Source organism: Chiloscyllium plagiosum, unplaced genomic scaffold, assembly GCF_037043375.1.
Source record: "Chiloscyllium plagiosum isolate Xiang-an unplaced genomic scaffold, Cpla_swu_hap1 HiC_scaffold_45, whole genome shotgun sequence".
Lineage (NCBI taxonomy): Eukaryota > Metazoa > Chordata > Chondrichthyes > Orectolobiformes > Hemiscylliidae > Chiloscyllium > Chiloscyllium plagiosum.
In genome coordinates this window covers 82,609,391-82,681,479 of record NW_028270183.1, presented here as the reverse complement: position 1 = coordinate 82,681,479, position 72,089 = coordinate 82,609,391, and the positions used below count along the sequence as shown (strand labels likewise).

Below are 72,089 nucleotides of genomic sequence, written 5' to 3'. Positions count from 1 at the left end.
TTGGTCTGTGCAAAGTGTGATTATGTGTACATAACGTATAAAGGTGATGCAATCAATTGCTTGGAGATTATGGTCACGTGGGAAATAACTAGTCTGTTGAAACTTTGAGTTTAACACGGATCTCTCTGGCCACAAGGCTCCATTCAGTCTGGCAGAATTCAACAAATAGTGTGCTGTTCCAAGATAAATATTTGTAGGATTCAACGCCTCCTGTGCGCTCGTGTGTTCAATACCCAGAATGCACACCGTTGAATGTCCAAATTTCAGTTAATCCTCGCTGTCATCATTGTCTGATTGCACACAGCAGAGTGGGAAAATATCTACCTGAAACATAGTAGGCATTTTAGTCCTGCAGATATTGTGTTTCTGTGCAAATTACACGGTATTAGTACTGCTGAGTGTCGAAGTATCCGTCATCAGATAGCGTAGACATTGCAGTATTGTTAACAATACACAACTTGCACACTGCTGTGCGTCCAAACATTAATTGTCCTTCATTGTAGGTATTGCAGTCCTTACATATTTCACAGGCAGAACAATGCTGATGTTCCAAGTATCAGTCATCCCTCACTGAGATATTGCAATATTTTCAATATTGAATTGCTGTCGACAATACATATCCTGTACACTAATGACTGCGATGTCTCCACGACAACGCATTGTTGTCCAAACGACGCAGGTTATACACTGCTGCCTGTCCAAAAAGCAGTGATCATACATCTTAGATATTGTGTAACCATATGCAGAAGACTGAGTGCACAATGATAAGTTTCTGAATGTCCTCCGGGAAGGAAACCAGGCACATGGGATTGCAAACTCACTGCAATGTGCTTGTCATTTTAAAGTCCCACTGAATAATTTGTGATGTACAATACATTTTGATCAGCCACATCGACTGAATGAACGAGAAGAACATTTAAGTTAAACTTTAAGATTATCAGTTCTGGAACGATGGTCGGATGTTAGCCCTCCTTATTTGATTATACTTAGCTGAGTAACTGCAGAGAGCTCCCGCTCATTTTCACCAGGTTAATCATGATTCATTTCTGTCTCTACACTAACAAATCTCCTTAATCTGAGTAGATGATTCACTGATGAGCGAAATGATCCTTTCTCATACACATCACAGAATCGTTCCTTGCTTTAGCAATTATTAACAGCAATGTAGTTTGTGTTATCCTCTAAAGAGTTCCCATTCTCCAGGTAGTTCACAGTGTGGAAAGAAGAAATCAGCGGCCATGGGAACTGCCCTGTTCTTACTTTTGGGATTCTTGGTGACAGTCCAACTGGGCACTGCTGATGAAGGAGTGCAACCACGTTCTTCCTTTAAACGTGAGTCCATGTCTCCTCAAACATCCTTTAGAAGAATTCAGAAGGTCAGATGAATGTGATTCGTCCCCTGAAGACTACATTCTCATCTGTCGTGTTTAGATTTACAAATACTTAAAAAGAATTAATTGCTATGTACAAAAATCGGCCATGGAATGGACGCATCTCTGGCAAAGCTAATATTTTTTGCACCTTCCTCATGTCCCCAGAGGACATTCAGAAGTGAATCGAATTTCTGCGAATCTGGAGTCAGATGTAAAAAACAAAAGGTAAGAATATCAGTTTACTTTCCCTGAACGATATGAGTTGAGTAGGTATTTCCTACTTGCATTTCACAATTTGAACGTCATTCAAACATCATCACCTTCCATTGAGAGAGTCGAAGACAGGTCCTCAGAACATGAGCTTGTTCGTTCTGGATTGTGATTCTGGTTACAGTCCTGCAAGTCCACCCTCCAGTCTCACGGCATTTGGTGAAGCAGTGCAGTTATTTCCAATGAGTGCGGAACTCATTTTAGCTACGAACAATCTGTGGTGTTTTCCTTCTGATTAGTATTATTTCACCATTTCATCAATTACCTACTCATCTTTGCTTTCCAGACATCGTCCCCGAATGCTCAACACTTAGAGGAAGATGCTGGCCTAGAGAATGTCCAGAGGGTAGCGTCGAATTGGAAGGGATCTGCCTCCGGCGTGGCAATTGCTGCAAACCTCTCACACATTTCACTTCCGATGGGTAAACGTGCAGCCAACCAAAGTGCATCCGAGGCTGTGGCTGAAGCTAATTGCTGTCTCGGTAATATGTTCGCTCTTGACTGTGTACATCCCCACAAAACCTCCATTTCTATTGAATCGTGAATAAAGCCCTCACTGCATTGCTCACATGTCGTGTCACGTGTCTTATTACAGATTGTGCCCAGTATGCATTATATTGTAGCTAATTTGGGGAGTGGAGGGGGATGAAACTCCAATAAATAGCAGAAACACAGTCGCCTCTGTCGGCTCCAAACTAGCCTCCTTCAGAATCTTACATTTTGGATCCATAACAAATGACAAACTAACATCGGCCCAAGTATGAACAGATGTATAATGAGCAACTCCTTCCATTTCGATGGTCACCTTCATTTAGAAAGTGAACGGCAGCAGATATAGAGGAATTCCACCGCCCTGCTAGTTACTCTCTGATCCACTCACCATCCTGATTTCCACATGTATCAGCGGTTCCTCCTGTTTCATCAAAATCCTAGAATTCCGTCCCAATCCTTTCATTTTGGGCCACTCCACAGCCAGCAGATGGTTCACATGCAAGCTCACTGGCATCCCCAACATTTTCAAATGAGGCAACTGTGACGAGCGACACATAACCGAAAGGCCAGCGTCCATTACGACCCATCAGTCAAAAGAAATCAATGATTAGTGACTTCAGTGAAGCTGTGCAGAGAGGGTGGGGTGGCCATGTTGGTAAGGGATTATATTCAGTCCCTTGAGCGGGGGGAACTGGAATCAGGGAATGCAGAGTCAGTGTGGATGGAGCTGAGAAATTCTCAGGGAAAAAAGACCCTCTTGGGAGTTATCTACAGGCCTCCAAACAGCAGCCTGGATGTCGGATGTAAGTTGAATCAGGAGCTGAAATTGGCCTGTCGCAAAGATATTACTATAGTTGTTATGGGGGATTTCAACATGCAGCTAGACTGGGAGAATCAAGATGGTGTTGGACCTTAAGAAAGAGAACTTTGTGGAGTGCCTCAGAGATGGATCCTTAGAACAGCTGGTGGTGGACCCTACCAGGAGAAGGCAATTCTGGGTCTGGTATTGTGCAACGAACCAGAATTGATCAGGGACCTCGAAGTGAAGGAGCCCTTGGCAAGTAGTGACCATAATACAATAAGCTTCAATCTGCAATTCGATAGATTCGGGGTCAGTTCCTGCGGATTGGAGGGTGGCTAATGTTGCACCACTTTTTTAAGAAACGTGGGCGAGAGAAAGCAGGAAATTATAGACCTGTTAGTCTGACCTCAGTGGTGGGAAAGATGCTGGAGTCTATTATAAAGGAGGAAATTACGACGCATCTGGATAGTAGTAACAGGATAGGTCAGGGTCGTCATGGATTTATGAAGGGGAAATCATGCTTGACTAATCTTCTGGAATTTTTTGAGGATGTAACTCTGAAGATGGACGAGGGAGATCCAGTAGATGTAGTGTTCCTGGATTTTCAGAAAGCTTTTGAGAAAGTCCCACATAGGAGGTTAGTGAGCAAAGTTAGGGAGCATGGTATTGGAGGCAAAGTACTAACTTGGATTGAAATTTGTTTGGTTGATAGGAAACAAAGAGTAGTGATAAACGGCTCCATTTCAGAATGGCAGGCAGTGACCAGTGGGGTACCACAGGGATCAGTGCTGGGACCGCAGCTTTTTGCAATATATGTTAATGATATAGAAGATGGTATTAGTAATAACATTAGCAAATTTGCTGATGATACTAAGCTGGTTAGCAGGGTGAAATGTGAGTAGGATGTTAGGAGATCACAGGGTGACCTGGACAGGTTAGGTGAGTGGTCAGATGCATGGCAGATGCAATTTAATGTGGATAAATATATGGTTATCCACTTTGGTGGCAAGAACAGGAAGGCAGATTCCTACCTAAATGGAATCAATTTAGGTAAAGGGGCAGTACAGAGAGATCGGGGTGTTCTTGAACACCAGTCAATGAAGGTAAGCATGCAGGTACAGCAGGTAGTGAAGAAGGCTAAGAGCATGCTGGTCTTCCTAACAAGAGCGATTAAGTAAAGAAGCGAAGAGGTTCTTCTGCAGCTGTACAGGGCCCTGGTGAGACCACACCTGCAGTACTGTGTGCAGTTCTGGTCTCCAAATTTGAGGAAAAACATTCTGGCTATTGAGGGAGTGCAGCGTAAGTTCACGAGGTCAATTCCTGGAATGGTGGGACTACCTTACGCTGAAAGACTGGAGCAACTGGGCTTGTCTCCCCTTGAGTTTAGAAGACAGAGAGGGGATCTGATTGAGACATATAAAATTATTAAAGGATTGGACACTCTGGAGGCAGGAAACATGTTTCCGCTGATGATTGAGAGCCGAACCAGAGGACACCGTTTAAACATACGGGGTAGACCATTTAGGACAGAGATGAGGAGAAACCTCTTCACCCAGAGAGTAGTGGCTGTGTGGAATGCTCTGCCCCAGATGGCAGTGGATGACCAGTCTCTGGCTTCATTTAAGAACGAGTTGGATAGATCTCTCAAGGATAGTGGAATCCAGGGTTATGGAAATAAGGCAGGAACAGGATACTGATTAAGGATGATCAGCCATGATCATATTGAATGGTGGTGCAGGCTCGAAGGGCAGAATGGCCTACTCCTGCACCTATTGTCTGTTGTCTAATTAATCTCTGGGATGTCCTTCCTTCTCACACCCCGCTTCCATCTGACAGCATCTCTGTCCTGTTGGCTATTACTGAGTTGTTTTCCATCCTTCTGCTCACTTTGACTCTCAAGACTCGACCGTAAAACTTTTCAATCGTTACAAATGTTCATAAATGAATGCAAAAACTAGAATCCTCACGTAGGTCGAGCACTGTAAATCCTCGAACTAACGTTTACCGACAGAAAGCAATAAAGAGTGAAAGAAAGAAAGAGAAGGAAAGATAGAAAGAAAGTAAGCAAGAAAGAAAAAAAAAGAAGGAATGGAAGGAAGAAAGGAAGGAATGAAAGAGAGGAATCAAAACGGAAAGAAGGAAAGAGAGAAACAAGGGAAGAGTGAGACAGAGAAAGATAAAAACAAACAAAGGAAGAGAAAGAAACAAACAAAGGGAGAGAAAGAAAGAAAGAAAGAAAGAAAGAAAGAAAGAAAGAAAGAAAGAAAGAAAGAAAGAAAGAAAGAAAGAAAGAAAGAAAGAAAGAAAGAAAGAAAGAAAGAAAGAAAGGAAGAAAGAAAGAAAGAAAGAAAGAAAGAAAGAAAGAAGGAAGGAAGGATGGATGGAAGGAAAGAAATAAAGAAAGAAAAACAGACAGAAGGAAATAAAGAAAGAGAGAAAACGATAGAAATAAAGAAAGGAAAAAACGAAAGAAAGAATGAAAAAAAACAGACAAACAATGAAAGGAAAAATGAAATTTTCCTGTTGAGTTCTGTCAACAGCTCTCACATTGTGGCGGAGAAATGTGCTGGTATCAGGCCCAGTATCTGCACACGTCACTGTATTGTACAGTATAAATGGATGAAGATTACCGCAATACCAAAATTATCCTCACTTCCCGAATAGAACGTGAACAAACATGGAAGAAGTGTACCGACTTCCCTCTAACTTTAGATCAGTTTGTCAATGCTATTAAAGCACAGTCTACTACCGTAGCACACCTACAGTGTGGAGACAAGCCAATCAGCCAAGCGAGGTCTCTCCATAGCTTCAAAGAACTAACTTGAGGACAGAGAGATGATGTGCAAACTCCACACAGATATGCACCAAGGGTGGAACTGAATGCAGCAACGCCATCCCTGGAGGACAGCAGGACCAATGTGACTGCGGTTGTTTCATGCTCCAGGTGGACTGGGTTATCGGTGTGAGCCACTTGAGGTGTTTGCCTGAATTGATGTTGCATTCAAAAACCCAACATTGGATGTTTGTGCGGTGATGTGGGGAGTCCAGCGGAGCATGGGATTCCACCTTTCTGGACGCAGGACGGACAGAGAGAAAGGAACTCTTAGATTTTGAGTCATCATGTTGTATATCACTCGTTTAAAGTTTTTGGCATTGCAGGTAGAGGTAGTCACAGAGGGACACACACACGCACAAAAACACACCCACACGCACAAACGTGCACACACACACACAAAACCAGTCACAGGAACGCATGTACACACACCGAAAACACACGCATACTCACCTCCTTCTCAATCTACATTGCAATAGGGATATGAGAAAGGGTATGGGCACTGTTGGAATATCAATGCCAGCTTTGATCATTTGGCTCACACTCTGCCTGAAGCATTGAGGGGAAGCAAAGGTAAAAGCACACTATGGTCAGTCCCTCCCGGGAAACAAGAAGTATGAAATATTATCGAGAGAAAGAGTTAGCTTCCAATGCAATCATGATTGTCAGCTTGTCATTCTCTCACATGTCTTTCCTTAACTCCTGTTTGTCTTCGTTTGACGTTCCCTTTTTCCAACTTCCTGTCGTTATCTGTTGGTCTCTGCATTTCTCTTTTTCTCTCGGACTCTGTCTCTCTTTCTTGCTCAATATCTGTGTCTTTCTGATGCTGCCTTGCTCTGCGACCCTTTCTATCTTTCTTTCTCTTTAACGCTCTCACATACATCCCCGCTCCACTCCTACTCCCCATCCTGCTTTATTTCAATCTCTCGCTTCCATTTCTTTCTCTCCAGATATCACAATCAGGGCAGGCAAGAACAAGGTAGGGTTAATAAATTAAACTGCACTTATTTCAATGCAAGGGGCCTAACAGGGAAGGCAGATAAACTCAGGGCATGATTCGTAACATGGGACTGGGATATCATAGCAATTACAAAAACTTGGCTCAGGGATGGGCAGGACTGGCAGGTTAATGTTCCAGGATACAAATGCTACAGGAATGATAGAAAGGGAGGCAAGAGAGGAGGAGGAGGGAGTGGTATTTTTGATAAGGGTTAGCATTACAGCTGTGCTGAGGGAGGATATTCCCGGAAATACATCAGGGGAAGTTATTTGGGTAGAACTGAGAAATAAGAAAGGGATGATCACCTTATTGGGATTGTATTGTAGACCCCGTAATAGTCAGAGGGAAATTGAGAAACAAACTTGTGAGGAGATCTCAGCTATCTGTAAGAAAAATAGGGTAGTTATGGTAGGGGATTTTAATTTCCAAACTTCGTCTGGGACTGCAGGAGAGGTAAAGGTTTAGATGGAGAGGAATTTCTTAAGTGTGTACATGACAATTTTCTGGTACAGTATGTCGATGTACCTACTAGAGAAGGTGCAAAACCTGACCTACTCTTGGAAAATAAGGCAGGGCAGGTGACTGAGGTGTCAGTGGGGGAGCACTTTGGGGCGAAACTTTATCCGTTAACTCCACGATAATGCCTCTGCGTTTATTACAACCACAACATGCACGATATTTAAGTTCAAGGTCTGTAACATTGGCCGAGAATGAAACGGTCTCATATTCTTGCGTTTAAGACCATTCTAAGAATGTAAAGGGAAAGTGATCCTTGTACACAATCGGCTCCGACCATGATTCGTGACATAAACATTAAAATGTTGTAAACCTAGGAGGAAACTCAATAGTTCATTTTCGGTCATACAGCGTTTCCTCTGGTGGACTTTGAGTTTATTCAAAAAGCAACTCCATCAACATCTTCCTACAACAGTACAGTACCCACTCGTATGCGACAAGCATCAATGGCAACCTTCAAGATTTTCGTAATGTTTTGGGTAGTTAAGCATTTGCGGTAGTTAATATGTTTTTTAAATGGTCAAACGACTTCTGGCCTGGTTCTGTCCACCGAAATGTTGTGCTTGTCTTCAGCAAATGGGTTAACGCTCCCACTCTACTGCTGAAGATTGGAACAAATCTCCAATATTATCCTCTTCGTTCTCAGAATCAAAGCACCTCTTTCTTCGAGGTTCGTCTGAGAAATTCCTCGATGGCCTTCACCGTTGCATTTCATGAGGTCAATCTTCAGTGAAAGACATTTTTGTCCCAGGTACGTCTCCTCTGCTTTCGAGATTTCAAATTGTTTAAGGTTATTACAAGTTTCGCATCTCGGAGTTGTTCAAAGAGCTTTACTAACCATACCATGTGATCTTTCCAGGACTTACTAATGATCAATACATCGTCCAAATAGACTTCACAGTTTGTTAACCAAGCCACAAATCTGATCACGAGTCTTTGGAATGTGGCAGGTGCATTTTCTTTCATTTCATTGACGTAGCCCAATTGGGGTTGCAAACACAAAAATCTCTTTCACCATGTCTGATAAAGGTATCTGCCAGTAAACACGCACTAATTCCAACTTGGTGTTGTAACTAGCTCATCCATCTTTCTCGATACAGTCCTCCAATGTCGGTATTTGATATAAGCCTGATTTTGTAACTGTGCTTATGTTCCGATAATCCACACAAAACTGTTGAGTCACGTCAGGTTTGGGAACTAAGAAGATCGGCGAACTCCACTCGCTCTGGCTTGATTTGATGATGTCCTCGTTGAGAATGGCTTTCACCTCCTTCTGGACGTGTTTGGATTTGAATGGATTAAGACGATGGGAGGTTGATTTATCAGAATTGCATTCCCTAGGTTCACTTCATGCACAGTAGCATTATTCCTCCCTATCTGATTCCTGCACATGTCGTCATAATGCATGAATACATCTTACAACTGTGTTGTTTGCTCCTGAGTCAGATAGTTCCTTAACCTATCCCAACCCTTAAAGACTTCTTCATTTTTAATATATTCTGAACCACATTAAAAGCCACAACATCTGAATTTGATTCCTTTCTCTGCCAGGCAGTAACTAAATCTGTTTCTCCAGTTCTTTCTGTCGACTGTTATGCGGTTTCAACATGTTCCCACGACCTACTGAGACAGGTATTTTTTTCTAACTTGCATCTTTACTGGCTAGTTCGCTTGACACAATGTTTTCTCAATTTGAAATGAACCACTACATCTGGCTTTGAACAGGTCTGCTATCAGTGTAACAATACTAACACGTCATCTGCACTGGAAAACATCCGACTCGCAGAGTTTTTTTTACATGCCACCCGCTTCTTTGTATAATATGCCCTTTTAAGGCGCTGTTTAGCGAAGTCACTTACTAGATTTAACCTTTCCCTCAACTCCAATACATAATCTATGTGTGAGATCTCCGACTTTGATCCTGTCAGTTTCTCTTTAATTACTTACAAAGCCCCTCTCAGTTCATGCCCGAATATTAATTCAAATGGAGTGAATTGTGTAGATTCGTTTGGTGTATCTCTGATGCAAAAAATGCGAGTGGGATGCCTTTATCTCAATAAATCAGGTAATTGTGGCAGTTAGATCTCAACGTGGTCTTCAAGGTCTGATGCCAATTTTCAACAGGTCCCTGGGATTCAGGATGATACGCGCTGGATTTAAAGTGTTGTATACCTAAGCTATCCATAACCTCCTTAAACAGCCTTGCAGTAAAATGTGACCCTTGACCAACTGAATATTTCTGGATAGCCCATACTGAACGATGTAAGCTGACAACTCCTCCACCACCATTTTGGCCTTGACACTCCAAAATGGAATTGTCTCTGGAAGTCTCCTATGACACATTAATTACGATTACAGAGACAGGGAGGTGCTGTAGTCGCTGGAGGGTTTCACAGAGATAGGGAGGAATGTAAAAGCTGGCAGGAATAACAGGCATAGCGAGGGGTGTAATAGCAGGAGGGTGTCACAGTCATAGAGAGGGGTTGCAGCTGCTGAAGCGGGTCACCGAGATATGAATGGGCGTAACAGTTGGAGGTGGCCACAGACATAAGGAGGGCGTGTAAATGCTGGAGAGTGTCACACATACAGGGAAGGGTTCAGAGGTTGGAGGGGATAACAGAGGGAGGGAATGGTATAATGCTAGCGGGGGCACCAGAGATAGGGGAGTGTACAGGCATAAGGGGCTCACAGAGAATGTGAAGTTTGTTGGATCTGGAGGAGGTTACACAGAAAAGGAGAGGTATAGTGCATGAGGAGTTCACAGAGATAGCAAGGGGTCTAGGGGCAGGAGGTGGTTACAGCAATCGGGAGGGTTTAGGAGCTGAAGGAGATTACAGATGTGGGGGTGTGGTAGCTGGAGCATGTTACAGATGTAGGGAGGCATGTGGTAACTGTTGGATGTTGCAGAGATCGGGCGAGGTGTAGGAGCTGGTGGAGGTTACAGAGATAGGAAGTTTTAGTAGCTGGAGGCGATTATGGAGATAGGGAGAGGGTTGCCTAGGCTGGAGGTAGTCACAGAGGTAGGGAGGGGCACAGTTGCTTGAGGGTTGAAAGAGATTGGGAGGTATTAAAAGTTTGGCGGTCTCAGAGCAATGGAGGCGTGTAGGAGCTGCAGGAGGTTAGAGTGTTAGGGAGGAGATGCAGCAACTGGTGATATTTACTGAGATATGGAAGGATGTAGTAGCTGCAGAGGTTACATTAATAGAGAACGGAGTATGGGCTGGAGGAGATTACATAGATAGGCAGGGGTGTAATGCAGGAGGAAGTCACAGAGATAGGAATGGATGTAGGGGCTGGAGGAGGTTACAGTGACCGGGAGGGTTTTATGGAACGGTGGACATCACAAAGATAGGGCCAGATATCGGGGCTGGATGAGGTTACAGAAATAGGGATTAATGTAGTAGGTGGAGGCGGTTAGCGAAATCGGGAGGGAGTCGGGGCAGCATGAGGTTACCGAGATAGGGAGGCTGTATTGGCTGTAGGGGGCCACAGAGATAGGATGTGTGTAACATCTTGAGGAGGTCACAGAGGTCAGGAAGGGTGTAACAGCTGGAACGTGTCACAGACACCGGGAGGCGGTGCAGACGCTGAAGAGTGATGGCGAGACAGGGAGAGGTGTAACAGCTGAAGTGGGTTACAGAGATAGGGAGCGTTGTACCAACAGAAGGGTTCACAGACATTGGGAGGGGTTTCAGAGGCTGGAGGGGTCACAGGGATAGGGAGGGGTGTAATAGCTAGAGGGTGTCACAGAGAGAGAGGGAAGTTTGTAAGACCTGGAGGAGGTTACATAGATAGGGAAGTGATGCAATGCTGGAAGATGTCACAGAGATATGGAGGGATGTAGGGGCTGGAGGGGGTCACAGTGATAAGGAGGGGTGTAATAGCTAAAGAGGGTCAGGGGAAGAGAGGGAGAGTTGAAGGGGTTTACAGAGATAGTGAGGGGTGTACGAGCAGGAGGGTTCATAGACATTGGGAGGGGTTGCAGAGGCTGGAGTGGTCACAGAGACAGGGTGGGGTTTAACAGGTAAAGGGAGTCAAAGGGAGAGAGGGAGAGTTGTAGGAGCTGGAGGAGGTTACATGGATAAAGATGGAGTGTAATGCGAGAGGATGCCACATAGATACGGAGGGGTGTAGGGACTGGAGGGATTCACCGAGATAGGGAGGAGGTCTAATACCTAGAGGGGGCACAGAGAGAGGGATTGGTTTTGTGCAGAAGGACGTCACAGAGGTAACGAATGTTGTAACGTCCATATGGGTTCAGAGAGATAGAATGAACTGTATTGCTGGAGAATATTTCAAAGATAAGGAGGGGTGTAGGAACTGGAGAAAGTTACAGTGATGGAGAAAGGTGTAAGTGCTGGAGGAGGTTGCATTGAAAGGGAGGTGTGTAGGATTTGAGGATGTCACAAAGATAGGAGAGTTCTATAAGCCCGAGGACGTTATAGTGATCAGGAGGGGTTTCAAGGCTGGAGAATGTTACAGGGAAAGGGAATGTGCAGTGTCTGGGGGAGGTCACAGAGTTAGCAAGGTTCGTCGTGCCTGGAGGGGGTTCCAGAGTTAATGAGGGATGTTGTAGCAAGAGGAGTTTACAAACAGAGAGAGAGGGATGTCGGGCTGGAGGATGTTACGGCGATAGAAAGGGGTGTAGGGTCTGGAGGAAGTTAGAATGATAGGCAATGGTATGACGTCTTGAAGAGATCACAGAGAGTGGGAATAGTAGCCATTCTGCCGGAATTTACAGCCGCAAATATGATGAAGACTGTGGAGATACGATGGGTCACTGAGAAAAAGGCTGGATGTAGCAGCCGGAGGATGTGAAAGGGATACATACAGAAATTATATGGAGAGTTTAACGGTATTACATCATAAAGTATTGAGATAAAATGTAGAAATCTGTGGAATCGACAAGGTAGTTGGACTAACTGAAGGAATAAGAGGTCGTAGGGTCCAATCAGAAGAGACACGGTGTCAGTATCATATAGGACAGGAGAGGCACATCTATTGACAACGACAACAATAAAAACGCCCTATGGAACCTGCAAACTGCTCCTTTGTAACCTTTGGGGGCTCGGGCCAGAATTGGCGAAGCTGCCCGACAAACTGTTTAAGCAACAAATGACACAATGAAACCTCATGGTGTCAGATCAAAACGGATATGCAAATCTTTTTGTGACTGCCCTCTCTCAGCCTCAAGGTGTCAAATCAAACACTGACAAGGAAACCTCCTGCTGACTCTCCTCCCTCAGCCTCATGGTGTCAAAAAAAATTCACACGGAAACATCCTGCTGACTACCGTCCCTCAGCTGATGGATCAGTATCCCTCTACATTGTACAATAATTTCAGAAGCACTGAGAGAGTAGCAAAGGAGGATAATGTTTACTGTGAGGGCCATTTCAAAACTGGCACCAAGAGGGTTTCAGCATTGTCAATCGAGCAGGTCCAGTCAAAAATGACACAACTGCTGGACTTGGTCTGCATTGGATGGGGAGGGAATGACGAAGAGGGAGAAATATACGTGACCTCATACTCACCAATCTACAGACACATTGATCGATGTCCAAATTGGTAACAGTGACTACTGCATGTAGCATATGTGGAGTCAATGTCTCACTTTTACATTGCGAGCACCCTCTGTGTGTGTATGAAATCATCATCGTGCTACTCGACGTGACAGATTTTGAGTTGATCTAGTAACTCCACACGCGGCTGTGTGATGTGATCTGGGTCATTACCAACAGAGGTAGAATTGTACTCCAGCACAATTTTCACTAACACAGTCTGGCATCTGCTCCACATTACCCTGACCATCAAGCCCGTTGATAAACTATTGTTCAATGAAGAAATAGGTGTCCATGTTCATAGATGCCTGAAAGATGCTTCTGCACGTAACGACTGGTAGTGTTGTTAAGAAGGCATATGGTTCGTTAGTTTTTCCTGGTCGACGGATTGAGATTCGAAGCCAGGACACCATGCTGCAGTTGCGCAAAACTCCGGTGCGGCCGAACCTGGAGTATTGTGTGCATTTCTGCTCACCGCCTTATGGAAATGATGTGGAAGCTTTAGAAAAGGTTCAGCGGAGATTTACTAGGATGTTGCCAGGTATGGACAGGACGTCTAACGAGGAAAACCTGAGGGACTTAAAGGCTTTTTTTCATTACAGCGAAGAAATGTGTGAGGTGGCTTAATTGAGTTTGAAGAAAAATCAGCATGAAACATGGTGGACAGCGGCAGCATTTTTCCTTGGATGGTGATGACGAGCACGAAGGGACATAACTATGCATTGAGGAGTGCTAGATATCGGACAGATGTCAGAGGTAGTTTATTTATTCAGGGAGTGGTAGAGACATGGAACACACTGCTTGCAACAGAAGGAGACTCGCCAAAGTTTAAGACACTTAAATGTTCATCAGATAAATATTTGAATGAAATTGGAGTCCTGTCGGATAGATGGGCTTCAGATTGTTTCCACAAGTCAGCGCAACATCGAGTGTGGAAGGGCCTGTAATGTTCTATGTTCTAATAAGGAGGCGCTACCAAGAGTCGCACTAGGCACACCTACAAGTGGGATGAAGTTACCAAAACAGCACCACTTCAACAAAAAGCATACGTTGCAAGTGACGGACCACAACCAACACATCCGACCCCATCGCTGCCATCCTATCACATGAAGTCTGGTTGAACGGTGTCTGGACAAACAAACAACTCAGTGTAGGAAACGGCTGCACAAACATAGTTATTCTCGATGATGGAACAGCCCAACACGACAATAGAAATGATAAGGCTGAAACATTCACAACAATGTTCAGACAGAAGTGTCGATGGGATGATCTTTTTTGAGTATAATCCCAGATAGCAGTCTTCAACTATTTCGAATCACTGTGTGCTTTCGACAATTGACTGAAAGGATTGGATCATGAAAAGGCCGTGGGCTGTGATAACATTCCATTCAATCTGTTCCGGCGCTACAACACTGGTCTCTATCTAAGAATGTGGGAAGGTATCGATGTGTGTCCTGTACACACACAGACAAAACATCAAACAATCAATGACTGCCCCTTTGTTCTAATCCCTAACATTAATAAAGTGATGAAAGGCGTCATCTACAGTGGGATCAAACAGCATTTCCTCAGCACCAACATGCTCACTGAAGCTCAATTTGGGTTCTATCAGGGTCACTCATCCCCTGACCTCATTGAAGCCTTCGTTTAAAGTTGGGCAACATCTTTTTAAAGCTGAAATCGGGAGATGAGGCGAGAGTGACGACACTTAACATCATCATACCCGTATTTGACCAAGGATTAACAGAAAAACCGAAGCAAATGGGAATCAGGGAAATCTATGCATTGGTTGAAGTTATACCTGGTGCAAAGGAAAATGGTTGGGGTTGGTGGAGAGCAGCCATCTCAGCTCCAGGACAGCTCTGGGTAAGTCTAAAGATGTGAAATGGAAAGGTAAAGCACTATGCTCCTATGGGATTTTAGGATTGCTCTCTCGTCAGACAGAGACGCCTTGTTGTAGTTTAAATGGACATTCATCCTGCGTCAAGCAAGGAAGAGGTTGAGTAGGACAGTCTTTTCCAGTCACCTCAGTCAGTGCAGGAATGCAAAACTGTTGGCATTAGTCTCCATTATAAAATAGCCGTCCCATTGATTGAGATAAGCACGTCGTCACTCATCTCCTGAGGGGAGATATGTTAATATTAATCTGTTCAGACATGCAGTTACAAACCTCAGAAACTCCTAGCTTAGACGGAGGGACAATATCAATGAGTCATAAGACTGTTCTCTCCCCTTGGCTTAGCAATCTTCAGCTGCTTGATAAATTACCATCCTTCCACCGTACAATCACAACTGCTGGTGTTCGCCAATGATAAGACCATGATCATCGCCATTCGTGGTGGCTCAGGTATGCAAAATATGCAGCCCTGTGCGTAAAATTGACAAGTAACATTTGCATTACATCTCTTCAAGATAACGATCACTTCCAACAATACAGAATTGGACATATATCCTGCAACATTCAATGTCATCACCATCATCGATCTCTCAACTACTAATATCACAGGGATTGCCATTAACCAGAACTGGACTGTCAATATCAATTAATTACCCGTTCTTGTGAAGGGCTTATGCTAAAACGTCGACTCTCCTGTACCTAGGATAATACCTGAACTGCTGAGTCACACATTTACAGCTATTGGCTGGAAGAATATGTCAAGTGATAGGATTCCTGCAAAAATAACTTTTCCCATGTTTTCCTAAAGCTTGTCCGACATCTGTAAGACACAAATTGAATGTGTGTGCGATGAAATAGCCCCCTTTAATTCAATGAGTGCATTCTTACCCCTCATCCACTGACAATCAGTCGTATCAATGTCTGCCATCGACATGGTTCTCTGCAATCATTTTACAAGGCTCAGAACAATGTCCCTCTGAAACCTTGACCTTCAAGAAGGACAATGAAAGCAGATGCATGTTCACGTTGATTCAAAGCAACACGCTATCTTGGTTTGGAAATATATTGCTTTTCCTTCAGTGTCACTGTTTCAAGTTCCCTCGCTAATGGCATTGTAAGCCTGTTGACAGTGCTTGAACTGCAGCGGTTCAATACACCAGCTCACCCCCACCTTCACAAGGGTTATTCGGGATAGGTGGCACGGTGGCACAGTGGGTAGGACGCCTACCACACAGCTTCAAGGACCCAGGCTTCGTTCCCCACCCTGGGCGACTGCCTGTGTGGAGTTTGCAGATTCGCCCCGTGTCTGTGTCAGTTTTATTCAGCTTCCTCCCACAATCCAAAGGTGTGGAGGTCAGATAAGTTGGTTATGTTAAAATGCTCATCGTGTTAGATGCATTATTCTGGGGTAAATGTAAGTGAATGGATCTGGCTGATTTAATCTGTGGAGGGTCAGTGTGGACTTGATGGGCGAAATAGCCTGTTTCCAAATTGTGGGACATCTGATCATGTTCCATGAATAGATTCGAATGAAAAGTATTGTCCAATCATGCTCATTCCTGGACAAAGAGTGTTGGGATTTGTGAGCGCTAGCTGGTTGCATCCATTCTATACCTTGCTTTATGCAAACAACGTAAGGGATCTGCAGTTTGAAAATATCTGGCCTACATTCATGGTATCACACAGACACTGACATTCACTCCCTCCCTTCACCACCGACACTCAGCAGCAGATGTGAGTACCATGTCACTCCTCAGACAACACTGCCCAAACTCATTATCACTGCCATCTTGTAGAGCAAAGGGCAGTATTTAGGGACTCGTGATCATAATTCATTTGATTTCTACATAAGTATTGTAAAGCATAAAGTTAGCCTAAGAGTTAGTGGTTTAATATGGCACAGTCGAACTTTGATAATCTGAGAAGAGATTTAATTGAAGTGATCAGAAAACAATAACTAGAAGATAAATCAGAATCAGTGGATTGGCAGGCATTCAGAGGAGAGGTTAACGTGGTTCCAAGAAAATGCATATTCACAGACTAAAATTTATCAGGCTGCTAAATCCAGAGCTCCATTGAAATCTAAAAACGCACAGGCAGAACAGTAAAGCTTACACCTGACAGTGGGAAAGCAACTCACACAAAGCCGAGAGGAGTATGCAAAGGAGTGAAATCAAAATCGAAATTACAAAGCAAGCGGTCAGCGTGAAATGATTCTGGCAAGAAATGGCAAGCGACCTTGATCAGATTTATTTCGAAAAGAGCGAATGACAAGTAAAATAAAGAGGATAAATGACAAGAAATAGAAACCACTTGTAGCTGAAGAAAGTTTGTATACGGTTCTGAGTTTCAGCTAAAGCTAAAACGTACCTAAACAATAAGCGCTATTCTGATGAATCTGGAAGAATTTTCTGAGATGCCCATCAGACTAATTTAGATGTGACTGCATTTAGGAATATGAGATCTAGTCATAGAGATAGGGTGGTAAGAATGGCAAGATGTGGGAATCTTTGATGACAAGAGACATTGCGAGCACAGACAAAAAGAAAAATGAGGCACATATTGGAATGTGAATTCAAGACACTCAGAGAACTCTACAACCATAACACACAGGAAAAATGTAAAGAAAAGATTGGGAGTGCTAAAAAGGAAATGACTTTGCGAAACAGTATGGAGGGAAATCCCAAACTAGTTTATCGGGTTTCAGATATTAGCCAGTGAAAAGAGTAGGCCCACTCAAGGACAATGGGGAGAATTAATTGCGGAGCTGGTGAAAGTGGGTGAATCCTTCAGCAATACTTTGTATTGGTATTCACAAAGGAGAAGGACGTCGTGGCTCGTGAGCCTAGAGAAGGATCTGTTGATAATCCACGTCATTTCTTTATTAAAAAATGGAGGATGTGCTGGTTGTTCTGAAAAGCGTTAATATCGACAAGTCTCAAGGATATAATGGGATCAATCCCAGAATTCTGAGAGAAGCAAGGGAGTAAATTGATGGGGAGTTACCAGTGGAGTTCCGCAGGGATCAGTTCTGGGTCCTCTGCTGTTTGTAATTTTTATTAATGACTTGGATGAGGGAGTCGAAGGGTGGGTCAGAAAATTTGCAGACGATACGAAGATTGGTGGAGTTGTGGATAGTGAGGTGGGCTGTTGTCGGCTGCAAAGGGACTTAGATATGATGCAGAGCTGGGTTGAGGAGTGGCAGATGGAGTTCAACACTGTCAAGTGTGAGGTTGTCCAGTTTGGAAGGACAAATAAGAATGCAGAATACAGAGTTAACGGTGGGTTCTTAGTAAGGTGGAGGAGCAGAGGGATCTTGGGGTTCAATGTTCATAGCTGTTTGAAAGTTACCACTCAGGTGCATCGAGCTTGTAAGAAGGCCTATGGTGTATTCGCGTTCATTAACAGAGGGATTGAATTCAAGAGTCGTGAGGTGATGTTGCAGCTGTACAGGACCTTGGTAAGGCCACATTTGGAGTACTGTGTGCAGTTCTGGTCGCCTCATTTTAGCAAAGATGTGGAAGTTTTGGAGAGTGTGCAGAGGAGATTTACCAGGATATTACCTGGAATGGAGAATAGGTTGTAAGAGGATAGGTTGAGAGTGCTAGGCCTTTTCTCATTGGAACGGCGAAGGATGAGGGGTGACTTGATAGAGGTTTATAAGATGATCAGGGCAATAGATAGAGTAGACAGTCAGAGACTTTTTCCCCGGGTACAACAGGGTGTTACAAGGGGACATAAATTTAAGGTGAAGGGCTGAAGGTATGGGGGGATGTCAGGGGTGGGTTCTTTACCCAGAGAGTGGTGGGGGCATGGAATGCTCTGCCTGTGGGAGTGGCAGAGTCAGAATCATTGGTGACCTTAAAGCGGCAATCGGACAGGTACATAGATAGGTGCTTAAGCTAGGACTAATGTTCGCCACAACATCGTGGGCCGAAGTGCCTGTTCTGTGCGGTATTATTGTATGTTCAATGGTCTTTTCTTGCAATTAAGGCTGTACTTTCCCTTAAAATGATATAAATAATGTGTAATTTTCGAATGTAATTTCGTCATTTCTTCACGGATCACAGAAGATTTTAACATATGTATTTCTGGACAATTCAGCGCCAGGCTGTCTTAACTTATTAAACTGGTAACCTTGCTTTAAACAGACTATACTCCTCGTGATCCTTTTGACCGATCCCGAGACCGAGGAGACTCGGCAAGAAGGTCTAGATCTTCGCATGTACTTGAATAAAGTCCATTCTGAATGCGTTTCTATTATTCAAATATCGTTCAAATGTTGTAACTGGACTCACATCAATCATTTTCTCAGGATTTTCATTTCACACACGAACTACTCACTGTGTAAAACACTTATCCCGGTGTCATTTTAAATCTTCCTCCTCTCACCTTAAACATACACCGTCGAACTTTGAAATCCATCCTCCAACGTAAAAGGCGCCTGTAGTTTTAATGATTTTAAAAACCTCTTTAAGTTTCCCCTCAACCTCCTTCACTCCAATGTAGAAAGTCGCAGCCTTGTTAGCCTCTTCTTTTAACTCTAAACTTCTATTCCTAACACCATTCTATGAAACATTTGCTTTTCTGTCTCTTGCTTATTAATATCTTGAACATTACAGGACAGGGCACTACTATAGATGATGCCTCAGTGGAGATCAGATCCAGAATAAATATCCAAGTTTATACTTCCAAAGACCTCCAGCACTTCCATTTTTGGAAAGTAAACTATTCACACAATACCAATATTTTCGCAAGTTCTCCACTCTCTATTTGTTCTCACCGTAATAACTTAATCGTGACATTCATTTACTATCTCGCCCACCTCCTGCAGCTCAAAAGAAAAGTTGACTTCTTCCACTTGAAACCGGCCCTATTTGTTGTCTTGCTCTTAATATGCGTTTAGATATGTTTGGATGGTCCTAACAAGTATTTGCCAAGGCTATCTCATATACCCTCGTTGGCTGTGTGACCGCATTGTTCGGAATGCTACTGCACACTTTGTCCTGTTCACGAGATTCATTCGAACGCAGTTTTTTATATATCTAATGATTCTCGTTTATTCTAACATGACAAGCCTATCATTACTGTGATCAATCTTATTCTCATAGAAACCCTAAAATGTCGGATCAGGCCATTCGTTCCAACAAGTCCACAGTGAACCTCGGAAGGGCATCGCAGAAATTCCTCACTCTACCCTGTAACTCTGTGTTTTATTTTGTTCAACCACCTAACTTAGCCATTCATAGACGCTATGGATACTTTAGCATGGCTAATCCACATAACAGCACACCTTTGGGCTGTGGGAGGAAACCCAAGCAGAACCAGGGAAAATGTGCAATAACCCCACAGCGAGTCATCAGAGGCTGGAATTGAACCTAAGTGCTTGACGGTGTGAGATAGCAGTGTTAACCACTGAGCAGCCGATTGTAACCCTCCGATGGATTACTCCAACACATTTTTCGTTAGTCACGTTGCTCAACATAACTCAAATATTCCAATTGTAGTTAAACTCTTATAGTGTCAGCAGGACATCTCAACTGTTGTTTCCTGGATCTCTTGAAATAATGGCCAACATTGTGTTTGCCTTCCTAACCACCAACTGTACCAGCATGCTTGCCCGAATAGAATCCTCAACTCGATCTCCCAAAACCATTTGCACTCACATTTCTAAAGCCTTTCCTTCTTCAAAAATAGTCTATGTCTCCATTCTTCCGACCAAACTGTATGAGTTCACACTTTCCTCAGGCCACTTCTTTTTCCAGCCTATTCGAGTCATTGTTCAGTCTTCCCGCTTCCTCAGAACGACCAGTTCCTCCATCCGTCATTGTATGGTCTGCAAACGTAACAATAACAACGTCTAATTCCTTTGAACAATCTTTCATGCATAACGTGAACAGTTGTGGTACCAACACTGACGCCTGCTGAACTCCACTTTTTTCGGCCTACCAGCCTTGAAAACACACCTTTATCCAGCTCTCTCTCCTCTGCCAGTCATCCAAAGCTCAATCCCTGGTGTACCTTACTCATAACACGATGGCTCTCATTTAACAGCTTTCCATGCTGCACCTTTCCAAATTCCGTCTGTTAATCCAAAAAGATGATATCCACCGGCTCTCCTTTGTCTAACTTGCTCATAATCACCTCAAAGAATTCAAACATATTTGACTGATATTATGTATCCTTACCGAAGCTGTGCTGACACTTCAAATACTCGGTAATCACATCTTCGCAATGATCTGCCACATTCTGTTTCAGAAAAGCTCATTTATTTAACTTTTTTTAAGTTATTAAAGCTTTGATTTCAGCCCTCAAAGTGAGGAATAGCAAATTTCAAACCCTGCTGAGATATATGAACTCTTTGCTTTCTCAGCAGGTCAATCAGTGAATGGTTTCCGTTCTTACACGGAGCAAATTTAAGGTCTGTACCCCAGTCGAAGATCTCTGCTGTCTCAGCAGTTCGAAAAGTGAGATAACTGTTTTTTCTCACGTGGAGCAGGTGAATGCTTTCTCTGTAGTGTCAACTTGCTGGTATACTGAGAGTTGCGATGACCACCCGAATCCAGTCCCACAATGAAATCATCTAAGAGTTCTCTCAGCATGCGAACATGTTGATGATGAAACAGTTCCCACGATCTTTTGCATTGATTCCCCGCTGTCTGAGCATTTACAAGACCTCTCCTCAGTGTGAATACGTTGATGACAATTCACTATCCAGGAACTTATGCAGCACATCATGCAGTCTGCGCAATATAAAATATATCTCTACAGTGTGAACTTGCTGGGTTCTCAACAGGTTGGATGACCAAGTGAATGACGTCCCCCGAGTAGAAACACTATTACTCTCACTGCCCAGCACACTATCCTAACACCACTCTGCCTCCTTCATACACTCCCATGCGCACACCTTTCTTCCACAAACCGTTTCACTTACCTGTATGCACATTCCCACACCATCATGCGGAGTCCCCCACACAGTCCTCCAATGGCATTCTCACTCCCGCGCACACTCCCCTAACATCATACTCACTCACACATAAACATCCCCCTATGGCAGACACTTCCCAGCACACTGCCTAACCGTGACACAAAAGTTCATTGCTATGCTTGATCTGCCACACACTGCTTCACCGTTAAGCTTCCTTCCTGTTCACTTTCCCACAGTCGTGCACACTGCCACACGCAGTCACGCTCGCAACACACCATGCACACTCTCCTGCTCACTCTCTGTCACGCTCACTCCATCGCACTCACAGTCACTCTCACACTCACAACCTTCACACACCCGCAAGATTCTGCTGTAATCTTATGTAACACTCCTCACTGTCCACTGCACCTCCAAAATTCACATTGCCCCATGCGCACCCCAAGAATCATGCTGACTCCCTACTCACATCCCTACTGTCACACTCACTGCCCTGTTCACTCCCCCACAATCACACCAACTCCCCCATTCACTGTCAACCAAATTCACACTCGCCTGCTTACCCAGACAGATTACACACAAACACACTCTCACACACACTCACACAATCCAGTTGACTCCACCGCGCAGGAGACAGCTATCAGGCTCATTCCCCTGCACATTCCCTCAGACTTCGGCGCAGAAGCCTGCACCCTCTTCAACTGTCAAGCTCACCCTGCCGCACAACACTGCACGGGCATGCGCAGTACCCGCACACTCTACGCCATCATGGCCAAGGACGGTATCACATACCCAGTGTTCCACTCACTCTCCGGAGTCTCCCACAAAATTGCACTCAGTTGACAGCACACTACCATACTGTCGGGCTCACTCACCTGCACACAATCGCACACACTTCGCCACCATCCCGCTTACTCGCCCGCTCACTCCCGCAATGTGGCACTCACTCACCCAAAAAAACCCACATGGTTACGCTCACTCTCCCTCACAGTCCACCATTGTCCCACTCAGTGTGCTGTGCAGTCCCCCACTGTCACGTTCGCTTCCTTACACACTGCTATGCGCATTCCCCCAGGCTCACTATCACTCACATCCCTCTCAGACTCTCTCACTGTCCGGCACGCACCCCGCACACTTCCTAACATCTAACCTCACTCAATTGCACACTTCTTCGCCAAAATGCTCACTTATTGCACACTCCAACACAGTCACACTCACTCCTCGGCGCATGTCCCCACCAATACGTTCACATCCTCCCACACATCTGCCCACCGTTATTCTCACTACATGCATTCTGTCCCAGAGCACGCACTGTGCCCCGCACACTTGCCTCACCATCACTCTCAAACTACAATCACAACACAGCAAACTTCCCCCAAACTCACGCTCTTCGCCCGCACACAACCCTGTTCACTCTCCCACATAATGCTTAATGCACCACATACTCAACTGCTATCCCACGCCATCTCCTGCGCACTCCACAATTTTCAAACACTCTCCCTCATACACAACGCACCACCATGCTTACTCCCACACACAATCCAACACCATAGTGATCGTTGTCCTGCGCTATCCCCACCATCATGCTCACACGCTCGCACACACCACCACCGTCACATTTACCATCGTGGGTACTAACTCCATTGTCACGCTCAATCCCCCTCACAACTCACTACTATTTCACGGACTCTGTCACACATTTCACCAGCTTCACTCTCCTTCCCTCACACGCTAATCTGCACATTCCTTCCATCTCCCTCTCTCCCACACAAGCTCTTCAGTGCACTCTATGACTCTATGACTATGGCAGTCCCTCACATACTCCCCCACCATCATGTTTTCCAACCCACACACTCTCACATCAACACACTCTATTTCCACACATAATCCGTCCTCATGCTCACTTCCTCATACATTCGGAAGCCATTAATATTAATCGAGTCACTCTCATTCAACATTACGTTCAAACCTCAGCACACTCCACCACCACCACAATAATGCCACCTGCACATGCCTACACCTTCATTGCCATCACATGCATACACCCACACTGTTTTACTCAATACCCGCACACTCACACTATCACACTCACTCATCCGCACACAATCCCACAGTCATGTTCACTTGCCGAGACACTCCCCGTGATTGTACTCAGTCCGCAACTTTCTACATTACCCATGCACAGTGTGTTTCTCTCTCATCAACCATCGCAGACACTCCGCTGCCTACTCCACCACCATTATGCACACTCCACAAAGAGACTTAGACACCAGGTTCATATCCCCGCTCATTCATCCATAATCGTGCACGCTCATAACTCATTCCACGACGAGCTCACTGACTTCACGCCCACACCCCTATGTCATGCTCACTCCACCGCACAGTTGCCCACCGTCACATTCTCTCCTCTGCCCTCACCACCAGCATCCCGCTCACTGTACCGCACACTCTCCCACCACCATGCTATCTCTGTTACACACTCCCACACCGTTATGCTCTCGCTCCTACACAAACGTCTACCAACAACCTCATTGCCCCGCACACCCTTCCGCTTTAACGCACAATCCCCACACACTCCCACAAATGTCTGCTCATTGACCCTCATAACCAGCCACCATGGTCTACCCTACTGTGCATACAACGGCACACAATCACCCATCGTCACGGGCACTCTCCCAGACACTCTCAAAGTGACACACTCAATCCCACCATCACACTTACTCCCCATTTACTTCACCACAGTCACGCTCACCCCGCCGCACATTCCCTGACCGTCATGCCCCCCACAACTTGCACACTGTTACACTAACTCCACTACACACTCTTACCACGAGTCACTACGCTGCACATTACCCAATTGTCAAAGGCGCTCCCACGCCATTATGCCCACGCCCTCACACACACACCGCATCTATTTGTATTTGTTGTCAGCATTATCACCTGGAAAAGTACAATGATTTGTCGTATCGCATTCTGTGATACCAGCTACGAGAACAAATTAGGTTAAGGTACATAAGGAGGTGGTCTTCACGATTCATGAAAGTGTGAAAGTTGATAAGTCCCTTGGGCCAGATGGGATTTACCTAGAATTCTCTGGGAACCGAGGTCGGGTTGTGCGGGGAGGGGCGGTGATTGTGGAGCGGTTGGGTTTGTTCTTTTAGTCGTCCTTGTCTTCAGGAATAGTGGCAGAAGACTGGAGGTGAGCAAATGGTGATCATTTGTTCAAGAAGGAGAGTAGAGACAATGCTGGTAATTGTAGACCAGTGGGCATTTTGTTCAGTTCTGGGTAATGCGTCGGAAAAGGTTAAAAAAAATAGGATTCAAATCCTCGGGAAGGAATAGGAATGATTAGTGACAGGGAACACTGTTTTGTCAAAGTTATCTTCTGCCTCAAAAACCTTATTCAGATCTTTGAGAAGGTGAGCAAACAGTTGGATGAGGGTAAATCGGTTGTCGTGATGCATATGGATTTCAGTAAGACGTTTGATAAGGTTCCCCACTGTATGCTATTGCGCAGAATTCGGAGTTATCAGATTCAGGGCGACTCGGCCGTGAAAATCAGATATTGGTACGCTGACAGAAGATAGAGAACGGTGGTTGATGGGAAATGTTCATCCTGGCGTTAGTTCCGAGTGGATCTGTGTTGGGTTTACTGCTGTTTGTCTTTTTTATACTTTGCCTGGAAGAGGGCGGAGAAAGATGGGTGAGTAAAATTGCGGATGACAATGAGGTCGCAAAGTTATGGATAGTGCTGAAGGCTGTTTTAAGTCAGAGGGGGACATAGATAAAGTGCAGAGTTGGGCTGAGAGGTGGTAATTACGAAAAGTGTGAAATAGTTCACTTTGTAAGGAGTTACAAGAATGCAGAACACAAGGCTAATGGTAACATTCCTGGTATTGTAGACGAGCAGAGATCTCGGTATCCATGTACATAGATTCCTGCAAGTTTCAACCACGGTTGATAACTTTATTGTGAAGCCACAAGGTGTGTTAGCTTTTATGAGGAGAGGGATTGAGTTTCAGAGAATGAGGTCATGCAGAGTTATGGATAACAGCTATAGAAAACTCTGGTGCAGCTGCAGTTGTAGTATTGTGGAAAGTTCTTGTCAACGCATTATGGGAATGATGTGGAAGCTTTGGAAAGGGTTCAGAGTACATTTACTGGGATATTGCCTGCTAAGGAGGGAAGGTCAGATGTGGAAGGCATGAGGGACTTGAGGCTGTTTTCGGTAGGGTAAAGGAAGTTGAGAGGTGACTTAAGTGAGACATGTAAGATAATGCAAATGTTAAGTATGATGGGCAGTGAGAGCCTTTTTCCTCCGATGGTAATAGCTTGCACGACGGTACAATGCTTTAAACTGAGGGGTGATTGATAGAGCACAGATCTCAGAGGGCAATCCTTAATTTAGAGAATAGTAGGGGCGAGAAACAGCCTGCCTGCAACAGTAGTAGATTCGCCAAATTTAAGGACACTTAAATGCTCATTGGATAAACATATGGATTAACATGGAGTAGTGTCGTTTTATAGATTTCAGATTAGTTTCCCATTTCGAGCAACCAAATAATCTGTCCTCTCCTGTGTTGTTCTATGGTCTCTCACACTCACTCAGCCACACAGTAACATCCCATCAAACGTAATCCCCTGTACACTCCCAAACCTAAAGTCTCAAACACCTGCATACTCCCTCACTGTCACACGTATTCGCCCAAACATTATGACACCACCACACTCACTTCCCTGCACTCTTTACCAGCATCACGTTCATTCCCCTGCACGCTCTCATCCAGTTTTTTCACTTCCCTGTGCACACTCCACTGTCACATTCTCTCCCACATTCAATCCGCTGCAGATTCCACTGCCATCACATTGACTCCGCAGTACACTCACGTCACATCAGGTTCATGCACAGTCGCCATACATTCCCCCACAGTCACTGCCACTCAAACGCACACTCTGCCACCATCACACTCACTTTCTCTGCATTCTCCCCCACTTTCGTACTACACACTACACCACAATCATGCTCACTCTTCCACACACCTGCACACTGAAATCACCCATTGTGATGGTTCTCAACCATTGTGAAGCTCATATTCCTGCACACTTCATCGCTGTCACTGTCGCTCTCACTCCAGTGAATACTGCCCAAGTATCACGTTCATTCTCCCAGAGAAATCCACACCCTCATGCTCAGTCCCTCACATACTCCCTCTCTGTCACACACACTCTCACACATAGTACCCCACCATCGCAATCACTCTCCATGCATATCCCCCACTATCACTTTCACTCACCCCCGTTCATCCGAATGTCGCGCCTCCTCCACTGCACACTCTGCTAACGTCAGAGACTCTCCTGCGCACAATTCTACATGGTCATGCACACTTGTTATACACTCCGCCACCCTCATCCCTCATTCCCCCGCACATTCCCCGATTGTAATGTCACTCTCGCTGCACACGAAGCCACCGACACACTTTTGCTGTGCACAGGACGACACGGTTTCGCTCACTCCCCAGCACGGACGCCCTACTTCATGCTAACTAACCTGGACACTCTCCCACCATCACACTCACTTCCCCACAAACTTGCATACCAACAAACACCCTTAACGTCATGCTGACTCCCCTAAATATTACCACATCATCATTCTTACTCCCCATACTTTCATTCACCGTGACGTTCACTCACGCACAAACTCTCCCACTGTTTTGATCATTTAACTGAACACTTACCCATAGTCACACTCACTCCCCCGCAAACTACCCCACAGCCTCACTTACTTCTGTGCATGCTGTCTCTCCATCACTTTCATTCCTCCACCCACGCCTTGAGCTTCACACTCACTGTCTCAGCACACTACCCACCATCAATCTCACTCCATCACTGACTCCCTTACCACCATGCTTACTGCTTAGCATATTCTGCCACCGTAATGCTCACTCCCTCGCTCACTACCCCATGAACATGTACACTCCCTCGGTTTCCCCATGACCATCACACACATTCCCCTTCTACCTCTCCCAAAGTCATGGTCACGGCTCTGCTCACTTCCACTTGATCATGCATACCCCCACTAACTTCCCCACCATCATGCACAATCCCCGGCAAACTCACCGACCTTCAGGCATGCTCCTGTGCTCAATCTCCCCAGTACACTCGTTCTCTCATTCACATCCATACCGTCAATATAAATATTCCTCATACTCTTCCACGATTACACTCATTCACTCATTATCACGCACACTCCCCTTCCCTGCACATCTGTTCCATCACACTCAGTCTCTGGCTCACGGCCCGAACATCATCCTGACTCCCACACATAATTCTGCGCCTTCAGGTTCACTCCTCTGCACACTTTCACACTGTTTTGCACAGATCCCATTTTTTTCATGCGCCACTACCGCCACTACCAATTGCCCACAGATTTCCCCACCGATATGCTGACTCACCATAACACTAGTCCTCCATCACGCTCACCAATCTCACATTCCCGCACCGTCACACTCACTCTCCGTGGATACTCCACTCCCAGATATTCAGAACCGCACTCACACCCACCATCAAACTCATTGTCCTCCACTTACCCCACTGTCAAGCTCATGCTGCTGCACTCGTCGCTCCCATCTCGTTCACCCTCCGTGCACACAACCACCCATCAGGCTTAATCCCCTGCTTACTTGCACACCGTCATGTCCACTCGTTGTTCGCTCCATCAGTGTCACTCTCATTACATGCAGACTCCACCATCATCGCACTCACTCTCCCTGCAAACTAACCCACTGTCACACTCAGTCCCCTCACACTACTCCACTGTCACACTCACTTCTTCACACAGCTCCCCACTGTCGAACACACTCCCCAGCACAAGACCCCACCATCGCTCACACTCCACGGAACACACCTGAACCACATGTGCACTCCCTCACACATTTCCATACCATCAAACGCACTCTCTTGTACAATCTCACATCGTCATTCGCACTCGCCCATACTCTACTCCAACGTCAGGTACACTCCTCTGCACACTCCTGCACTGTCACGTTCACATCTCAGCACACTCGGTCATCATCACGCTCACTGGCCCAAACAATCCAACAACATCTCAGTCACTCACACGCAGACACTTCTACCATCCTAATGTCAGAACTGTATTTTTCACTCCTATGTGCATTCCCAGATCGTCATAAACACTTCCCCGCACAGACACCTACCTTTATGCTCAGTCCCCTGCACATTCGCTCCATGTAACGGTCCCAAAACCCCACTGTCACACTAACTAACCAGCACCGACGTCCACTGCCACGCCCACACCCCTACACATTCACCTACCCTCACACCAACACTCATTGTACAATACATCACCACACTCTCATTCAGCTGCAGACTACCCTCTGTCCCGTAACTCCAGTGCACACTCCCTCAGCATCATGCGAGCTGCTCTGCACTCTCCCCCACTGTCGTACTCAGTTCTACCCTCAAAGTTCCCACATTCAGACATACTTCGCCAGTCAATACTCCACCATCATGCTCATTGCTCTGCACACTCTCACAGGGTCACGCTCACTCCCTCGCTCACCACCCCTTAATCAAGCGCACACCACCGCTCACTTACCCACCGTTATGCTCACTGATCTGCATACTCACTCACGTTCAGCACACTTATGGACTTTCTCCCAAACCGTCACACTCATTCCCGGGCACATCCACACCATTATGCAAATACACCCATTCAATCTCCCATCATCATGCTGACTCCTCTGCTCTCTCCAACAATGTTACACTCACTTCCCTGCTCATTTCCCTTCGATCACACACACTCCACTCTCACTTCCCCACCACCACGCTGACTCACCCACAGACTACTGCAGTGTCAGTCTCTCTCCCGGGGCACTACTCCATTCTCAGGCTCACTTCTCCACAAACTCTGTCACTTTGTGCACACTCCCCTTCCGCCATACACACTCAGCCTCACACTTCTCCAGCGTCACTCTCACCTCCACATCTACTACTCCACCGTCAGACACACCATCCCACTCACTGCCCCTCTGTCAAGATCACTTTCCCCCACACTCACTAACCTGAGCACTGGCCTGTAAACCCCTCCTCAGCGAATCCTCTAGAAATGGTCTCCGTCCCCATCCGCACACAATCCCCTGTTGTTCCAATCCCACTGTTACATCCTGGCCACAGCGTGGTGCCATTCGTACATTTGCACCTGAGTAACGTTCAATGTTCTCACACCAACTGTGTCCCCGTGAACGCATTGGACCCAATCCGCAGCTTTTTACCGAAGCAACGGACTGATACTCCACAACATTCCCTCTGTTACTCTGTCAACGACCAATAATGCACAGCACCACCAAACCCTGTCTCTGTTTCCTTACAACGGAAGATGAGAGAGGATTCGAAGAAGGTAGGTTTAGAAAGAGGGATATTAAGAGACAGAGAGTGCAAGACCGAAAGAGACTGTGAACGAGAATGGCGAATGGGCAGAAAAACTGAGTTTGTTAACGGAAATAGCAGAGAGAAATATATATATATAGAGGGACAGTGTGAGCGCTGGAAGGAGATATGGATAGAAACCGACAAAGCGAATGAGTTGAATTCTGCCGAAGGCAAGATCGCACTGAGTGACCCAGAGGTAAAAGTAGAGATGGAGTGACTTAAATTAATCACCTGAGATCAGCTCCGTTACTCTTACATTCCCTGAGGTCCAGGACTTGGTGCTGAGTCAGTCTCTCTCCAGCTCAGCTTCTTCAACACAAGCAGAAATAACAATATAGCTCACTCTGCTGCTTGGAACTTCTTAATAAACACGTTTATGGTTAAAATTTGAAGTGATCCATGCAGATATTGGGATGCTTCATTGCTTACTGTCCCCTGAATTGTGAGAAGCTTTGAAATGTGTCCCTATAATTCCCTGTGGGATAAGATTTGACAAAACAGCACGATCCTCAATCGGTTATCACGGTGACAGTTTTTTTTTTGTTGTTGAAACAATGAACTGAATCGAGAAAGACCTTAAGGTATTGATTTTTGAGGGAATGTAATTGATTTTTGAATTTGGGCAAAGGGATATTTCAACACATTCTTCAGCTGATTTCTGAACTTTTTCTGGGTTACAGAATAAATCACGGTGTTTGTGCAGCAACTGAGGAGCTGCAGTATGAAGCCCAATTCCGTCACAAAGCTATGTAGAAAAATAGCATTAAACCCAATAAGATGCATCCGGTACCATATAGAATACACCATTAACGTTGACCATAACAGGATGAAATTTGCCGAGATCACAAACAGTAAAATGACAGATTTTTGTCGATTTCTCATTTCTGTGTCACAATGAGCTTTCACATTGTTGTGAGCCCGGAGTCTCATGCGGGCTCTGCTGGTCACCAAAATGTGTCTGACGGTGAAAACATTGAGCATCAATATCAGGAGAAATGGGAGAGCCGGTGTTAGAATGTGGTGTAGGAACTCGATTGCAATCCAGACTCTGGAGTAACGAACTTTTTTTTTACATCACAAAACCAGTGGAAGTTCTCCAGCCAATACTTAGCTGTGAACATAAAGTACCAGAAAATGTTCTTTAAACTGCTCAACACTGTCACTGTTCCAAGGACCGCAGCCGCCGTTCCCTTACTGCAATATTTAGTTTTCAGCTTCTGGCAACAAATCGCTATAAATCGATCAAAGGTGAAACTGACAGTGAACCAAACAGAACAGTCAATGGCTGCATAAAGCAGGACAGCGCGGATATTACACACGGGGATGTAATCCATGAAATAAAACTGTTTGTAATAAACAACAGGAATGTGTCTTAATATCAAGTCGAGGATAATGACCAGTAGATCTGCCACTGCCATGGCACCCAGGTAATGTCTGACATATGGAGACAATCCACAATCTTTAGAAAGAATGACGTAGATCGTCACTATGTTAACTGTGAGAATGGAAAACACACAAATTATATATCAGCCTGGAGCCAAATTATCCGTTTTTTTTTTGAGGACCCAGTGACACTTTCTAATGTGTCATTGCTTTTATAGACTTGGTCAACTAATTGGAGCTGAAATGATAAATTGCAAGGTCTGACTTAATGACAAAAGTATGACATAAAACGCAAGAAAACCTCCCTCACCAAGCACACGGAGACACAATAACAGATGCTTTCTCGAACATTCCCACACACTCATTCACCCGAGAGTTCAAATGTAGACGGTGACAACTTTGCAGTCCTGAAGGTTTCTCATCCAGTTTCTAAAGGACAAGCGCAGTTTGGAAATTTCTGTCTTTCAGTCTAAATTGTGATGGATGCTCTGTCATGTCGAAATGTCAACCTTGGGAAAATGTATTCACTTCATTAAATGCCCGAACTGGACCTGCTTCTACTTGCAAAAGGATATTGCCCCTCGGGATCGTATCTTTGGTTCAAATCACTGACATTCGACCGTTCATAAATACTGACAGTGCAAGAATATTCCTGGCAATGTCAGTCATAGGATGATTTATACAATGTTAGTGATAGAATTTTCCAGACAATGTCAATTATAGAATGCTCCGGGAAAATTATTTTTGGATTGTTTCAGAAAGTGTCGGTTGAAGAATGTTCTGAAGAATGTCAGAACCACAATTTTCTGGTGTATGTCAGTTGTAAAATTCTCCGGGGAAGAGAGACTAGATTAGAGTGGTGCTGGAAAAGCACAGTGGGCATGGCAGCATCCGAGGAGCAGTAAAATCGACATTTCTGGCAAAAATCCCTTCATCAGTAATAGAGGCAGGGTGCATGGAGAGTGGAGAAATAAATGGGGGGTATGGGAGTGGGGAGAAAGTTGCATGGAGTACAGTAGGTGAGTGGGGGTGGGGATGGAGGCGTTAGGTCAGAGAGGAGGGTGGGGGAAAGGTAGAAAAATTTACAATGGAAAAATGGGGATGGGGATGAATGTGATACTTCGGAGAGAATGGTGGAGTGGATAGGTGGAAAGGAAGATAGGCAAGTAGGACAGGTCATGAGGGCGGTGCTGAGCTGGATGGTTGAAGGGGGGTGAGGTGGGAGAAGGGGAAATGTGGAAACTGGTGAAATCAACATCGATGCCCTCAGGTTGAAGTGTCCCAAGGCGGAAGATGAGGCGTTCTTCCTCCAGGCTTTCGGTAGTGAGGGAGCGTCGGTGGAGCAGGCCCAGGAATTGCATGTCCTCAGCACAGTGGATGGGGCAGTTGAAATGTTGGGCCAGAGGGAGGTGGGGTTGATTGGTGCGGGTGTCCCGGAGATGTTCCCTACAGCTCTCTGCTAGGAGGCGTCCAGTCTCTCTAATGTAGAGGAGACCACTTTGGGAGCAACGGGTGCAATAATTGACATTGGTGGATGTGTTTTTAAAACTTGATAGATGTGGAAGGTTCTTTTGCGACCTTGGATGGAGGGGGGCGGGGGGAGGGATAGTGGGCGCAGGTTTTGCAATTCCTGCGGCGGCAGGGGAGGGTGCCAGGAAGGGGAGGGTGGGTTGTTTTGCGGGTGCGGACCTGACCAGTTTGTTACGGAGGGAATGCTCTTTGTGGAAAGTGGAAATAAATATATCACGGGTGTTAGGCTCCATTTGGAAGTGACAAAATGTCTTTGGATGATGTTGTTTATGCGAATGTTGGTAGGCTGGAAGGTGAGCACCGGGTGGCGGAGGGTGCGTTCTGTCCTTGATACGGTTGGAGGGATGGGGTTTGAGGGGGGACGTGCGGGATGTTGACTCAGTTGGCACATTGTTGCAATACTAATACAGCGAAGACAATATCTGGATCATTTCATGAAAGATCATTTTTTTACCATCCAACAGATGCCATCTCTTATTCCGACATCTCCCCCACCTCCTTTGACTTTTTGTATAACACTCAAAAATATGAAATGCTTCAGATGTTCAATTTCCAATGTCAGTCATCCTATAGTCAGTTCTCTCTAATGCCATTAAATCATATGAATTTCCCCTCAAAGTATGCAGTGAACTCCTTGATCTATTTTAAGGATATCATACACATTTTCATTGAAGACCATTCGTTCAACTGTTTAACCAAATATTCCTTGCTTCATTGTTGCCTTTATTCCTCATAATGACCAGTCACGAAAAAGGTTGAAGCTCTCATACTCACAGAATCAAAACTGATGGGAAATGTTTCATGAAGTACCATCACCTTCCCTGAGTATATCCTGTCCAACCGATAGGACAGACCACCTCTGGCTACATCGTGGTATGCATTCAGGTTCTGAATTACTTTGGAATTGCCGAACATTGATTCCAAAACTAGAGAAATCTCATGGTAACAGTTCTAGGAAATCTCCTGATGGTGGACATCCACTGTCCTCCACACAAGTCCCTGTCAATGCTGAAAGTAAATGAAGAAGCACTAGAGTGGCAATGACACCGGGCGTACTCTGGGTCTAGGACTTTAATGTTGATCACCAAGAGTGTCTATAAAAGCAAACCACTGACAGAGCAGGGAGAGGACTGATACACACAGCAGCCAGACTGTGGGAATTGATGGATGAACAAACATTCTCGCCAAACTACCTGTCACAGATGGATCTGCCCCAAACAATATCTGTAGTAGGAGCCAGCACATAGACCTCGTGTTGTGAATTTCTCAGTTTCGAATTGAAGATACCGCCCAATCTGTTGTCTGGCACTAACTCCTGTGAAGTTGGATATACTTCCAAAGGAGCGAGCAAATAGAAACTGGGCATCCAGCAGCTGCAAAATCAATGTCCTTGCCTCCATCGTAAAGTCAGTGCTGGGCTGTTCTCTGATGGTTCAAAAACGTTCGGCACTATTCACACCTACACCGACACTGAAGCAGACCATTCAGCCCATCAAGAGTTCCAAACAGCAAAAGAATCACGACATTCAGCCATTCCAAACTGTTACTCAGCTATTGGAACAGAGCGGTTAATCTCTCATGCCTGTCACATGGGAAGTGTTAAGAAATGTTTAGACTTTCAAATCTGAACAAAGGTGGACTGGTTACAGAATCGGAAGACTCAATAAAATTGATAAATTAGTCTCTGAGTTTAACAGACATTAACAACTGCAGTGACACAGTAATCAGTGCTGAGTCCACAACTATTTGCAAATATTCCCAATGGTTTAATAAATGGAAGAAATTCATTCTCATTAAATTCATCAGTGATGCTCATATAGTCAGGAAACGAAGTTGTCACAGGACGCGGAGAGTCTGTAATACGATAAGCAATAGGGATTTGGCAGTTGGCACATAACGTAGTTCATTGAGAACCTGTGAATGTTTCAGGAAAAAATAAAAAATTGAATATGATAATCAACGGAAAAAGTACAGAACGTCACAATACAGAGTCCACTGGAAGGTTCACTTTGACCCGTTGAGACATCGGAACTGTTGCTCCAGCTGCCTGATGATCACTTACGTGATGTTCCCACTGGCATAATTGCACTCAGTGCACACGGGATATTTTATTTGATTGGTTGGTGGTGGCGATATGTGGGGGGCAGTGTGTACTGGACCGTTTGTCAAAGCCTTTACCCGAGATGCCATTCTTCATTTCGTCGAGGAGACCCGGAAACGATGGACATGGGTATTCACCAACATGATGTACTGTGCATGGTCACACTGTAACGTCAATGGAGTGAGACGAAGTTCCAACCATAAGAATGAGAAAATTATGTAAAGACATTTCCGTACTGAACAGTTTTATTGTGTCACATTATCAATTCACCGCACGAAACCAACTCAAACACCATAAATCCAAAGGAGATATCCATTCGGTTCTGCTCTGTCCAATCAAGCAACCGGCCCAGAGGGGAACACTGTGTCGACTACACCATTGCAATGATCTATAAACCCGGACGAGATATTTGTCCAGAACAAGAGCTGGGCAGACCGCAGTTGTAGAATATGTTTCTATAGCTTTCTGAGTGAAGCACTCGCCATCAGAATCTTTAGAGTTAGCTAACATTCAGTTGAACATGCCGCACCCTGAGTTTGAGGGAAAGGACATGGAATTACGTTAAAAAGCAGAGAGAAAATTAAAAAAAGAGAGAGAGATAGGGAACAGAGAGAAGGAGAATTGTAGGGAAAGAGAGAGAAGAAAGGGCGGACGAGGCGGGTTGTACTTCAGAAAGTGGCGTGAAGAAAAAAGACCAAAAATTCCTTTTCTAAATCAGTGAGAACTCACGTGGAAGTGCAGAGAATTGAAAAGGCAAGCTTAGCAGCTGGAATGGCTGACATTTATGAATGGGTTCATCAAAAAAAGGTTGAATTTCAAACTAAACTTCTTTCCATCAGCGATAGAAATTCGGGAAACGGAAAGTGAAAGATAATTCTTGGTGAAGATCAAAAGGATAATCGACCACAGGTTAAAAGGGAATCCCTTGAAGTGGAAAGTAAAGTTTAAAAGAAAACCTCCAGCGTTTTCACTGCAGAAAGATAGGCCAAGTGAAGTCACAATGTTGGTGGGTTAGGAAAATACCGGGAAGACAGATGTAGGAATAAACATTAAGAATAAGCCAATGAATTTATTTGGAGTGGCAGCGAAAAATCACAATGAAGATTAAAAAGGTACACCAGTATGAACAAGCTGGTCAAAGGTTTTTAAAGAGGAGGTACCACATCTTCTTAAATCATTTACTGTGAATGAAACGTTTATGTCAGGAGCAGCAGTTACACTATTAAGATTTGCAGTTTGCAGTTACACTAGCAAGAGGTTACACTATTAAGATTTGCAGTTTGCTCTCAATCTGTGATGTTGATAGATAACGAGTTATGTACTGCTGAAGGACTATTTCCAGAAAAGTTCTGAGTAACGAGAATTCAAGGTGAGACAAAAAAAATTAATTAAGTAAAGTTCAGTTAAAATGTCGCGCAAAGAATGGAAAATTCGCAGAAGCGCAGAGACCACTCGAAACAACGAAACACAGTGATCAGCGAAACAATACATGAATCAACGAAATTCAGTCCATTTTAATTTCTTTTTTGGCATCAAGTGAGAAGATCGCAAAAAACGATTGAGGAGAAATTGGTAAGTCAGAATTCACAGAACACCTATTTGGACCAAGCATAAAATGTTTGGTCACAACCAAATAGAGTGGGGAGATCGCTAGACAGCATTTGAATGTATCGCAGCATACAATGGAACAGGAAGCAGACAGGAAATCAAAAACTGGAGTTTCTGCTACCGTGTATACGGTGTTCATGGTATTCCAAATGTTAGGTGAACCTTTACAATTAAGGTTTAGTGGAAATTATCGAGTCGAAAGCAAAAATGTAGTGAGTGAACTCCAGACAGAAAGGAATTTCACAAAGTTTGTCATGCGAATATGTTCAAGAGGTGTTTTGACGGGGAAGGAAAGCAAAAGGAGACTATGCTCTTGATTTCAACACAGAGGGGAAAACCAAGTCCATAAGATTCTAAATCAGACGCACCTCAATTTAAATTGGACAATGAGGAAGTTTTAAAAACTGGGTTAAATTATTCAGTTATCTTCCAGAGGTAAATGGAAATGACCCGAAAGTGTTATTACTATCACATGGGGAGATATGTGGAAATAACATGGGAGGTACTAGCCGAATTATGTTTGATTCTGGAAGTAAGGACGGCAGATGTTGGAGACAAGAGTCGAAGAGTGTGATGCGGTAAACACACAGCCAATTAGGCAGCATCCGAGGAGCATGAGAATCAATGTTTTGCGAAGATAAAATGTCCATCTGGATTGGTTAAACGAGAATAGGAAGATAGTTTACAAATATATTAATGGCAAACAAAAACTTGTTTTTGAATTCGGCCTCGTAAAAACGGGTGTCACGGTGACTCAGTGGTCAGCATTGCATTCTAACAGCACCAGAAACCCGGTTTCAATTCCAGCCTCGAGTGACTCTCTGTGTTGAGTTTGCACATTCTCTCCATGTCCATGTAGGTGTGCTGCGGTTTCCTCCCAAAGTGCAAAGATTTGCAGGTCAGGCGAACTGTCCATGCGAAATTGTCCTAGAGTGTGAGAGGGAAATGGGTCTGGGTGGATAATTCTTAGGTGGGTCAGTGTGAACTTGTTGGGCCGAAAGCCCTTTTTCCACACTGTAGGCAATCATTAAAACAAAAATCAAACAGTCATATATGTAAGGAAACACTACAGAATAACCTGCTCTTTCATACTAATTGTCACATGTACTGACTCAAGGTTTACATTTTGCAACACATCACACAACATAAGGTATGAAGGTACTTGCCCTCCCCATAGAACAGTATCGTTTCACAAAATAGAAGAAATGTCTAAGTCTAAAACACGGCTGTCCTTCCGTTGAAAGTGTAAAAAGTAAAGAAACACGATTTAACTACGAGTTCTCAAGTGCCTGGTCATGCTGGGTTCACAATACTCCCAATGACTCGGAATCCCCGGGTCCGCTGTCTTACAGGTTGCTCCCGCTCCATGGTGAAATCCGACACGAGTACTTACTGTGAATAAAAACATGGAAGCTCTGGAACTCGGGGAAATAAGTACACGTCGTGATGTTATGCAATGAGGCCACATGATGGAAGAGGAATTCTGGAGGTCTTTAATATGTTAACCAGAGATAAATATCCAGGGATTGTACAAGTTTGTCCCGGGTCATTGTGGGAAGCTAGGGAAACATTTTGGACGCCATAGTTGAGATATTTGCATCGTTCTGGAGTTCTGGAGAAGAGTCACGGGATCCAAAACGTTAACTATCATTTCTCTGCACAGATACTGCCAGACCTGCTGAAATTTACCAGCAATCTCTGTTCTAGTTTCTGCAATGTCTGCAGTTATTTCAGTTTTACATTTGTATCATCGACAGCCACGGTTGAGGTGCTGGAAGTATGGCCGACAGCTTATGTTGTGACATTATTTTTAAACATGCAGAAAGGAAAATCTAGGGAACTAGTGAACAGTGAGTCTGTTGACAGGGTGGGTAACTGTTGGGCGAAAATTCTGAGAGAGAGGACCTACATGCATTCAGGAAGTCAAGAACTGATTAATGATAGTCAGCATAACTTGGTGTGTGAGGGAAACGTCTCTCATAAACTTGACATAACTTTTCCTCGTCCTGGCAAAGCAGATAGATGAAGGTACATCAGCATACGTTGTCGACATGCACATCAGCGAGGCCAAACATGGTTCTGCACGGGAGACATTTTAAACGGAATCAGCGAAAGCTAGCCAATTAGATACACAATTCGCTTAACAGCATGGCAGTGGTTCTTTGTTTCAACTGGAGGCCTGTGAGCAGCTGCGTGCCACAAGGATCGCTGAAAGATCTACAGTTGTTTGTAATTTTCTGAATAGGCTGGATGAGAAGATAGGAAGCAGGGATACTAAGTTTTTAGACGACTCAAAATTGGCGATATATTGAAGTGTGAAGAATGTTATCTAAGCCGACAATGTCATCTCATTCAACTGGGCCAGTGCGCCGAACAATGGAAGATGGTGTATCATACATTTAAATGTCATTTGCTGCATTTTTGTTTGAAAAAGTAGGGCAGGATTTACACAATTAACAATCGAGCCCTGGGAGTGCTGCTAATCAGACAGAACCAGGGTGCAGTTGCAGAGTTCCTTGACATGTAATCGCAAATTGACAAGGATGGTATGAAATTATTAGGCATGCTACACTCATTGGTCAGAGCACTGAGAATAGGAGTTGCGACGCCAAGTTATGACTGTACAACGGTTAGTACAATTCTTGTCGCCCTGCGATTCAAAAGAACATTATAAACGGGAAATGGTAAGACATATTTAAATTGATGTGACGGAGACAGGATGATTTGAGACACAGTGATAGGATGTGCAGCGTCGGACTTTTTCTCGTTTGCACTGGAAAATATGGGGTAATCTTCTAGAGGTTTATAAGATCATACCAGACATTGATAGGAAGAACAGCAAAGGTTTTTACCCCAGGGGCAAGATCTCCAAAAGCGGATGGCAGAGCATTACTTTGACAGCGAAGAGATTTAAACGAGATCTAAGTGGAAGCTTTTTCTCACAGAGAGTAGTATGTACATGTAACGAGCTAAGAGACAATGTGGTAGAGGCAAGTAAAATTACAACATTTTAAAGACAGTGAGATGTAAATAAATAAATGGGAAAGTTTCAGAGGGATAAGTGCCAAATGAAGCTAAATAGGACTAGCTACGTTTAGGAAAACTGGTGAGCATGGACGATTTAGGTTGAAGAGTCTGTTTATATATTGCACTACGTTAAGAGTCTATGACCTTGCAACTCATCTTTCACCACTAATTCTTCATTACACTCAAGTCAGTGACGAGTGTGGTGAACATGCTGGGGTGAGAATCATGTGTACCTAAAACAGACGATTATCAGCCAGAAAACGGTCGGACTTGACTCCTTGCATTCCAAACAGCAGAACTAGAATGAGGTAGAGAGGAAGAAATGATCCCCACAATAACAGATCAGATCTAAGCTTTGCAGTCCTACCACATTGTGGGCGGCACGGTGGTACAGTGGTTAGCACTGGTTAGCAGTGGTTAGCACTGCTGCCTCACAGCGCCAGTGACCTGGGTTCAATTCCCGCCTCAGGCGACTGTCTGTGTGGAGTTTGAGCATTCTCCCCGTGTCTGCGTGGGTTTCCTCCAGATACTCTGGTTTCCTCCCATAATACAAAAATGTGCAGGTTCGGTGAATGGGCTATGCTGAATTGCCCATAGTGTTAGGTGAAGGGGTAAATGTAAGAGACTGGATCTGGGTAGGTTGTGCTTCAGCGGGTCAGTGTAGACTTGTTGGGCTGAAGGGTATATTTCCACACTGTATGTAATCTTATCTAATTTTAAAAAAAAATCAGTCACAAATGGTGATAGAAAATTAAACAGCTCACTGGAGGAGAACGTTCCACGAATATCCCCATCCCAAGTAAAGGAACAGCTGTGCATTCCTATACATATGACAAGGTTGTCGTATCTGTGTCAACCTCAGCCCGACATGTTGAGTCTATGATCTACCGCAACGTCATCAAGATGACCAGAGATTCAAATGTGCGAGTCGTTAATCAATGCGATCCGCTGCACATAACGTGGAAAAGCAGCTGAACACAGAAGATATGATCAAGGTCTTGACACCATTCCAGCCAAAAGGAATGAAGACTTGTGCTACATCATAAATGAAGTCACTGTGGAAGCTGTTTCATTCCAGCTCGAACTCTGACGTCTCCCCAGCAATTCGGAAAATGACTTAACTTTGCCCAGTCCCCAAGAAGAGGATAATTACATTCTGCCCAACTGCCATCCCCATCTGCCCCATCATGATCATCAAATATGTTGGATTTCTTTTTGACACGGCTCAAATAGTCCAACCCTGGCAAATTCCTTTTAAGTCTTTTCTGAATCATTTCAGGTTTCGGAACATCCGTCTGATAGGAAGCAGAATGGAGTTACACGCCCAGTTCGAATAATGGCCTAAACAATGGTCTGCACAGCCACAAATGAACTTCAACTCCTGTACTCAACAGTCTGACAAATAAAAGAACGCATACCAAATGCCTTCTTCACGACCATATCTTTGTGCGACTCCACTTTCGAGAAACTATGATCCTGCACTGCAACGTCTCTTTGATCAGCAACAATCGTCAGGGGGCCTTACATTTAATTGGATAAACCCTGGTCTGATTTTTTTCCCAAATGAAGCACATCGCATTCAAGTGAATTAAACTCCAGTCTTCACACCATTGGCTCATCTGATCAATATCCCGTTGTACTCTGAGGTAATCTTCTTCGCTGCCCACGACGCCTCCAATTTTGTTGTCATCTGACTAAGTATACCTCCTTTGTTCACATGCAAATCATATTTATAAATTACAAATAACTTATTGGGCAGAGCATCGAACTTTGTGGGACACCACTTTTCACAGACCTCCAGTCTGAAAAGCAGTCTTGTACCACCACACTCTGTCTTCCACCTTCGATAACGTTTTGTCGTCAAATGGCCAGATCTCCCTGCTCGGGATGTAGGTTTGCTCACTGAGCTGGAAGGGTCGTTTTAGGCGCTGCATCACCATACTACGTAACATCTTCAGCGATCCTCAGGATTGAAGCACTGCTGCTATAGATTGCTTGCTAATTATGTGTCTGGGAATCCTTTTTTGGTTATGTCATTTGATGTGGTGTCATTAATTAATACGGTGATGTTATTGCTTGTTCTTTGCCTCAGGAATGCTAAATGAAATCCAAGTGAACCTGCACGTTGATAGAGTTCCAGATGGAATGCCATGCTTCGAGGAATACACGTGCGTATCTCTGGCTTACCCTAGGATGGGTGTGTTGTCACAGTCGAAGTATTGGCCCTCCTCATCTGTATCTAAGTACACCAGTGAGAGTGACTCATGCATTTTTGTGACGAGTTGATGTTTACATGTCCTGGTGGCCATTTTTCTTCATATTTGTCCAATGTAATGTTTGTACACCTCGTGCAACATATTTGTAAAGTGATGTAAGTTTTCCTTGATGCTTGTATAGGGATTTTCATGTTCATTAGCTGCTCTGTTATTGTGTTGGTATGTGTTCGGGCTTTTATGATGTGAAGGGTCGGAGCACACTGGCAGTAATTTCCGAGGTATCTTAGATGTAGTGGAAAGTGGCTCGGCTGTCTGGACGTGTTTGGTCTGATGATTTGGGCTTGTTGCTGAAAAACCAGCGGTCCATTAGCATTGAGTACCCATTATTTTTAATACACTGTATAGTTGATTAATTCTGCTCTTTGAAGTTTTTCTGCGCTGCAGTGTGTGATGGCTCGTTGAAGTAATCTTTTAATCCAGATTCGTTTGTGAACATTGGGATGATTGCTTCAGGAGTTCAATATTTGTTTCGTATGTTTTGCTTTCCTGTAGATGCTGGGTTGAAGTTCCACATTGACTGTTCGCTCTACTGCGACACCTGGAAACGTCAATTTATTTTTGTTTTCCTCCCCTTTCGTGAATTTTACGCCGGTTAGCATAATATTGATGGTCTTGAAAGTTTCCTGTAATTTGATTCGTTTAGTGATGACAAAGGAGTAATCCACGAAGTGGACCCAAATTTTGGGTTGGTTGGACGGCAGAACCGTCTGTTCGAGTCTCTGCATTACTTTTTCTGAGAGAATACCGAACATTGGAGATCCCATGGGTATTATGTTGGTTTGTCTGGAGGTTTTCTTTGTTTGAAGTTGAAGTGGGTGTTAAGGGATGGATTAAATAGCTTGAAGATATTGTCCTTGCTGAGGAAGTTGGTGGAGTTTGGTGTATGTGTCATTAGTTCGTCTTTTGGTGTAGTCACTGTTTCAATGTCCACATTGATGTTGATAGATGTGAACAGAGCTGTTACGTCAAAGGACTTTGTCAAAGAGAAATCAATGCCCTCCAACAGAGGTCCGCCCACGAGCAGCTGTACTTCATGTACGAATGACGAACGAAGCAGCTGCTACCTAAATGTTTTAAGTAGCATCTTATTATCCATCTTAGTAAGAGGGTAAAATACAGATATCCTTGTACACCCTCGTACCAAGCGAATGGCAGAGTAAAATTTCCACAGAATGCTTCAGGAAATTATTAATGAGGCCCACAACAGACTCTATAAATTCAACAGGGAAGTTTTCTACCAAAAACCTTCACACACTAATGCAAAGGGCCATGAATGGAGAGACAAAATAGAACATGCTATCGACATTAGAAAACGACAAACACAAAAAAAACCCAGAAACCTAGATCTGCAGAAAAACAAACTTACACGAGAGAAAATGAAAATGTTGGCGAGCAAGATACAGAGATACTTGCATCTAGACTAGAAGAGATTATTAGATTATTAGGGAAGAGTTATTAGAAATACTGCAGAATGTGAAAATAGATAAGTCACCTGGGCCGAATGGGATCTATCCGACGATCCTCTGGGAAGCAAGGGAAGAGTTTGCCGATCCTTTGCATTGATCTTCAAATCATCATTGTGTACAGGAATAGTGCCTGAGGATTGTAGTATAGCAAATGTGGTTCCCTTGTTCAAAAACGGTAGTAGAGACAACCCTGGTAATTACAGACCAGTGGGTCTCACTTCAGTTGTTGGTAAATTGTTGGAAAAGGTTAAAAGAAAAAGGATTTATAACCATCTATAAAATAACAATCTGATCAGGGACAGTCACCACGGTTTTGTGAAGGGTAGGTCGTACCTAACGAACCTTATTGACTTTTTTGACAAAGTGACCAAACAGATAGATGAGAGTAAACCGGTTGATGTGGTGTGTATGGATTTCAGCAAGGCGTTAGATAAAGTTCCCCACAGTAGGATATTATACAAAATGCAGAGGAATGGGATTGTGTGAGAAATAGCAGTTTGGATCAGCAATTGGCTTGCTGAAAGAAAACAGGGGGTTGTAGATGATGGCACATGTTCATCTTGGTGTCCAGATACTAGCGGCGTACCGCAAGGGTCAGTGATGAGTCCACTGCTGTTCGTCACTTTTATAAATGACCTGGTTGAGGGCTTAGAAGACTGGGTTAGCAAATTTGCGGACGACACTAAGGTCGGTGGAGTTGTGGATAGTGAAAAATGATGTAGTAGATTGAAGAGAGACATAGATAGGATGCAGAGCTGGGCTGAGAGGTGGCAAATTTTGTTTAATGTGGACAAGTGCGAGGTGATACACTTTGGACGGAGTAATCTGGATGCAATGTATGGGCTAATGGTAAGATTCTTGGGAGTGCAGATGAGCAGAGAGATCTCGGTGTTCATGTACACAGATCGCTGAAAGTTGCCATCACATTGACAGGGTTGTTAAGAAGGCAAACAGTGTTTTGTCCTTTGTTAATTGTGGGATTGAGTTCCGGAACCAGGAGGTTATTCTGCAGCTGTACAAAGCTCTGGAAAGGCCACACTTGGAGTATAGTGCACAGTTCTGGTCACCGCATTATGAGAAGGATGTGGAAGCTTTGGAAAGGGTGCAGAGGAGGTTTATCAGGAGCTTGCCTGGTATGGAAGGAATGTCTTACGAGGAACGTCTGAGGGTCTTGAGGCTGTTCTCGTTCGAGGGAAGAAGTTGAGAGGTGATTTAATAGAGACATGCAAGATAATCAGAGGGTTAGATAGGGTAGACAGGGAGAGCCTTTTTCCAAGTATGGGAACGGCAAACACAAAGGGAAACAACTTTAAAGTGAGGGGAAATAGGTAGAAGACAGATGTCAGAAGTCGTTTGTTTACTCAGAGAGTAGTAAGGGTATGCAATGCTTTGCCTGCAACGGCAGTAGATTCTCCAAATGTAAGTGCATTTAAGTCGTCATTGGACAGGCATATGGACGGACGTGGAATAGTGTAGGTGGGATGGGCTTCAGATTAGTATGACAGGGCGGCGAAACATTGAAGGCCAAATGGCCCTGTAATGCAGTGTATTGAATATGTTCTAAGTTCTAAAGTAACATCACAGACAACACAGATGCATGGATTTTAAGAATAAACTTATCTTACCAATCCTGAATAGACACTAAAAAGCCGTCTTAGTGAGAGATTTAAGATGTGGACAAGAACGATTTCTTAACAGCTTGAGAAACCACATTGAAAAACAGCCAAATCACAGAATATACCCAGCAAACCATCGGAGAGACAGTCACTCCAACATTAAGCAGGAAAAGAAAGGAAACACACTCAATACACAAGAAAGGAGCTCACGGAAAAAATGACAATAAAGATCAACTCATTGTTAATCTATCTGCAGAAAAAAAGACGCTTGACGGTCATTTTAAATCAAAGGTCCTACATTGACAAAGCGAACACACTACTTGCCGATCTCAAAACGTAACAACACGCGCTGATAGACTCGAGAACTGAATCACAGCCCTATTTAAAAACTTGCAAAAAAATGAAACCAGACCGATCCAACAAACCACGCATCTACGGATTACACAAAATACACAAGCCAGGAGACTTCTGAGACCCATAGTCTCGCTACATGGAACACCAACTTGCAGGTTGGCCAAAGAGCTGCACCAACGTCTAGAAGACTCTCGCCATTCCATCCATTCCACCCAAAACTTCCTGAAGACTGTCAAAGATAACAAGATAGTAAAGGATGAAAAATTGTCTACTTTGAATTAACCGCCCTGTTCACATCTGTCAACGTCAACCTGGACAAGGAAAGACCAACGGAGTCCGCCGTTTTCTCAGCAACACTGTTTCCTATTTCATACACAGAAACACCCCAATCTCTTTGTGCTGCAATTTTCTTTGATTTCCTCCACATTAAAGAATAGCTTGACTTATGGCTGTCAGTGCCAGAGTACATAACCTCATGCTTAGTTTTTAGAATAAACTCCATCGGTGTATTATTTGCCCAGTCGCAGAGCTGATCTACATCCAATTTGAGTTTCCTCACATCCTTATTGCAGCAGCACTTCCCCTATATATTTGAGTCATCAGCAAACTTAGATATTTATCGCACAGAGACCACAGCATCATCACACGTTGATAACTAATGTCATTGCAATGATATTTGTGGGAACACAGGAAATACATCATTTTATCCTGATAAGGACCTTTTACTCCGGACTCTCAGACGTATTTGTGTTAATTAATCCTCATTCCATGCTCAAATATAATCCGTCATACTGGGGGCTCCTGGCTTGTGTAGGGACCTTTATTTTGTGGTACTTGTGGATAGTCTCTTGTAACCCTAATGAACTGTCTGCAAGGATATCGGGTAAAATGTTGCATGATTCTACAGGGCTATCATCATCTCCCTTTCTCAAAACCATGTTGATGTTGCTTAACGCTTGTCGAAATGCCCTGGAATTCCTTAATTAAAAAAAAAAACAGATTCTCACATAATTACCTCTTTTCTGTCTCACTCTCTTGAGAAGGCATTTGCGACGTGGAAGATTCTTCAGTTTCGTTGGAATACTCATGCAATCTGGCCAGTTATGGAACATTTCACGCAATGCTTAGTTTGTCTGCAAACACTTCTTTTAAAAACTGCTAACTTGTCTACCCTTAGTTTCACCGTTTTATCAAAATCCTAGTTCCTGTGTGAGGGGCCGTTTGAGAATTTGCCTCCCATTACCGTCTTGCTTATATCATTGAAACACACATAATTTCCCCCGTGAATAACAATGTTACGTACTGGTATAAATTCTCCACTTTTTTTCCCCTTTAACGAATTACCGAGTCACATACTCCAGGTGTCCCTTATATATGTTCCTGAATTTCTCGCATCCAAGGGACACATGTTAATCTTGAACGACAACAAACATCGCAAATCTGTCCTACACTAGTTCTCACCAATTTGTGATCGAGGAGAATACTTGAAAGCATTTGTGAAGTATGGGTAGTTCATCTTCTTATCGAGCCCTTCTTTTCATTTATTGTTGAGTGCTATGACATGTTTGTTTAAGAGTCTGCCGCTCTGCACCCACTGACATTCACCTGGATATATTTTCGCATCCCACATAAGATACAAAGCTGTAATTTCGAGGTCTGATTATTTTAAATCATTTGCATGCGGCTGAACAACAAATCATCTGAGATGTAGTTCAAGATTAATGTGTGACACTTGGACGCGGGAAAATCAGCAAAGTATATAAGGGACACCGGGAGTATGTGATTAACGAATTCTTTAAAGAAAAAAAAAGTCGAGAATATAAACCGATGCTTATCATCTGACAAAATTCTTCCAGTTCCTGTCTCTCTGTCATTTCCGTTTGATGATTCCATATTTCAGTTGAAGCCTCCCGCATGACTTCCTTTTCTGTCAATTGCAAATTCCCCCAACTCTCATGGACAGGGCCATCAGCTGTTCCTGTCCGATATTCTGTGCTTGAGCCCTCACTCCTTCTTCTCCAGCCCACAACCATGCGAGAGATCTCCTTGTCCTCACATCCGACTGCACGAGAATCAACATTCACAGAATCATTCGAGACCACTTCCAACTCCACCATCAGGACAGCAGCATGAAACACATCTTCCCCTTCCATCTACTGTCGGGAATTCACAGGGGCCATTCCCTCTGTGGACACCCTCCATCGTGGCGAAAGAGAGGACGGCAGATGTTGGAGGTTAGAGTCGGGCAAAAGGTCCTCATCACGAATGAGGCTGTGTGCCCCAAGGGTGGAGAGATAAAACGCCGATTTCCCTGCTCTTCAAATGCGGCCTGGCCGGCTGGACTTTTCTAGCATTACACTTCTGACCCCTTTCACCACCCCAAACACTTTCCTACACCCCAATGGCACTTTTCATGCAATTGCAAAAGATGCAACGTTTTCGTTTTCACCGTTTCACTGTATTGTCCAAGGCCCCAAATGCACCTTCTAGATCAAGCAGTATTTCACTTGTACTCTTTCAATCCAGTCCAATGTAATTGCTGCTCACAATGCAGTCTCCTTTACTTTTACGATGTCAAAAAATAAGACTGCTTATGGTCCAAAAACCAGCTGTCTGTAAGAATAAGCCTGGCCTTCTCATTGCTTCACACTTCACTAATCTACCTTGCTCTCATGCTGACATTTCGGGCCTGAGCTGCTGCTGATTTTCAATGAAGCACAATCCAAGCTCCTGTAAGACCTCATTTTCGATTCTGGTACGTTCTCGCCTGTCAGAGTCAATATTCAAACCAAAGCATCTCAGCTTGATTCGCATTATGACTATTGTCCATTTGTCAAACAATCTCCCACTTGGTTTCCCTTGGAAATTGTATGGTTGAGTCTTGCTTATTTCATTCAAAAGACAGCACGTCCTTACCCCATTCGTTCACATCCTAATTTACATTAATCTAACAGCTCTGTCTCGTTCACCATAACTAAAGTCCCATTGCGTTGTGGCATTGCTCCTACACGTGCTGTATTTCCAGTCATCTAACCCCCCACCTATGTGAAGATATTGAAAAGCCAAATTTCCAATCCTTTTCAGTTGTGAAGAAGTGTCACACTGGATGTGAAATATTCAATGTGTTTCGCTGGCTGCACAGATGCTGCCAGACTTGCTGAGTTTCTCCAGACAACAAGAGGCACAGCTCACCTTTTAAATTAAACAAATTACGATGGGTATTCGAAATGAAAATAAAAATAGCTGGAGAAAACAAAAGCGAAAATGAATGGTCTCTGGAACTTAAAAACATAGTCTGCTTTGACTCCACAGATGCGGCCAAACTTGCTTCCGTTCTCCAACAATTGCTTCTGTTGAAGAAGTTTGAAAGGCGTGCGTCAAAGCCCCTGAAACACCCTGTTCGACATCGAGTGTCATACAATTTGAAGTGAGCGATAACGCAAGATGCACAAATTCATTGATACTGAAACGACACAAGTCTGGTATTACTGACATCACAGAGCTCGTAATCACAGACATGGAGAGAAACAGAGATAAATGCATTCACATTAAACACAGAAGATGGGCCTCCTGGAAGGTAAATGATTCAGATAATATTAAAAAGGCTTTTGAGAAATGAATTTCATTGGAGGCGTGAAACCATGGCGAGTCCCTAACAGAATGAGAAAATCAAAATAACCACATCAGAAACCAGAGTGGTTCACTGAGCTCACACTGTGCTATGCGTCTGGAGTCACATATCGGCCAGAACAAGTAAGAAAGGGTAGTTTACATTCCTAATGGGCATTAGTGATGCAGATGGATTTTTCATATTGTGAGCATTTGTTACATTATTTACTCAAGATTCCAAATATTTGTTGGATTTGAATTCCGACACCTTCCCTGCCAAGATATGAACCCAGGTATCCAGGACCACACATCAGTGCCTTAATTCACAACCTACCAGTCGTACAACTCGCCAATTGCTTATCCGTACAAAGAATTGAAAAGCCCAGCACATCAGTTTGTAAGACAATGTTGCAGTGTTGAAACCGTTTACAGCCAGAAGTGTTGTGTGGATGATGTCGACAAAATCACAGTTGGCAGTTTTCGATTAGATTCTCTGCACATGGCGTCAGCAACAGCGGTACAGGAGATATGGAAAAGGCAATGGGCCCTGACAACATTCCTGCAACAGAACTGAAGACCTGTGCTGTAAAACAAGCTGTCTCATTCCAGCTCCAATTTTGACATGGACCTGGCATTGTGAAAAAAGATCAACCATTTCCAGTACACTCAGAGTAGAATAATTACAATCTGAATAGTTGCCACGTCCTCAGTCTCATCACGGTAGTCAAATTGGTGGGAGTTCTTTTGACCAAGCTATCAAGCAGCACAGAAAGTACCAGTTCAGCGTGGTGTTCAATAGTCTTCCATTGTGGTTCTGTTCGCCGAAATGGGAATTTGTGTTGCAGATGTTTCGTCCCCTGTCTAGGTGACATCCTCAGTGCTTGGGAGCCTCCTGTGAAGCGCTTCTGTGATGTTTCCTCAGGCATTTATAGTGCTAAAAATTCAGGAGAAAACATCACAGAAGCGCTTCACAGGAGGCTCCCAAGCACTGAGGATGTTACCGAGACAGGGGACGAAACGTCTGCAACACAAATTCCCAGATCGGCGAACAGAACCACAACAACGAGCACCCGAGCTACAAATATTCTCCCAAACTTCGAATAGTTTTCCATGTGGAGATGGTGCTTTTGTGGAAATGTCACTGGACTACACAAGGCTAATACTCTGGAGGTTGGTAGAAGTTAAAAACAATTAATAAAACATCGCGATCTGAGATCTGGTATCGGTAATCGTAACTTTGAAGCCAATGTCGATTGTAAGCACCAAAGCCCATTCCCAGTGTGATGTCAGGATGCAGTACTACATTGTTTTCCTGGTCTTGTCTGAAAGTGACTCCAGACACACTGACATGTGATCAACTCTTCAATGGTCTCTGATACAGCTGAGCAAGGTACTCAATTGTATCAAACTGCTCCGAGGTCGAAAATGATTAAACACAGCACCAGCTTCTGTATCAGAAGAGGGAACGTGAAACACCTTCATGTTGATCCTGCAGAGCTTTCCTTCCGTTCATCTGAGAGTTTGTGACAACACGTACAGAGCTATCCAACAGACTGCACAGAAACAGAGGACAAGGGATAGGCCATTGAAGACATTGAACAAATACCATTCTAGTACATGGCCGAAATTGTCTTCAATGCATTTTTCTCACACATTGTACGCATCCTTTAACGTGATCTTCTCACACAAAGAAGTTATCAATTATTGACCATTCGAAGCATTTAAAGTAGGAACTGCAGGTATCCTTTCAGTACATGGTTTTTCTATCCCGTTCAATCTAACTAAGCCTGACAAATTATTTCCACACCATACACCTGCAATTTCGCAATCCCTTTCGGGTCTCGAATCCCTAGTTATATTCAGTGCCTTGGTTTCACAGCCTAATGTGGAAGACAATTTAACAGGTTTACCAACGTCTGAATACTGACCTTTACTCTCAACACAATGCAGAGTGGCTTGCCTGTACCGAATATTGTGTTTCAAAGTCTTAGAAATTCCAGCCAGGGAAATTACCATCCCTGCTTCCAATCTGTCTCACCCTGTGAGCATGTTACATGTTTCACTGAGATCCCCTCTCACATTATTCGAAAACCCATGTCATACAACTCCATTCGACTCAAACCCTGATGTCACTACAAACCTGTCATCTCAAAGATCAGTCTGGTCATCTTTCTCTGACCTCCCACAATGTCAAGTTTTCCTTTTATTAGGTCAGGAGTCCAATGCTGCACAATGCTGCACAATGCTTGACATGTGGTCTCACCACCGCCGTGTACAGTTGCAGGAAGACATCCTTACTCCCGAACTCAAATTCCCCTTATAATGAACGTGAACACACCATTAACGTTCCGACTTGCATTCTGTTCCGGTAATAATGCTTTCAGTGACCTCTGTACCAGGAGTTCCAGATCATTTTCAGTGTTACGGCTGCCCACTTGTTGGTCTATGTATACTGGTCAGCCAATGCCTTTTAAATTGGTAGACTGCCGTTCTCTATTTTCCACCAAAGTGCCCAAAGTTACAGCTATCCACATTGCACTTCATCTTCCACGTGTTCGCCAATTGACTCCACTTGATTAATCACCTTGAATTTCCTTTAAGTTCTTCTCACCAACTCACAATCCAAATTCATATAGTGCCATCAGCAGATTTGGGAATATTGCATTTGATTCCCTCAACCAAATGTTGGTGATGTTTCAGGAATAGCTAGGGCCCAGGCACCAATCCCTGTCATATCACATGTGCCTTCACCTCCAAAAAAACTATATTTTATTCCTCCTTACTGATTCCTGCCAGCCGTACAATTCTACAACTATGTCGAAATATTAACAGATGATATTAATATCATCAACAGATGTTACATTTTACAATAGGCTTCGGCCTATTCAAATGTCATTCTGAAAATCCAAATGTATTTCATTCTTTGCTTCTCCGTGATGTACCTACCAGTCAGTCTCTCAGATATGATTCCCATTTTGTAAAACTGCTTTAACTTGTCTATACCTATTAGTATCATTCTATCCCCTCCCTCTCACCAGGATTGGTTTCCCTAGTATTGCAGATAACGTTTTTGTTTTCTTTTGTTTTGCATCTTCTTTGAAGACAGGACTGAAGCAGTTGCTCCATAGTTCTACCATTTCCCGGTTCTCCATTCTCCATTCTCTGATTTCAGTCTGAAAAGAAGCTGCACTTATTTTCTCTTGACTTTCCCATTGGCAGCCCCATTTTATAACACTTCTTCATGCACTGTTTAGCCACGCATCAATTCCTGTCTGAAGATTCTCAAGGATTACCAAAGGAACCTTATCAAATGCCTTGCTGAAATGAATGAGTCTCATGGTAGACTCATTTATAAAGTCAGAATGTATGGAATGCAAGGAGATTTGGCAATCTGGATTCAGAATAGATTGGGTGACAGATGGCAGAGTGGTTGTAGATGGAAATTGTTCTGCCTGAAGGTCAGTGACGAGTGGGGTCAGACAGGGCTCTATTCTTGGGCCTCTGCTCTTTTTAGTTTTTGGAAATGACTTAGATGATGAGGCTGAGTGGTGGGTTATTAAATTTGCAGATACCACAAAGGTTGGAGGTGTCGTTGATAGCGTTGAGGGCTTTTCCATTCTAGATCCCGACATTGACAGGATGCAGACCTGGGCTGAGAAATGGTAGATGGATTCACCCTGGATAAATACAAAGTGATGATTTTGGAAGGTCGAACTCGAATGTTGAATTTTGGATTAAAGACAGAATTCTTGGCAGTGTGCAGGAACAGAGGGATTTAGATGTGCAAGTACATGGTTCTCTCAAAGTCGGCATCAAAGTGAATAGGGTTGTTTAGAAAGCACATGGTGTTTTGGCTTTCATTAAAAGGGGAATAAAGTTTACGATCCACGCAGTTTTGCTACAGCTCTACAAGTCCCTGGTGAGACCACACATGGAGTATTGTGTCCAGCTCTGTTCAGCCTACTATAGGAAAGAAAGATACAGACTTTGGAGAGGTTGCAAAGAAGGTTTGCCAGCATGCTGCCTGGACAGGATGACTTGTCTTATGAAGAGAGGGTGAATAAGCTCGGACTTTTCTCCCTGGAGAGAAGGAGGAAGAGAGGAGACCTGATCGAGGGAGACAAGATAATGAGAGGAATAGATCGTCAATAGTCAGATACCTTTCCCTAGGGCAGGACTGACTGGTACAAGGATTCATTGTTTAAGATATTTGGAGAAAGGTATAGAGGAGACGACAGAGGGAGGTTCTTTTCAGAGAGTTGTGAATGCATTGCCTAGGGCAGTCGTGGATGCAGAATCATAAAGGATATTTCAGCGACTGCTGGACATGCGCGTGGATATCAGTGAGTTGAGGGTGCATAGGTTAAATTATTACATTTTGCATTAGGATTAAAACTCGGCACAGCATCGTGGGCCTAAGGGCCTGTTCTGTGCTGTACGTTTCTATGGTATACATTCTCCATGTTCGACGATTGACCTCCCAAAATCGGACAATCACAGAGCCATAAACTATGTATCATCAGAAATAAAGCACGGTCTACATTACTCCCACTTTCCGACACGTCGCCCGTAGCTGTGAATGTTTTTTTACTTCAAGTGCCCATCCAAGTGCGTTTTTAACGATTCTGACGTTACCGTGGCAATGCTCCTCTCAGGACATACATTCCACCCTTTGTTGGAAAAACAACCATCAAAACCTGTCTAAAACAGAAAACGCTTCACTTCTAATGTGTGCTTCCTTTTTTTTATCTAACCACAAAAAAAAGCAGCTCGGATATATCCAGTCTGTCTATGCCCCTTGTAATCTTATCTTTCTGAAGCACGTCCCCCTCAGGCTACTCTGCTCTAAAGCCAACAATCCGAGCTTCTCAGCCTCTCTTCATAGGTGATATGCTGCATCTCAGGGAACATGCCTGTTCATCCCTTCTGCACCCCTCCCATGCATTTTCATTCTTCTGAATGAAAACAGCACACAGCATTCCACCTGTGGGAAAATAAAATTCTGTTTAGCTCTTACTCTCTGTGCTTAAATGAATAAAGGCCATATCCACAGTCCTGTGGGCCTTCTCAGGTGAATTATTATCCTGTGCAGTCACAATCAGGGATCTGTGGTAAAGCACAATCTGGGCTTTCAATGGTGCTGCCCTTCTTTGAGGATTCCCCTGTCTGGTTCCGATTCCCAAAGTGCATCTCCTCATATTCATAGGGTTACATTCCATTGACCTGCCCACTTGACCTATCTATCCATATCTTTCAGTAACAGAAGACAGTCCTCTTCACTGCCAACCACATAGGAATTTTTTATATTAAGCTCAAACTTACATGTCTCACTCAACCCATCCCCGTCCACCCTCCAATTTATATCATTGATGATTACTGTGAATAATAAGCGACACAACACTTACTCCTGTCTCCTGCTACTGAGAAGATTTTGTGTGTAACTTGTCTTGAAACTCTATGGGGCTTTATCAAAGGTATTGCTGACAACACATATAAACGAACACCTAAAAAAAAAAATAACATTTATTAGGCATGACGTCCTTCGAATGACGTCATGCTGATTATTCCTGATTCTGCATTGCCGATCCAAATGGAGAACATTGTTCTCCTTTTCTGGTTTCTCCAGTAGTTTCCCTAACACTGATCTGATATTCATTGGTCTATACCTCCCTGTTGTATCTCCACCACCTTTCATCTAAAGGTTGTTCTCTATTCCTCTGGCACATCCCCTGTGACTAGATTCTACTTAAACGTTTGAGCATAGAACATTGACCATTGAACATTACAGCACAGTACAGGAATTTCAGCCCTCCATGTTTTGATGACCTTATATCTTTCTCTCAGATTAAACGGAGCCAGCCAACCTTCATTTTACTATCTTCCATGTACCTATCCAGTACTCGTTTAAAGTTTTCTCATGTATCTGACTCTACTAATACTGTGGTCACTGCATTCCACGAGCACAAAACTCACTGTGCAGGAAACTACATCAGGCATCTCCCCAAAACCCTCCTTCAAAAACAAGAAAATTATGTCCCAATATGATAGCCATTTACACCACGGGCAAAAGTCTCTGGCTATTCACTCCATCTATGCCTGTGCTGTACCTCTATCAAATCACCTCTCATCCTTCTGATTTTTCCTTGAGTAAAGCCCTAACTCTCTGAACATATCTTTTGAAGACATGTCTTCCAGTCCAGGCAGCATCCTGGTAAGTGTCATGGCCTTTCCTTTCTTGTATCCCACAGCAGCATGGGATAAAACTCACCTAGTACTGAGGATTTGTTTAATTTTATACTAGGCAAAAGCAATCATTCCTGCTCGCATTTTATGTAAATGTGTTTAAGAGCTTCACAGTCAATCTTCTCGAATTCTTGACATGCATCATCCTTCTCCATAACAAACCAGGGGTGAAGCTTTCATGTAACAATGTAACAATGTTTACGAGCTTCACACAAAGATTGACTGCTTGGTTTCTATTGGACAGTAATTGTTCCCTGGTAATATTTTGCTAGTTGCTGCAATTCTGAATAATCCTGGGATTCCGCCGAACTTTGCCTGCTTGCACTTTTTCATGTTCCGGAGTTAGTCAGTCCCCACTGGTGTGAATTTTCAATGTTTCACTGCGATCACCTCTCATTCGTTGAAACTCCACTGAACACAGACGGAGAATCATCGGACAATCTTCGAATCTGCAGCATTAAACTGGAGAATACCCATTCAGTATATGTGATCAGTATATACTTGCTTATATCAGAAAATCATAACTGCACGCAATGCTACAGCTTCCCTCTCACCAACACTCTGTGAAACTGGCGCAGGATCTTTTTACTTCTCGTGGAAACAAAGTACTGCAGATACTGGAATCTGTACTGAAAAGAAAACAATTGCCGGAGAGCTCATCAGGGCAGGCAGCATAATTGGAGAGACAGCAAGCTGACGTTGAGTCGAGATGACTCTTCATCATCTATCTCGTGATGCCCATTAAATGAAGAAAATCTGAATTTTACAAACTCTGTTTGCATAGGTTCATCTCAATATCATTTGCTTTAAATTTTTTCTTAGAATTCACTGTGTGAACTCCCTAAAAATGTCCCCCGAGCATTCAACTATACCACATCCACAAGTTCTTATTTGTTGATGTCTACAAGAGATATCTTCAAACAAGAAGAATGTAAACTATGACTTCCCTTTCATTAACAGTCAATCATTCCCTTGAAGTTTGCTTTCATTTTCTCAGTGAAAGTGAGGACTGCAGATGCTTGAGAGTCAGAGCCGAAAAGTGTGACATTGGAACAGCACAGCTGTCCAGGCAGTAACGGAGGAGGAGGCGAGTCGAAGTTTCGGGCAGAGGGCCTTCATCAGGAATATGGGATGGAAGCAGAACGAGGCTGACAGGACATCTTTACCTGCCACCGCGTCCATCTTCTGTCCCACCTGCCTTCTCCACCAGTAACTGTCACTTCCCACTGTATCTACCCATCACCTTCCTAGCTACCTTAGCCCAGCTTCATCCCCACACCCTATTTTTCACAGCCTCTGGACATCGCACCACCCACATTCCAGATGAAGTAATTATGGCCGAAACGTCATCCCTCCTGCTACTTGGATGCTGCATGACCTCCCTTACTTTTCCAGTGCCTCACAGTTCTACGAGCACTGAGTGTCCAATATCGCATTTTTAAGTAATAGATCCCAACACATTCCCTCATGTAGATGACAAGATAACTAGTCTGTAGTTCTCGACTCAACCTTTCCTCCCCTTTTAAATATATTAGAATGCGATTATACCCTTACAGTTTTAACTTGGAAGAATGCATGATCTTCCAGGCATTCAATAAGTCGATTTCTGCTTGCTCTGATATTCCGGTATCAAGTGTATTTTGTCCATCAGACTTATCAAAACTCAATAAAGTTTTGTTTCCAATTACTACCTCGTCACTGGCATAAATGATTGCGTTTTAGTTACACATGTTCCTGGGTCATACGTTATTCATGGGAGATTTTCTAAATCTTCCTCCATGAATAAAATACAATTAACTGTTTACTTTTTCTGTCATTTTTTGTTCATTTAAAAACAATACCCTGTCCGCACATTCACTGTTCCACATATGATCTTGCTTTTATTTTCCTTTCAAGAATTGTCAAAAGCTTTACGCCAGTCTTTATGCTTCTTGTTATTCTGCATCATTGTTTTCTTTTCTTTGATTTCCTTCTCAGTTTATTGACCCTTCTTTGTTGTGTCCCAAATTCGCTGATTCAACAATACATGGAATTTTTCTGAGCCACTTCCTTTGATCTAATAAAATGTTAAGCTTTTATTGTTAACCATCTTTTCGTTGCCTTTCTCTTTTGCTATTTGCACCCTGAGGGGATGTACGCATACTTCATACTCTGGAGTGATTCTGCAAGTAACAGTTATTGCCTGTCTTTTTGAAATCTATTTCATGTACATTTTCAGTTCATTTGAAGCCATCACCTTCTTCATTCTTTCCTGGCTTCCGTTACTTAGGCACTTCCAATTGAAAATAAAACAATCAGTTTTGTGTTCAGACGTTGGGCCCTTGAAGACAGAAACAGAGGAATATATTACGGGGAAGAAAGAAGAATTGAATTGGTACTTCAAAACTGTGTTCACTGGAGTACACACAAGCAATTTCCCTGAGGTAACAGTGGCTGAAGGACCTGAAGTTAAGGGAATTTATATTTTCCAGGAATTGGTGTTGGAGAGACTGTTGGTCTGAAGGTTGATACGTCCAAGGGGCCTGATGGTCTACATCCCAGGGTACTCAAGGAGGTGGCGCGAGAAATCGCGGATGCGTTGGTGATTATTTTCCAGAGTTCGATAGATTCGGGATCAGTTCTTGCGGATTGGAGGGTGGCTAATGTCGTACCATTTTTTAACAAAGGCGGGAGAGAGTATAGACCAGTTAGTCTGACCTCAGTGGTGGGAAAGATGCTAGAGTCTATTATAAAGGATGAAATTACGACACAGCTGGATAGTAGCAACGGGATAGGTCAGAGTCAGCATGGATTTATGAAGGGGAAATCATGCTTGACTAATCTTCTGGAATTTTTTGAGGATGTAACTCTGAAGATGGTCGAGGGAGATCCAGAAGATGTAGTGTACCTGGACTTTCAAAAAGCTTTTGATAAAATCCCACGTAGTAGGTTAGTGAGCAAACTTAGGGCGCATGGTATTAGGGGCAAATTACGAACTTGGATTGAAAGTTGGTTGGCTGACAGGAAACAAACAGTAGTGATAAACGATTCCATTTCGGAATGGCAGGCAGTGACGAGTGGGGTACCGCAGGGATCAGTGCTGGGACCGCAGCTTTTTACAATATATATTAATGATATAGAAGATGGTATTAGTAATAACATTAGCAAATTTGCTGATGATACTAAGCTGGGTGGCAGGGTGAAATGTGAGGAGGATGTTAGGAGATTACAGGGTGACCTGTTCAGTTTAGGTGAGTATTCAGATGCAGTTTAGTGTGAATGGTTATCCACTTTGGTGGCAAGAACAGGAAGGCAGATTATTACAGTACAAAGAGATCTGGGTGTTCTTGTACACCAGTCAATGAAGGTGAGCATGCAGGTACAGCAGGTAATGAAGAAGGCGAATATAATGCTGGCCTTTATAAGAAGATGAATTGAATATAGAAGCAAAGAGGTGAGTCAGCAGCTGTATAGGCCCTGGTAACACCACACCTGGAGTATTGTGTGCGGTTCTGGTCTCCAAAATTGAGGAAAGACATTCTGGCTATTGAGGGAGTGCAGCCTAGGTTCACAAGGTCAATTCCTGGAATGGCGAGACTACCTTGCCCTGAAAGACTGGAGAGACTGGGCTTGCATACCATTTAGTTGAGAAGACTGAGAGGGGATCTGATTGAGACATATAAGATTATTGAATGATTGGACAATCTGGAGGCAGGAAACATGTTTCTGCTGAAGGGTGAGTGCCGAACCAGAGGACACAGCTTAAAACTATGGGGTAGACTAGTTAGGGTAGAGATGAGGAGAAACTTCTTCACCCAGAGAGTGGTAGTTGTGTGGAATGCTCTGTCCCAGAGGGCAGTGGAGGCTTAGTCTCTGGATTCATTTAAGAAAGAGTTGGACAGAGCTCTCAAGGATAGTGGAATCAAGGGTAATGGAGTTAAAGCAGGAACAGGATACTGATTAAGGATGATCAGCTATGATCATATTGAATGTTGGTGCAGGGTCGAAGGGCAGAATGGCCTTCTCCTGCAACTATTGTCTATTGTCTATTGTTATGCCAAATTAACTATTCCCAATATCTCCTTTACAGCAAGGTTTTCAATTCGCTCTTTTGATCATACAATACCAATTCCAAAACAGCCTGATCTGAAACTTGGTGCTCAACATCATGTTAAAGGAAACCATTTCACCCATGCTCGTGATATCCATTTCTCCGCGCATTAGCATTCCCTTGGTTTAATGCAGGTTTGACGCAGATTGAATTGCTTCGTGATTTCTGCAGTGACCAGAATCTGTTAGATCTAATTTCCTATTTTATAACATGCCCAACATTCACAACGCAGTGTTTGCTTTACTACGTAACTTTGCTCCATGTTTGCGTCTTCATACTGATCCTAATCTCCACCTTAGCAGATTCAGTGGAATCTGACTGACGCGGGCTCTGGGATATTAATAGTAGATTCATGCAAGGTGTTTGGCAAGGTTGATTTCAGCATTGATATCATGTTGCAACATCTCATCTATTCTTCTTAAGTGTCATTGTGACATTTTTTACCTGATCGCCTGTTACTCTGGAGGAGTGGGGGAGGACAATGATCTTTCAACAACAGTGTCTGTTCCCCCAAACAGCCGAGATTGCTGTAAACTATGAGAACCTTTCAGCAGGTTGGCAAAGTGTTACTGCTACTGAACATGATCGTAATGAGTCACTATTGGATCAGTTTGTACAGATTTAACAGCCTCACTCATGACAGGGCATTAGAATTAACTCAGAGGTTATTCTGAAAGTACTGTATTCATCATAGAATCACTACAGTTTGGAAGGAGGCTATTTGACCCATCTACTTCACACTAATCCTCCACAGCACACTCACACCCTACACAATCTCTGTCATTCTGCATTTTGCGTAGTTAATGTGGGCGGCACGGTGGCACAGTGGTTAGTACTGCTGTCTCACAGCGCCAGAGACCCGGGTTCAATTCCCGCCTCAGGCGACTGACTGTGTGGAGTTTGCACATTCTCCCCGTGTCTGCGTGGGTTTCCTCCAGGTGCTCTGGTTTCCTCCCACAGTCCAAAGAAGTGCAGGTTAGTGAATTGGCCATGCTAAATTGCCCGTAGTGTTAGGTAAGGGGTAAATGTAGGCGTATGGGTGGTTTGCGCTTCGGCGGGTCGGTGTGGACTTGTTGGGCCGAAGGTCCTGTTTCCACACTGTAATGTAATGTAATGTAATGTAATGTACCCAGTCTGCACGTCCCCGATGTTTTAGATAATTGATCTTGGCCAATCCACCTAGACTGGTCATCTTGGGACTGTGGGAGAAAACTGGAAAACCTTGCAGAAACCCATGCAGACAAGACCGGAATATGCAAACTCCACTCAGACAGTGATGCCTGACTGGAACTGAACTCAGGTCTCTGACATTGCGAGGCATCAGAGCTAACCACCACGCTACCCTGTGTGGTCGAAGGAACTCTCGTGCACATCGAAGCATTACAAAGCCTTGTTTCTGCCCAGTATCGGAAAGGGAACTTTCCTATATGAAGTGAATGTGATAATTTCATATTCTGACGCTTCTGTGCTGTCACGCATCATATATCGATTTACATGAAACAGGTTTTTTTTGCGGTCAACTTGAACAGAACTCACCCGTAACAAGATGCAACTTAACACCTTAACACTTATAAGTGGTAGCAATGCGATACAAACCCACACTTACTTTGATACAAAGCCTAAATCCAGCACCTTAGCCAACTCAGCCACACGACCAAATTGAACTGAATCCATGAGTGAAATTTGCTACCAGCTCCTGAGGGTTTTGCTGCATCTCTCGCAGCACAAGGAAGTGATAAATCCAGTGAGCCATCAATTGAACTTAACACAAAGTTCTCTGTCAAGCCCAGGTAACAGGAATGGGAACACTGTTTCCTTTAAACACGGGAATCACGTTCAATCAATATCTGTCTCCTTCTACATCACCAAGTGGAATCAACATCCTAATGGAACAGCAAGATGGGGTTGAGAGAAGTTTAAGCAAGAACTGGTTCATGTGAGGTGTCGGCACCTCTAAGATTTAAACCCTGGATATCTTTGTTTAACGAGATGGCACTTTAAACAACTAAGGCACACGTCATATTAACGGATGAGACAGAGAGATGGGCAGGTTGATGCAACACCTATTAAAATTTACAAGGATAACAGGATTTGTTTTAAAGCTCACCAAGAGAAAGCAATTACACGGCAAATTGAGGAGTCCAATTCAGATATCGGGCCTGGAACAATAGAACAGCAAGAGAAACGTCTTCAAACCTGTTGTAGCAGATAAGGAGGATGCTATTAAATTCCTGTATCCTCATATACTGTTTCAGATAGAAGACAATTAGTCCATCGATACAACACCATAGGACCCATGATAGACCATGCAGCACCTGTATCGTGTTACACAACAGAAGAATGAGACTATTCAGCCTTCTCAATGATGAAAAAGTATAATTGGAAGAAGCCACAAAGTGAGGGGAAATTGTTAGTTTAGAGCAAGGCTATTTCGCCCATTGAGTGTGTTGCACAAGAACAGCAGAAAGACGTGAAGCTTGTTGAGTTTTTTCACGTAAACATAAGGAGGTAATTCAATCGCATTTCTGTTGAATTGGACCAGGAGCAAAACAGTCACTTACTGAAACTCATTTCAGCGATGTAGGAGGAGACTGTTCAGGATCTCGAGCCTGTTCTCGACGTTTTTGAGAAGTCACTTGAGCCTCTTGAAACGTTGCACCATAGCAGGACGATTCTGTAAATCCCCAAAAGTCTCCACAATAACACGAGGAGAACATTCAGATCTTGAGCGGCTTCGTCAGGAAAAGGAGCAGGACATTCAGAGTATCGAGACTACAATGTCCGAAACACCCGGAGTACATTCCACAAATGAAGTAAACCAGGACAAAAATGAATCCATTCAGCCAGTCATGCCTGTACCCAGCAATCGGAGCAGATCTTTGAGCGTTTTGCGTCTGTTACACGGGAAATGATTTGGGAACGTAGAGGTTGTAGAAATGTAAGCACTTAGAATAACCAGCCACACAAGGGGATATAAAGTAGAGAGCAAACTATTGGAATTGATGCTGTTGTTGAAACCTGTTATTAAACGATTAAAAATAGGGGATTGTCAAAGTCCAAATAGAATCCATTACAGTCAACATCATTTTAAGAAAGATAAGTCGAGTATGAATTGTTTGCCAAGTGTATATATAAATGTGTCAAACAAAGTGGAGAAAAGGCATCCTATAGATATATTGTAATTGAACATCCAGATGACATTGGCAGAAGGTGCCCCACAAATGATGGCCATGCGATACAAGCACCAGCCGGCTTAAAAAAATGGTTGGAGGGATGGTTGGCTAACCAATGAATGCCGTGCTATGGAGGTAACAGTGTTGGATTGGCTTGGACAAGGTAAAAAAAAATCACACGACACTAGGTTATAGTCCAAAGGGATTTAAAAAAAAACACTAGCCTTTCAAGCGCTGCAGCTTCAGCAGGTATTAATGAAAATGAAGACCAGAGAGAGATAATTTATGAGGAAAAGATCAAAAGGTCATGCAACTTATGCACATAGATTCAATACATGTAAGATGGCTCTAACATCTTTAGTCAGTGAGAATGGAGGTGAAGGGCTTGATACAGCAGTATTCAAATTTCAGACTTTATGTCAAATCACTGCCTGGAGATAACTTAAGGCATTATCGATGTAAAGGAGGGGACCCTTCTGATCAGGTCATGTATTTTAGGCGTGTGGAGGTTTTGAGTCTGTCTGTGTTTTCAACTGGTGCCAGACCCGTTTTATTTCCAAGTAGGACTTCATAAAATGTCACATTATCTGATGTCCATATATTTTATGGTCTTAAACAAAATATAATCTATCTGCAAATACAAATCAGCAAATATATATTCACACCAAATATTTGAATATATGGGCTTGTGTGCGTGTCTGAGAGAGTATAAGTGTGAGCTTGTGAAAGAGGGAGAGTGAGAGTGTGTCTATTTAAGACACAGACAGATACAGCAGAGCCCTCTCCCCACACGCTCTCACTCCATTGTTTCAGAACTTCGCCTCGCAGCACCTCTGCTTCACTTGTTCATATTGCCGACCCAGATGGTGTAAGTACGGTCCACATGCGCCGTCCAGAATTGAGTTACAAAATGCTCAGTTCCCCGTGATCGTCTGAGGCAAATTATAGCACAACCTCCAACAAACAATCCCCAACACCTCCATTAACGTTTCAATAGCAAAAGTCAGCCAGAATCCCCTCAGCTTCAAGTTAGATGCCTTGTCCTGTACAATAATACTTGGGGTCATCCCCGTTACTGACTGCACGATCAGCTGGGAGGGACCAACAAAGGCGTTCAGAGGACTGGCACAGAACAAGTTTCAAAGATGTGACTCAGATACCATGACCAGGGAAAAATACAGAGGGGCAGGGAGACGAAAAGATAGAAACAAACAATTCATTAACTGAGAACATGTTGTGGAAATATAGCGGAAAGAAAGGCAGAAGTGTTATGCTTTGGACGGTTTAATTCAAAAGAATGAGAACATTGAAAAACGGCTTTGCCAGGTCAACTGATATGGCACGTCACATCACATTCTGAAACTGCCTCACAGAACCAGCCCAGGCAGTAGAAACTGAGACAAGGTAACAGAAAAGCACAGACAGCTGTGCAGACAGTGCTCGTGCATTGGTCAGTAAACCAAGCTTGTGTCCAACATTGGAAGTATTTCAAACCTGTGTCAGTATATTGCTGTGAGCCGTGAACTAGATATCTGCTGAACAAGTGAAGATTTGCAGTAATTGGGGTTCCCGCAAATTTATTTCTGTATCTGTACGTACCAGCTCAAGGAAAGGTTCTTTATGTGTGCTTGCATCTGTATCTGAGGCGGTGGTAGATGTGAAAGTCATTGTGGGACAAAGTACACCCATGGAGGAAATCCATTTTAATATGAGTAACTGGAAGGGGTGATGTCATGTTTGTTAATATTAAAATAATGGCATTACGAATCCCAATAGCAATATAAATCACTGCGCACAAGAGGGATCAAATTTCGGTGCGATTTCAGATACGAGCCATGGAGTGTCAACCCAGATTTGCTTCTTCAGGTTTGATGCTGGAATTGTCAGCAGCAGATTATTGACATCAGTAAGACTGTATTTCATAGGTCAATGTCCCAGATAGGCTGAGCCAGTGAAATATATTCTGGAGTTGTTATGAATGACAATTAGAATGGTGAGTTATGGTAGCAGGAATCAGTTCATGGTCAAAGCGATCACCACAGCTGCACATTGTCTCTTTCAGGCTCAGATATTGGCTCGAAATTGGAGTGAGATTAAGAAAATGATGTTTGTAATCAGAACAGAAGAGACTAATCTCCACACTCACAATATTCAAATAACAGGGGCAGTGATACAATGAATCGTGGTTCACAGCTGAAACTGAAAGATCAACATAGAGACACACAAGGGACTCTGCCAGAATGAAAGAGAGAGAGAGAGAGAGAGCATTAACAATTTGACTGATGTAGATAGTTTGTGGAGTGAATATCTGGATTCAGACTCTCAACTGGTACAATAGCAGCAGCAAGGAGAGTCAGTAAATGAAAATAACAGTATTGTGTTCACAAACGGTGTATGTAATTAATAACTGAAAAGTAAGACTTACCAGGGACACCAACGATAGCCAGGATTGGATAATAAATATATTGAATAATGTTAAGTACATATGTAATTCGCCCTGACAATGGCAAATAATCGTAATATGTAGAGAGAGCCCAAATATTCCACGATAAATCCCTGTCCACTGTTGCAATATTCCGGTATAATGTAGTCAGATTCTGATCCATTGTTGGAACACTCCCGTGTAATGCTATAAGATTCTGATCTGTCCTTCCCCTCTCCCTGGAGCTGCTGATTCCTGCTCGTGCTTTAGTGGCTCTTACTCATTTTTTGGTATAACACTGTGAATGGAGAGCAGTTTTCATTAAAAGATGTAAACCCTCCACTGGGATAATTTGAATCCATGGAGGCTCTCATTAATCACAGTCACTGTACAAACAGTTTCAGTTAACCCCTTCCTTTCATCACTTTTCAATGCCCTAATAAAAGGTAACATTTACTGAGAGGGTATGGATGGAATGAATGAGAGTTTTTGAAGGATGGACCATAAATCTTTCAATGTTTTTAATCCTTCGTGCTTGTATTGGGGAATAGTGCCATGCCACTGCAGAGTGGTGCATTTTCCACCCTGTTTATACGAGACCAGCGGCAGAACGTGACTGATTGGAAAATTAACAGAGATCATAAATCACGGTAGCAATATTTATGGTCTATGGACATCATGTAATGCTGCACCTATTGTGAAGTACCCTGATTCCAAATCGTATCGTAACATTTAGATATCATTTAGATCATTGGTTTGGGCTTCTCCGGAACAGGGGGTAATAGTCTATCACCGTCTTTCTGAAAGAAAGTGACAGGGGAGACCATTCAGCCTTTCGTGCATGTTGCAGGAAGTCTTGAGCTTGTTATGCAGCAGCTGTTGGCTCTAAAAGAGATATGCAGAAGAATTGTCCTGATATAAATATTCAAGTTCTAAATTTGTTAAGGCCAATAATGCACGTTTTAGCGAAGCACTTCGAAAGTACTTTGGAGAGATTACGTGCTGAATAATGGGATATCTTCAGAAACGAAATTACAAAGACTAGCAGCAGGATATTACTGTTCAAGAGGAGGGCAATGTTGGCAGTTGTGAAGTATTTTGGATGACTAGAAGCAGAGAGTCTGGTCAAGAAACAGAAAAATGCATATGATGGGTTTGGAGAGCAGTGATCACTTAAATCCATTGAGGAGTATAATGACAGCAGGTTCATACGCAAGATGGAAATCAAGTGGGCAAATGTGAACCAGAGAAAGCTTCAGTCAATAGGGTCAGGGAGAATCCAATGGGATTCTACAAATGCAGTAAGGGCAAGGGAGTAATTGGGGAGAGAACAATAAATCCACCTATCTGTGGAACCACAGATGTTTGATGAGATACTATATGAATACTTCATGTAGTTGTGGAGAAGCTTATGGAATCTAGATAAATTGTGGAAATAAATAGTGATATTTTGGGAAGTGTCTATAATCGAGAAGAGGAAGAGTTACAGTATTAAAATGCACAAAGGCGGATACAGCCCGGGAACCTCATCAGTTGTAACACCAAACCCCTTGGAATGCTAAGGATTTGATTGTTTGGGCATCTTAATGAGATATCTGCATCATGGATAGCCACAGACGCGGTGCCAGAAGATTGGAGGTTGGCTAATGTCGTACCATTATTTCGGAAAGGTGATAAGGAAATGCCAGGAAATAACACACCGGTGAACCTGACGTCAGTGTGGGCAAGCTCTTGGAGTATATTCTGAGGGACTGAATTACTTGTATTTGGAAAACAAAGGAGTGCTCAGGCGTAGACACCAGGGCTTTGTGCGTGGGAAATAGTGTGTCTCAAAGTTCGTTGAAGTTTTTAAGGAAATGATGAAAAAGATTGATGAAGGCACAGCAAACGAAACGTCTGCAACACAAATTCCCAGCTCGGCGAACACAACCACAATACCACATAATTCTTACAATCCAAAAACATATTGCTTTCTATCAGCTCTCCCATTCTTAAAACATGGGAGAGCTGACATGGAATTTTGCCCAATTCCATAATATTTAATATTGCCCACTAGCTTGTATTTATTGATTTTTTTTCTGATAACCCAATGTGTTGAATCGATTGTTTCACCAAAATGTATCTGTCGGTCAATGTCTCATACATGATTCCAATTCCATAAATCTATCTTGGCTTTCAGTCCCAATAATTTCTCTAAAACCATTTCTTTCCTAATTACATTCTTTTTTCTCTCACCAGACTGAGATTTAGTGCATTACTGCAATGTTTTTGTTTGCTGGGTTTCTGCCCAGGGAGTCCCAGGCAGGCGAGCAGGATTTGTTTCAGAAGGATCAGGCAGAATTAATCTTTCTGCTTTGGCTTGAGACAGTAACTTGCAACTTGATGTCATGTACTTGGAAACAGAATCGTCTGGACCCAGGTGAATGAAGCAAACAACTAAGAGAAGTGCAAGGCAAACAATTGAGGGGCACGCAGAAGGTAAAAGAATACTTCAATAATACCTTTAAGTGAGGGAATGGCTTCATTTCCTCTATCAGCCAAAATGCAGAATATAAGTGCATGAAGCTTCTGCTGCAAATGTGGAAATAATGAATTCACTCGCAAATTGTGGATTGAGTGCAGTTCTGGTCACCTTGACACATGGAAGGAAAGAATTGAACTGAAGAGAGAACAGAGGAAATTCATTAGTCTGTGACAGTCAAAGTGCAGTTATGAGGAATGTTTGGAGCAGAGCAGGCTGAGAGGAGATTCGATAATCAATGCAGATCAATATGGTGACCTCAGCAATGTTCTGTACAGCTACAGCATGACATCACAACTCCGACTCTCAACGTTTTCATTGTGACATCTCGGAAGGGGAAAGTGGGTACTGCAGATGCTTGAGATTAGAGTCAAGATAAGAGTGGTGCTGGAAAAGCACAGCAGGTGCTTTTCCTGCTCCTTGAAAAGCATTCAAGGAGCAGGAAAATCGATGTTTTGGACAAAAAAAAACGCTTCATCTGGGATGGGGAGTCCGTTTGTGCTCTCTTCATCTTTGGTGAATATTATACCAGTAAGTTCTTGAGTTTGCAGGTTTCTTCAAATTTGTTCCATTTCGCAATAAAAAAAAATGTGTCATGCAAATACCGGATGCAAAGATTGGTTTGGAACATGTGAAGGGCTGTTTGCGAAAGTTTTCGGATAACTGCTTCTGCTAAGAATCCTGGTATTAATAATCTCATACGTGTCCCGTTGATTTGTTTGTCTGTCTGATCGTTGAACATGAAGTGGGCAATGAGACACAGGACTACTACCCTGAAGATGCTATACTTTCTGATGGAGTTAGTGCTGTCTGTTACTTACGTCCTTGGTACCGTCTCGTCGTGCAGTCAGTGTTTCTTTGGCCAGGCAGATGTTAATTGATTTTGCTACGTCAAAGGTAACCATGACTTCGTCTTCCCCTAGCTTGGTGCATGGGTGATGCTGCAAAATTGTGTGGTGGAGTGGATTCAGTGGCGTAAGGTTTCTAATAACTGTTTCAGTTTTTGGTGAAGCTTCTCTGGTCATCTGTATTTCGGTGTGCCAATGAGTGGCACTATGGGTCTGAAGTACCCCCCCCCCACCCCCCCACCTCCCCGATTTGAGGACCTTCGGTAATTCGTAGAAAAGGGATGTGTTGTATCTACCAGGTTTCGTTCTTGAGCAGTCAGTCTTGTTCATTTCGCCTGCTTTGTGGAGATTCCGCAGTGAACTGTGATCCGGTTTTCATGCTGTGGAGTCAGATCCATTTCCACCTGTAGTAAGGTGTCAGTGTTTGCCTTTCCAATGTACTGTGTTCTTTAAGAATGACGGTCACGTGCCCTTTTTAATCGGTAGGATTACAATATCATTACATTTTCTCAGTCCTTCCAGGGCTATCCTTTCATGGGTATTCGAGGCGTGTCCCTTGTTTTTTTCCTGTTTAGTGCTGAAGCTGCTGTCTGTCTAATGGCATGCGCAGATTCTTCATAAGTACATTGTCTTTTGGATTGGATTCCAGTGCTAATCGAAGTTGTTTTTGTTCACAACCCTGGAGTTGTCGTTCATCCCTCTGACTAAAAACTGCATCAGTCTCACAGGCAGGACACTAGCTGTCAGGATACACGAACAGCAAATAGCCACCAAAAGACATGAACAACTATCACTACTATATGTATGGACATGCACGGAAGGACACCACTTCGACTGGGAGAATGAATTCATCCTAGTGCGGGCTCAACAAACATACTGGAATTCATGGTGATGGATGAGACTCCCAGCTTTTGTGAAGTCTATTCAGTTGGGCATTTCCTGCGTACCTACTGGAGACAGAGAAACAGAGAGAATAGGAAAATAGAGTGATTCATTGCGTGTTACACTTGGAGAATGGTGCTGAGGCCCATAGAGACCACGAAAATCCCAGTCTCCGCCTTGGCCTCTGATACCTCATCTCTCTGGAGCGGAAAATTCTGTTCAATCCGGATCTGGAGTAGCTGCAAAAGGTGAAGGCAGAAGAAATTGGACACACATGGAGAGGGATAACACATGAATATATATCGAGTGATAGCACCAGAGTTCAGGACGGTATCAGGATCAAACAATTGTCACGAAGAACGTGGGTGGAATTGTATCAGTACTCAGGGGTGAGTGATCTATTAGTGGTCAGACGATGGTGTTTTAAAAAATTCTCAAGGTCAGGTTCGTAGGAGAGTAGTCTGACACAGAACAAACGACCAAGAGGCGAGTCTGCTAGAATATGAGCATTTTATTCCCCGCAGCGTCGCCAAAACCAGGTCTCATCTTACAACGGGTCTGGCTTATACTCACTCTACATGTTACCGGAACTGGGAGCCGTCAGTTCTCGTAGAGCGGTTGCCAACAACCCACGCTCGGCGGTTAAACGTAACCCCGGAGCAGACTCACCGAACTGGAGACTTTTCCAGCCGATATACTCTTTTCCAGATATAAACATTCATGTGAACAGCAGAGCAAGGCTAAAAAACACATTCCATTCTGGTTACATACAGATAAGAAGATTCGCACGGGGAGGTGTGTAATAAGATTCACACGGGACTAAGCAACACCTCCATTCCGGTTAGATTCACACATGTATTGGGACATAATTTTTAACCGTTTCACCACATTCCACTGCTTGGAATTTTACACCACATTCCACTGCTTGGCCCAATACATGTGTTACATTATGATTCACACATGTATTGGGACATAATTTTACACCACATTCCACTGCTTGGCCCAATACATGTGTTACATTATGCTTAATTCAGTTCAATTCGTTTCAGTTAATTTCAGTTCAGTCAATTCAGTGTAGTTCAATTCATCTCAGTTCAGGTCTGTTCAGTTCAATTCAATTGTGTTCAATTCAGTTCCGTCCATTTCAATTCAATTTAGCTCAGTTCCATTTTGTTCCGTTCAATTTGATTCACTTCAGTTCCACTCAGTTCAGTTCAGTTCAATCCCATTCAATTCTGTTAACTCCGCTTCAGCTTTTTGGACATGCCCACATCCTCCGCTGTACCCCAGGCAAGGGGTTCTTCGGCAGGACTGGGATCCTCTCAAGGGTGGACAGCAGCGACCCTGGGGTTCCTCCGGTCGCCCCCCACCATTTCTCAAACAAACTGCCACGTCATGCCATCCCGGGACGGTCGGGACCTCCACAGTTTGTTCTTCTGGTTTCTTAGTCTTTTTCCAAAACATTGTTCTGTATCAAAATCTCTCCTCAATTGCGATTGACCCTGCTCGACTACGCCAAATGTTTTAAAAAATTCTCAAGGTCAGGTTCGTAGGAGAGTCGTCTGACACAGAACAAACGACCAAGAGGCGAGTCTGCTAGAATATGAGCATTTTATTCCCCGCAGCGTCGCCAAAACCAGGTCTCATCTTACAACGGGTCTGGCTTATACTCACTCTACATGTTACCGGAACTGGGAGCCGTCAGTTCTCGTAGAGCGGTTGCCAACAACCCACGCTCGGCGGTTAAACGTAACCCCGGAGCAGACTCCCGGGTCTGGCTTATACTCACTCTACATGTTACCGGAACTGGGAGCCGTCAGTTCTCGTAGAGTGGTTGCCAACAACCCACGCTCGGCGGTTAAACGTAACCCCGGAGCAGACTCACCGAACTGGAGACTTTTCCAGCTGATATACTCTTTTCCAGATATAAACATTCATGTGAACAGCAGAGCAAGGCTAAAAAACACATTCCATTCTGGTTACATACAGATAAGAAGATTCGCACGGGGAGGTGTGTAATAAGATTCACACGGGACTAAGCAACACCTCCATTCCGGTTAGATTCACACATGTATTGGGACATAATTTTTAACCGTTTCACCACATTCCACTGCTTGGAATTTTACACCACATTCCACTGCTTGGCCCAATACATGTGTTACATTATGATTCACACATGTATTGGGACATAATTTTACACCACAGATGGCCGAGTGTTATTCACAAGACTGTTCAGCAAGGGATATCCATTAATATCTTTCAGGGTAGAAAATCTGTTATCAGCAGCTGTCTGACATGTATATAATCCAGAACAAAAGCAATGTGTTTGAGTCTCAGCTGATCTCTGAAATTGTCTAGCAAGCCACTCACTTCAAGGCCAGCTCGGGCAAGAAACACTGAACAGCGAGAAACATCTACATCGCACGCATCAAATAAACATAACCCTGCTGGGACAGGAGAATGGATTCCCGGCTGCCGAGCAACATTTAATTACTCATCACGGCATTAAACATGAATTATTAGAATTTGTAACAAATGCATTGTAATAGTTTTGGGAGACGTCAATCTTTTTACATTCTGGGACAGTCACACTCGCAAGAGCGTTATTCAAACTGGACTGTGGGGAATGCTTTTTGTCATATTTCTTTGAATACCAAATAGTGCAAGTCGTTATGAACATAGCTCTCTCAGATCGATGAGGAGATGAAAGTGAGGGAATGAGAGATATTCACACTGAGCGATCCTCAGCGAAAATGTAATATATTGGAATTCAAAGAGATTATGATTCTTTAAAATGACCAGTAGGCACAACTGATATTCATATA

At 43.6% G+C, this 72,089-nt stretch overlaps 1 pseudogene; it reads right to left on the bottom strand.

Annotated features, from left to right (window-relative positions):
* Positions 1-30,691: 30,691 nt before the first annotated feature.
* Positions 30,692-65,197, bottom strand: LOC148136774 (putative G protein-coupled receptor 139; annotated as a pseudogene).
* Between the last annotated feature and the right edge of the window lie 6,892 nt (positions 65,198-72,089).